The 71277-nt window shown below is 43.3% G+C and overlaps 6 protein-coding genes across 11 annotated transcripts in view; 5 read left to right on the top strand and 1 right to left on the bottom strand.

Annotated features, from left to right (window-relative positions):
* LOC139388600 (SMAD family member 9) overlaps window positions 1-1368 on the top strand; it is a 27329-nt gene extending 25961 nt beyond the window's left edge. For 2 of the 3 annotated variants that reach the window (XM_071135359.1, XM_071135357.1), the window contains exons 8-9: window positions 1-551; window positions 1000-1368. The exon at window positions 1-551 is cut by the window's left edge and continues 884 nt beyond it. The gene's annotated coding sequence lies outside the window, so the exon portion shown is untranslated. Of the gene's footprint in view, window positions 552-999 lie in introns of those variants that run through there. The other variant, XM_071135358.1, reaches the window with a different exon arrangement.
* The window catches only part of LOC139388601 (regulatory factor X-associated protein), a 1150577-nt gene extending 1145134 nt beyond the window's left edge, over window positions 1-5443 (bottom strand). The window contains exons 1-4 of one of the 3 annotated variants that reach the window (XR_011629302.1): window positions 4617-5443; window positions 4213-4323; window positions 3446-4046; window positions 2054-3058 (exon numbers count right to left, since the gene is read on the bottom strand). Coding sequence is in view for 1 of the 3 variants with exons in the window: in XM_071135360.1 (XP_070991461.1) it covers window positions 3942-4046; window positions 4213-4323; window positions 4617-5057 (657 nt within the window). In the remaining 2 variants the exon portion in view is untranslated. Of the gene's footprint in view, window positions 1-2053; window positions 4047-4212; window positions 4324-4616 lie in introns of those variants that run through there. The other 2 variants (XR_011629303.1, XM_071135360.1) reach the window with 2 other exon arrangements.
* Window positions 5444-9433: 3990 nt separating this feature from the next.
* LOC139388374 (cyclin A1) lies at window positions 9434-14859 on the top strand. Its single transcript, XM_071134991.1, has 9 exons — window positions 9434-9521; window positions 9881-10030; window positions 10110-10329; window positions 10446-10564; window positions 10872-11095; window positions 11262-11466; window positions 11943-12056; window positions 14053-14186; window positions 14417-14859. Exons 2-9 carry the CDS (start codon window positions 9881-9883, stop codon window positions 14466-14468), a joined length of 1218 nt encoding a protein of 405 aa, XP_070991092.1. The 5' UTR covers window positions 9434-9521; the 3' UTR covers window positions 14469-14859.
* A 6182-nt stretch (window positions 14860-21041) lies between these two features.
* LOC139388273 (spartin a) lies at window positions 21042-37108 on the top strand. Of its 2 annotated transcripts, none has more exons than XM_071134841.1 (8): window positions 21042-21236; window positions 22485-23342; window positions 27833-28027; window positions 31771-31921; window positions 31999-32193; window positions 32330-32488; window positions 32677-32767; window positions 34532-35022. In XM_071134841.1, the coding sequence occupies exons 2-8, from the start codon at window positions 22506-22508 to the stop codon at window positions 34572-34574; spliced, it is 1671 nt and encodes a 556-aa protein (XP_070990942.1). In that variant the 5' UTR covers window positions 21042-21236; window positions 22485-22505; the 3' UTR covers window positions 34575-35022. The 2 variants fall into 2 exon arrangements, with proteins under 2 accessions (XP_070990942.1, XP_070990941.1); XM_071134840.1 differs by lacking the exon at window positions 34532-35022 and adding an exon at window positions 36031-37108 and having other exon boundaries at window positions 21066-21236.
* A 262-nt stretch (window positions 37109-37370) lies between these two features.
* On the top strand, window positions 37371-48721 carry LOC139388602 (coiled-coil domain containing 169). The gene is made up of 8 exons (XM_071135361.1): window positions 37371-37490; window positions 38745-38827; window positions 39221-39331; window positions 40070-40110; window positions 44264-44362; window positions 45811-45864; window positions 46660-46781; window positions 48578-48721. The coding sequence occupies exons 1-8, from the start codon at window positions 37417-37419 to the stop codon at window positions 48705-48707; spliced, it is 714 nt and encodes a 237-aa protein (XP_070991462.1). The 5' UTR covers window positions 37371-37416; the 3' UTR covers window positions 48708-48721.
* Window positions 48722-67302: 18581 nt separating this feature from the next.
* The window catches only part of LOC139388376 (doublecortin-like kinase 1a), a 276508-nt gene continuing 272533 nt past the window's right edge, over window positions 67303-71277 (top strand). The window contains exon 1 of the mRNA XM_071134993.1: window positions 67303-67314. The gene's annotated coding sequence lies outside the window, so the exon portion shown is untranslated. The remainder of the gene's footprint in view (window positions 67315-71277) is intronic.

The following is a 71277-nucleotide window of genomic DNA, read 5'->3' as shown; positions in this document are numbered from 1 at the left end:
CGTTAGAAGTTCAGAACGAGAAAAGTGTAGGCTATAGTTGAAATAATAATAACACGCAAATGAAGCAATTATAAGGATTTTTACATCAGCCAATCGGGGCGTAGATTACAACACGCAATCCAGTGTTCCAACTTGAAACACAGCTACATGACGTCATTACTAATGCATCCAATGGCAATGTCCTGCTCAGGTACAACACCGGGAGCCCTTTGCTGCTTCGGCAGCTCCAACGCGGTACACCTCTCCCACAACGCCTAAACAAAGAACAATGGTGCTGCTAGGCAGTCGCGGGTTAAGGCAGAATGGATTTAATCCAGCCCTTCAGTGTCATTAGACTATGGTTTCAACTACCATTCAATCACCTTTTTGTTCACTGTAATCTACAGAATACGGTATTCAACCACACATAGCTCTTGTTTAAATAACCCTTTAACTCGCTCAAAGACAGTGTTGTTCGTCCCTATATAGTGCACTACTTTAGACCAGAACCCTATGGCACCCTATTCCCTATATAGTGCACTACATTAGACTAGAGCCCTATTCCCTATATAGTGCACTACATTAGACTAGAGCCCTATTCCCTATATAGTGCACTACTTTAGACCAGAGACCTATGGCACCCTATTCCCTATATAGTGCACTACATTAGACTAGAGCCCTATTCCCTATATAGTGCACTACATTAGACTAGAGCCCTATTCCCTATATAGTGCACTACTTTAGACCAGAGATCTATGGCACCCTATTCCCTATATAGTGCACTACATTAGACTAGAGCCCTATTCCCTATATAGTGCACTACATTAGACCAGAGCCCTATTCCCTATATAGTGCACTACTTTAGACCAGGGCCCTATTCCCTATATAGTGCACTACATTAGACCAGAGCCCTATTCCCTATATAGTGCACTACATTAGACCAGAGCCCTATTCCCTATATAGTGCACTACATTAGACCAGAGCCCTATTCCCTATATAGTGCACTACATTAGACCAGAGCCCTATTCCCTATATAGTGCACTACTTTAGACCAGAGACCTATGGCACCCTATTCCCTATATAGTGCACTACTTTAGACCAGAACCCTATGGCACCCTATTCCCTATATAGTGCACTACTTTAGACCAGAGGCCTATGGCACCCTATTCCCTATATAGTACACTACTTTAGAACAGAGCCCTATGGCACCCTATTCCCTATATAGTACACTACTTTAGAACAGAGCCCTATGGCACCCTATTCCCTATATAGTGCAGTAGGGTATCATTTGAGATCAAAGGAAACAGTAGTTACTAATAGAGACGTATATGTCAGTGTATAAAATTGTGTTTTACGTGTTGGAAACATTATAAACATGTATTTACTGTTTCTGACTGCCTTTCTGATTATTTCATTAAATATGTTTTTTTAGAATTGAAAGGATTTTGTTTTGTAGTATATTTACGATACATGAAGTAGTTTTGTGTAGTATATTTACGATACATGAAGTAGTTTTATGTGTAGTATATTTACGATACATGAAGTAGTTTTGTGTAGTATATTTACGATACATGAAGTAGTTTTGTGTAGTATATTTACGATACATGAAGTAGTTTTGTGTGTAGTATATTTACGATACATGAAGTAGTTTTGTGTGTAGTATATTTACGATACATGAAGTAGTTTTGTGTAGTATATGTACGATACATGAAGTAGTTTTGTGTAGTATATTTACGATACATGAAGTCGTTTTGTGTGTAGTATATTTACGATACATGAAGGAACTGTGCTCATAAACATATGACATCTGTAATAGCATTCTCGGTGAATAAATCCGGGATTCGATCTGATTGCGCGATGTAGCTCACTTGACATTTAATTCATGGTAACTTCCGATCTGACATATCCACCGATCTCCGCCAACAGTGGAATATTGCTTTTAAAGAGGTGCAATCGTAGCCTAATTGTGCAACTGGATTGAATCCCTGCCTACATGTATTTATTCAGAGAAAGCTATACTAGATGTTGCACTAGTGCTTCTTAAAAAAGCACAGTTAACCAGACAAACTCGACACATAGTCAAAACACAGTGTTTAATAGACATTACATAGGCACAGCCTGATGAGAGGAGTACCATCATGTGGTAGGTAGATGCCAGATTGAAGTTGACCCTATAACCACTGATCCAAAGTCAGATGTTACCAGTAGATGACTATAAGGGAAACTTTAACCGTACTAACCACTGATCCAAGGTCAGATGTCATTCCATCCTAACTTATACTCTACGCAAGAATGCAAAGCAAGAAAGCAATTAGCTACGCAAAACGGCCGCTCGTCGTACTTGCGCAACAAAAATGCGCAAATGTGTCTAGACCTGCAATTTGTCACTACGCATCTATGAAGGATAACCATTTTTGCTTCGCTAATTGCCTTTGGTATTAATCAGGTTTGGGGTCAATTCCAAATCAATTCAGAAAGTAAACCTAATTCCAAACTTTACTCATTGAAGAATATTGGCATTTCATTTTACTTTGTGAATGGAGTTGAAATGGAATTGACCCCAAACCTGGTATAAATAGGCCTTAATGGTTAAGGATCGGTTCATAGGGTAATCTGATCCTAGATCTGCGGTTAGGGTTGCAGGTTCTACCCCAAACTACAGATTACACATCACAACAAATAGATTATACCAAGGTTGTGGTTAATCCCATTTCAATTCAGGAAGTAAATTGAAAATTCTAATTCTCTTAGGAATTAGGTTTACTTCCTGAATTGTCCCCAACCTTGATTTAAAAACCGAGCAGACAGTCACATAGTAGCTCTTTAGCACCCTGTCACCCCCCCCCCCACACACACACACACACACACACACACCGAAGCATGATTGTCATTGTCACATGTAATCACAGAAAAATGGATAGCAATCCTATACAGTGAATTCAGACTTGATACATCTTGGCATCTAACAACAACAACCACACAACGCTACCTAATTATTAAAACAGACGTTTTGGCATAAAATGATATTCTTTATGACGTCTACTACCTGTTCACTACAGTCTTGTTTTCAAAATCGAATCTAAAAATTGGGCCAGAACGTCAGTTTAACACAGCAGACAAAACAAAATAAAAAAACATTAAAACAAGTGAGTTCCTTTTCCTTTTTCTAGCTGACAGCGAAATTTAAAGCATGTGGTTTGTTTACCAACTACATGAATTCTATTTAACAGATTGATTTATGAATGGATTGATTGATGAATGGATTGATTGATGAATGGATTGATTGATGAATGGATTGATTGATGAATGGATTGATTGATGAATGGATTGATGAATGGATTGATTGATGAATGGATTGATTGATGGATGAATGGATTGATTGATGAATGGATGGATTGATTGATGAATGGATGGATTGATTGATGAATGGATTGATTGGAAGCACAGTTGATGTTGATAAGAATACAGTCTCCATTCCGTCTTTACTACTCCGGTAAACGAGCCTGCATATCTTTTCGCTGGGCGTCACTAGATGGCCATGCTGTATCACCTCACCGGATGGGCAGTACAGTACATTAGGATTTCAGTTTCTGTATGGTTTTTTGGGTATAGGCCCACATGATTCATCGCGTAAGAAAGCAGGGAGGGAAAACCACGTGAGAACGGCTGCTCCGAGGTTTTTGGCCTAGTCCTGCACCAGTCCGAGCGGTGCACTTGGACAGTTTGCGTATATATCAAGTGAACGGGTCATAAGATAGTTAGGGTAATGTCAGGGTTGTGTTAAGGTTAGGGGTTAGTTAACCCCTATGAGTTAGATAGGTACTAACAACTGTGTCCTCCTGCCACCGTGATAGATGGAATAGTTCCAGAATGACTTAGCATAATTCCAGAACATTCTACATTCTAGAACCCGTGTCTGGAGGTGGACACACAGAGTGGCTGGCCCCTCCCTTGTTGTCCTGTTAGCAGCCCTGGAAGTCAGGCTGCGATTGGCTGTGACTTTGGGTGGTCAGGAGACGCTGCTGCTGCTGTAGAAACCTGATGACCTCAGGACTCCTCAGCAGAGACTGGGGACAAAACACACACACACACAGACGCTAGTGTGATGTAATACATTGTTTGAATTCACGATACTGGTAGGTGCCATTACAGGGACTGAAAATATGCTGCACATTTCAACAACCTAAGATGTGTTAACGGCCGTGTCTATACGTGTCTGTCTGTGTGACCCACCAGTCTCTTCTGGTTGAGCACCTGTTCGATGAGGGAGGGTCTGGCCGGACGGTCCCCCACGGTGCCAAGACGCTGCTTGTTTACAGACACAGGCCTCTCCTCCAAGCTCTCCTGATCAACACACACACAGTACAGTTCAACATATAACCATCACACATATCCCTTTAGACTAGAGCAGTATTCTTCAGTCCTAGTCCTGAGAAACCACACCAGGGTTTTGTCCCAGCCCTATTGTAACAAACCTGACTCAACTAATGATGAGTTGGATCAGATGTATTCAGCACTGGGCTGGAACCAAACCATGCACATATTGTGGATTTCCTGGACTATGATAGAAAAACAGATGAAAGAATTACACCCGGTGTGTGTTTGCGTGTTTGTCCGTCGGCCAGGTAAACTCTTACATCTTGTTTCCCGCTGGACAAAGCCTGGTCACTTTTCTTCTTCTTGTACTTGTCTTTGTACATCTTGTTACGGTGCTTCTTACACATCCAGGGTTTCCGCTGCTTAGCTACCTGGGTCGTGGTCTCCGTACAACCGTCGTACGTGCACGTTTTCGACACGTTCTCGTTCTCCCCGAATCCGTCTTCCTCGTTGAGCTCTTCGGGACTCGCGGCGCTGTCACGGGGGTCCGAGGTGTCTAAAACATCGCTCTCCTCGTCGGCATCGTCCATGTCGTACGAGAACATGTTATTGTCCGATTCTTGCGGCGTGACTACATTTCTGCAGTCGACAACACCGCTTTTGTCAACGTAGTACGTCTGTCCGTCCTTGGTTAGTAGGAGCGAAATGCTCGAGTCCTTGTTGTTGTTACCCGTTGAGGTGGAACTCTCCTCTTCACTCATGATTTAGATCAAATAATCCCCCCACGATGTTGTAGAAAATGGGATAACGTAAAACAGTTGCCCAGAGAAGTGGCCTGTCCCGTAATCTATTGATGTAACGTTAGGCTGTAGCTGGCAAGGTGTTGTGAGTTAACTCGCATGTAATTGGAAGCTAACTGGTCGACTAGCTTGACATTTCATTCACTTCCCTCTCATAGATCTGAGTGAAGTCTCTGCACGAAACGATGGATCACGCTAATTAAATACTACGGTTATTAAATAATACGGTCTAAAGCAACATCATATAATTAACTGAGGAAATTATTTATAAATACCCCACAAACGTTTAATCTGTAGGCTTGATGCTTCCCCTCCTCTCACACAACAAAAACAAACGAGGACAGTCCGCCGAGAGAGAGCAGGACAGGGAGGAGTTCTTCTGCAGGCTGCCCTCTGCTGGTCATATATGGAATTATCTCACACACACACACACACACACACCTGCATGAAATAGATTTGTGGCACACCTGGAAATGCTCAGACAAATGGGAATGTGAAAGTTAACGTGTTATATTGATGTTGATGATATAAACAGCATCTATATATATTATCATGTTTTTTAAAATGCAAAACATATGAATACAAAATACAGTTTGTCAAGTCAAGAGACATACATTTTCATTCAGTAATTTTACAAATCAATTTCCATATACATCAGAACAGGGATATTTCAAAACGTCATAATCTTATCTGTACAAACCTCTCCAGCTGCAGTCACAGGGGGTTATGGGGGTGTATCAATATGTGTCTCTGTTGTGGGTGAGGTGGCTAAGCAGGGCTGTACCTACCTAATATACTGTAAGGCTGTACCTAAATTACGTGTTTTCAATGGGGCTTTCTCTATTCTGATTGTTTTATACTGTTCAATCAAACTTCAATCGAAAGTTTATCTCATTTGAGATCATATTCTCACTGCCACGTAGGGCTGCACGATTTTGACATCAAATCAACGCTTTATTTTTTAACCAAGTATTTCAACTGCGATTTCACTTGAGATTTAGATCAAAACACTGGCGAACTGTTGGAATCATGGAAATATAATAACCATTCAAACTCTATAGCCTAGTTGGAATGTAATCGTGGGCACTTTGAATACAGCGTTGTTTGAATTCATAGAATAAGAAATTGGAATAGTAATAGGATCTCTATGGAGGTGTTGTTGTAACGGGGGTAGGGACCAAAGTGTTGGTCAGTTGTTTCCCAGGGGAGTGGGACCCTATAATCAATGTTCAATGTTTCCTCTTACAAAAAATAAGGCCTAGATTTGTTGTCAAAATCGTGCAGCCCTACGTGACACTGTGGAAATTGGGGTGGCAGTTAGCCCAGTGGTTAGAGCATTGGACCAGTAACTGGAAAGTTGCTGAATAGAATCCCTGAGCTGACAAGGTAAAAATCTGTCGTTCTGCCCCCTGAACAAGGCAGTTAACCCACTGTTCCTAGGCCGTCATTGTAAATAAGAATTTATTCTTAACCCACTTGCCTAGTTAAATAAAAGTTCAAATAAAATAAAATAATAACCTGTTTAACCTGACAAAAGAACACTGTGGCGTTAGTGGTGATAATAGTCACTGAGGTGTCAGGATAAAACCCTAGGTAGAGGGGCTCAGTGAATGTTGTGTGGAATGTGTACAGGTGGGTCAGCGTGTCAGAGTTGTAGTAGGACAGTGTTCCAGCCAACCAGTCCAGAAACACTGCTACTCTGTGTGAGCGGGAGGAGGAGGGGACAGATATTAAAGTGCTCTCCTTATTATAAAAAAACTTGATTATGAGAGTAATTGAAGGAGGACAGTATCCAGGACTTGTCAATGTATCCAAACTCTGTCATCAAGGCAAAGGGTGGCTATTTTAACACTTCACGTTGTTACATGTGTTATTTCATAGTGTTGATGTCTTCACTGTTGTTCTACATGATTACATGTGTTATTTCATAGTGTTGATGTCTTCACTGTTGTTATACATGATTCCTGCTGCTACGGTACTCTTCCCCCTGCCGTTGCCCCTCACATTAGTGCCACAAACTAAAAAAAAAGATGATGTGCAGGTTGGCGTTAGAAATTTGAGTATAAAATGTTTAATTAAAGCATTATTTAATTTGTTATTATTCTTTTGCCATTTATTCTGTTACCAGTCATTTTTACATGTAAATATTATATTTGGATTAATATAAGTATGTCTTATTTTGGAACTAAATGCTAACTATTAGCTTCCAAAATGTATGTAACGACATCCCTGTCTGTCCGATCTCAGGCTCTGATGGTATGGCTTGTCCTGCACTGTGTTTACAGGCCAGAGTGTATAGAGTAGCACAGAATGAGTCATAATACCCATGAAACCTTGCAGTCAAACAAGGAAATGGTTCCAATTCTTTTTACACCATTCATGTTTCCCATGGGGGGATTTTAGAAACACTTAAAATAAGGGCAGTGTTTCATGTAAGTTTACCCTGGTGTGACATTTTGATAACCATGTAAATCCCTCTAGGACAAGGTGACTTTTATCAGAATGTCGTGCCAGGGTAAACCTAAATGAAACACAGACCTTATTTTAAGTTTCTAAAATCGCCCATGGGGAAACGATTGGAAAATCGTTTTTCCACCATTATTTTTTTCCCATGGGCGATTTTAGAAACTTAAAATAAGGTCTGTGTTTCTATTTGACCACTAGGTTTTCTGGGTATTATAACGGCCCAGGGTTTATAAGCGCGGAAATCGTCCCTGCCGCGCGAGCATGCTTTTGCAGCACAGTCGATAGCGCGCCGGACCTCGGGCTATAGAAGGTCGAGGGTTCGTGACCTGCTCCCTACCGGTTTCATTACAGTATTATGACCCCTACTGTGGTACTCTATATGATGACCAGTGGTTGTAGTGAAAGCGATTCAGCTAATTGGGCAGATTTGTTGCCACTCAATACCTTTTTTGCGTGGCTGATTGGGCTGTACGACGAGTCGACACCTGTTCAAATGTCTACTGCACAGGTGTTTGAGCTGCTTGTAGTATCACGGTGGCGCCCACGGTGTCGCCCACGGCAGCTAACGTGGCCTTTTTCCCTCCACTGTTGGGCTCTATTGAGTTCATGTTGGAAAAATATCTTGGTTATTTTCTAAATATAGCACTGCGAATGCAAAGAGGACTCAGACCACAAACATGTTGAAGTGAAGTGGTAAGAGGGCAAGGGAAGTGTGAATAGACAGGGAACTTATGTTGTTGTTTTTTTTTACCCCAGAGTTAACTTTAAAGAGGACTGAGATCGGTTATTTTAAAGAGGACTGTATGTGAAAACACCCTTAAAGTCATCATTGGCCTCATGGTGATATCCCCGAGTGGTTTACTTCCTCTCCGGCAACTGAGTTAGAAAGGACACCTGTATCTTTGTAGTGACTGGGTGTATTGATACATCATCAAAAGTGTAATTAATCATTTCACCATGCTCAAAGGGATATTCAATATCTGCTTTTTTTACCAATCAGTGCCCTTCGTTGCGAGGCATTGGAAAACCTACCTGGTCTTTGGTTGAATCTTTATTTGAAAAATGCTAAATTCTCCAACTCCCAATCACCCCCCAGCCATACTCACTAACTTTAGAATGTGGAGTAATAAGTAGGAATCTGTTTTTCAAATTTAAAAGCGATTGCTTTTGATTAAAAAAAAACGCTTCATCTGCCTTCCCAATGAGAACTAATTAGAACATTACGACATATAGCTTATGGAAAAGAGAAGTTGCATTGCTGCTTGGTTGACAACCTGACCCGAGCAGGGTGCATCTCCCTCACCGGTTTTAAGCTCGATCACGTGACGGATCATTGCCCGGTTCAACCGGGTGCCAGTTTAATAGAAACCCTAAATGAGTCTGGCTAGCCAGGCAAATCTTTTTCCCTCTCTGAAACACTAATAGATTTTGATCATAAAAATATCAATGATCATTCAGTTCATGGCAACGTTTTCTTTTGAGATTGTAGACTAATATTGCTTGTAAACATATACGCACGCAGCGCGCAAACTATGAGCGTCTTCACGTTGCTATGGAAACGTTACCACGTGGTCTCGTCGTCGGCTGTGATTGGACCGCGCAACCGAGATAGTCTTCACGTTGCTATGGAAACGCCACCACGTGGTCTCGTTGTCGGCTGTGATTGGACCGCGCGACTGAGAGCGGTTCGGACTTCGATTGATATTTGTGTAAATCAGAAACAGCTGAGTTTTACACAGTAACATCTGAAACAGCTGAGTTTTACACAGTAACATCTGAGTTTTACACAAGCAACAGCTGGAACAGCTGATCAGTGCGTTCATCCGAATGAGACAAACCTGCATGCACAGGCCAATATAAACCGCTGGGAGGTAGCTAGTCATACAACGACAAAATCATTTTAATAGGATTTTGTCTTCTCTAGTTTGTACATCATCGGCTGTGTAACACGCAACTAAGGTTTGTGGCATTTATATGTAAAATATCAATTGAAACTGTTCAATTGCAAGCTACCTTAAAGCCAAACATTTGAAGCGTTGGCTAACATCGTGCACACACACACACTTTTTTAAATATATTTTTTATGTATATATTTTTAACTTTGTTTTGGTTGTCTTTGCGATAATAGCTTAGCTAACCAGCCAGCTGAACTTGTATTTGTGTATAATAATTCAAGGCGACCTGCGAACGTGTTAAACCCCTCCGGTAGTCATGGCAGCCAGTTTATACAGATCCACTAGTTACATTTAGGTTTGTTTTTACCCTCCTGATGTGTAATACCCTCTACTTATAGTTTAACTTATTTTTATTTTATAAAGATGAACTTCAGCTCTGTCGCCCGTCTTAGTAGCCAAGAAAATGTTCTGGCCTCAAATAGGATGGATTCATCCCGTATGGACAGGGCTAAACAGAGGACTATACTCGGCGTTTTAACAGAAAACGAACAACACAGTCGATCTTTTGGTCAGGTGAGTAGTTTTGAGTTTGTTTTTTTTATGCGTCCAAAGTCTCTTCATATTGGCTAATCACTGTTTTGCTGTTTTTTAGGGAGTTCTTTTTTCCAAACGTGGCTCTATTTTGGACAACTCCCACACCAATCTCCTGGGTTGTCCCTCAAGCTCTAGCGCTGACATCTATGTGGATGAGCCATGTGAGGTCGTTATCCCAGCCTCTGGTGAACTAGTGGCTGCAGAGCCTCAGGTGGTGGATGAGGAAACTGCTGCAATGCAACATAGAGATTTGCGTCTCTTCCTGGACCTGAGCTCAGGTGAGGTCGGCCTTTGGTGCCATTACACACCAAGGGCGCAACGACTCATCACCATGTCAACTTTCACTTCACGTTCACAGCACCGACTCATTTAATAGTAAACTTTTGTTTTGCAGGGTCATGCATGGACACCTCTATGCAGTCGCTGCCAGATAACGAGGCTCTCACCACTCAGAATGCCATGTGTCTGGCAGAATATTCTGAGGACATCCACAAACACTTACGCAAGAGCGAAGTGCGCACTCGTTCAAGCAATACGGCTACTAGTTTAAATGTCTTCTATGCCTCTGACTTAAGGGCATCTGTTAAATGAAATGCACTGTTCACCCCCCAAATACCTGGATCAGGCACGGCAGCCATTGTGGCTTCCCACGCCAGCACTCTAGTTGTAGCTTGGCTGGCTTTCTGTATATATTTACTTTATCCTGTTGTTAACCTCACACCAGTTACATATAAATGTTCTTTAGATTTGCCTGTTTTTAAAAAAAAATGTATCTAACTGAAGGTGGCGGTGAAGTCTCTTTCTTAACCCTCTGTTCCAGATTAAGTGCCATCCGAAGTCTGGCTACATGCGGAAGCAGCCGGATATCACCAACTGCATGCGTGTTATCCTGGTGGACTGGCTGGTGGAGGTCGGCCAGGAGTACAAGCTGTGTGGGGAGACGATCTACCTGGCTGTCAACTACATGGACCGCTTCCTCTCCTGCATGTCTGTACTCCGGGGCAAGCTGCAGCTGGTGGGCACCGCTGCACTGCTGCTGGCTGCGTAAGTCACCTTACAAATTCAGTAGAATTTTTGTAAACAAACTCTTTGTCTGTTTTACAATACTAGTTCTGGCGTAGTCCTGCCACGAGTAATCTGTAGGAAAGGTGGTTCACTTTCAGCTGTGGTAAATGGGCTTTTTTTTAGTGTTAACCCTTTTCTCTGGTAGTAAATACGAGGAGATCTACCCTCCGGAGGTGGATGACTTTGTGTACATCACAGATGACACTTACACCAAGAAGCAGCTGCTTCGTATGGAACACTTCCTGCTGAAGGTGTTGGCCTTCGACATGACCGCCCCCACCACACACCAGTTCCTCCGCCATTTCCTCACCGTCCAAGCAGTTTGCTTCAAGACTGAGAGCCTTGCCCTGGTACTTACAGAGAACTGGATACTCCTGTCTGACTGCTTGATAGCTGTGCCATGTTTTTGAAATGTGCCTTTAGGCTAGCAGCATGGTACCGGTGTACATGAGTCAGTACTCTGACCCAAGTGTTCAATCGTTTAGTCACTCTTGTAAGAATGTGCTCTCACCTGGTTAAATAAAACCCAATGAGTTAACCCTGTAGGGAGACCCAAGTCCTCGGGGTCCCGATTGGTGAAACATTTTCGCCCCAGAACACACTTGAATCAAATCAACTAATCATGATCTTCAGTTAAATGCAATGTGTTTGCTGGGGGAGAGTGACACCAATCAGGCCCCTGAGAGCTGGAATTGCCCAGGCCTGATGTTAAATGTATTTCACCCCAGTTGACTAAATGGCTTATCAACATTATTAATTTAATGTGCAGGAGTGTTTTGTTGCAGTTAACGCATTTTTTGTTTTGTTAATGTTACTCTACTCTCAGTATGTGGCAGAGCTGAGCATGTTGGAAGTGGATCCATTCCTGCACTACTTCCCCTCTATGGTGGCGGCTGCTGCTTTCTGTCTGGCCAACTACACCCTCAACAGGTCCCTCTGGGTAAGACATTCCTGTCTGCTGTATGCTGACTGTTTTGCATCATCACTCGGGGTAAGACATGCCTGTCTGCTGTACTCCGATGGCCATTGGTCTTATGCTGACTGTTGCATCATCCCTCTGGGGTAACCCCCAGCCCACCCACCTAGAACTAGTGCCTGTTCTGACATTAAATCAAGAATACCAACTCATATATGCATTTTATCCTGGTGTGGTAATCACATTCCTGATATCAGAGTAATCTCCCTTTTAGACATTGTTCTTATAAGTAGGCTATATATAGACATAAAAAAAAATAAGGTCCTCCCTGTCAACTGCGTTTTATTTTCAGCAGACTTCATATGTAAATATTCGTATGAATGTAACGAGATTCAACAACTGAGACCAACTGAACAAGTTCCACAAACATGTAAATAACAAATTCAATAATGTGTCCCTGAACAAAGGGGGGTCAAAATCAAAAGTAACAGTCAGTATCTGGTGTGGCCATCAGCTGCATTAAGTACTGCAGTGCATCTCCTCCTCATGGACTGCACCAGATTTGCCAGAACTTGCTGGGAGATGTTACCCCAGTCTTCCAACAAGGCACCTGCATGTTCCTGGACATTTCTGGGGGGGAGTGTACTTGGCCCTCACCCTCTGATCCAACAGGTTCCAGATGTGCTCAATGGGATTGAGATCCAGGCTCTTCGCTGGCCATGGCAGAACACTGACATTCCTGTCTTTCAGGAAATCACGCACAGAATGAGCAGTATGGTTGGTGGTATTGTCATGCTGGAGGGTCATGTCAGGATGAGCCTGCAGAAAGGGTACCACATGAGGGAGGAGGATGTCTTCCCTGTAACACATAGCATTGAGACTGTCTGCAATGACAACCTGCTCAGTCCGATGATGCTGTGACCCCCCCCCCCCCCCCCCCCAGACCATGACAGACCCTCCACCTCCAGATCGATCCCGCTCCAGAGTACAGGCCTCGGTGTAACGCTCATTCCTTCAAAGATAAACACAAATCTGACCATCAGCCCTGGTGAGACAAAACCACGACTCGTCAGCAAAGAGCACTTTTTGCCAGTCCTGCCTGGTCCAGTGACAAGTGGGTTTGTGGCCCATAGGCACCGTTGTTGCTGGTGAGGACCTGCCTTACAACAGGCCTACAAACCCTCTGTCCACAATAGGATGGACTGTCTGAGCACTGGAGGGATAATGCGTTCCTGGTATAACTCGGGCAGTGGTTGCCATCCTGTACCTGTCCCGCAGGTGTGAGGTTTCGGCTGTACTGATCCTCTGCAGGTGTTACACGTGGTCTGCCACTGCGAGGACGATCACCTGTCCATCCTGTCTCCCTGTAGCGCTGTCTTAGGCGTCTCACAGTACAGACATTGCAATGTATTGCCCTGGCCACATCTGCAGTCCTCGTGCCTCCTTGTAGCATGCCTAAGACGCGTTCAAGCAGATGAGCAGGGACCCTGGGCATCTTTTTTTTTTTTTTTTTGTCAGTAGAAAGCCCTCTTTAGTGTCCTAAGTTTTCATAACTGTGACCTTAATTTCCTACCGTCTGTAAGCTGTTAGTTTCTTAATGACCGTTCCACAGGTGCATGTTCATTAATTGTTTATGGTTCATTGAACAAGCATGAGAAACCGTGTTTAAACCCTTTTACAATGAAGATCTGTGAAGTTACTTGGATTTTTATATATTATCTTTGCAAGACCGGGTCCTGAAAGGGATGGGGTTTTTTTGTGTGTTTTTGCTGATTTTAGAAAGTCCTACACCAGGTGGGTGCAGTGACCTGTTTGACTGTCAGTCCTAGTATGGATGCAAGGGTGGAGGGTGGAGTTCCTTGCTCAAGGGCACATGGGCATATTTTTCACCTTGTCGGCTCGGGTGTTTGCAAAGCGTCCTTACGGTTAATGCCCATTACTCTAACTGCTAGGCTACCTGATTCCCTAGTTAGACTGGTTTGACTCGCTTAACTCACCGTGTGGCATCTGTTTTTTCCAGCCTGACGCCCTGTACACCTTCACTGGCTACACCCTGGCAGAGATTGTACCCTGCCTCAAGGACCTCCACAAGATGTACCTCAGTGCCTACAGTCGCCCCCAACAGGCCATCAGGGAGAAGTACAAGGGCTCAAAGTGAGTTGGTAATCTGTACTATTTTTTTTTTTAAATGTTTTTTTACTATAATTCCTTAACCATGGTGTCTAACCTTTAACCATGTCTGTCTTTAGCCACATCAATACTCCTGGGTTGTGTTCACTACCTGAACCTGTCCAATAACACTTGTTTCCTGTTGCCAAACTTTTAGCTTTTTTTTTTTTTTAATACTACCATGAACATCTGCTGATTGGCTCTCCTCTCTGCAGGTTTGGCAACGTGTCTATGCTAAGTCCTCCTGGGGATCTGCCTTTTTACTGAAGTTGCTGGGAAATGACTGACAACACAGCTCTTAGCTCCCTCAGTAGATGCCTACTGGATAACTTATTTGTATTGCTTTTAATCCTTTTTAAATGAATTTATCTTATTAACACTTTGTTCTAGCTAGCTATTTGTGTAGGTAGCTATCAAGTAAACCCAATGATAATAGTAACTTGTTGACTTAACTCTAGAATGCCTACAAGTGTTTTAGTACTAGTCTGTAAGCTCAGGATTTAACCTAGACCTTTTTTATTTTTCTAAACGGGTGGTTGAATCTTTGTTTTTACTGTACAAAGTCATTTTTTGCTTTTGGTCACTGCCACACAATCATGGACCTCTGGCTGCATCTTGTATGTTGCATCATGTGATTAAAGGAAACAAGTTGCCTACAGTTTGGCCTCGGCATTGCATTACTCCGCTTCTCAATCCTCAGCCTTGACACTGGGAGCTTTCATGTGTTTTTGCCATGCTTCCCTTCTATCAGTTTGGTCATGGCTGTGGGCTCTTTCCACTGCTCTGGGGATTTAGTTGTATTATGTTTAGCTACATTCATAATTGGTAAGAGAAGAACATAAAATTAATCTTCCTAGGCTGCAATATTGAACGTGTCCCAGTGGAGCATAGAAACGGTTTCACAGCATCCTCACTTGTCTGCAATACTGTAACTGTCTCCATATAGATGGCTGCAGCCCACTACAGTATGAGCCGTAACCCAGCGGGCCAATGGGGAAATTGTTCCAACCGTTTTCCCACAGGGGGTTTTTGACACTCAATGGCTGTTTTCATGTAGACTTGCTCTGACTGTGAACTCTCGGACAAGACGACTAATCAGTATTTGCCTGTATTTAACCCACATCTAATGTGGCTCAGAACTACAGATGCCATTACTGCAGACTCAAGTCAATGGACTCTGGATGACCTGTTACCTAAATTTGAACACTTCTGAACTGTAGCTTTTTGTTTTTTTGACAATACCTGTTAGTAGAGGTGTCAGCTGAAGATGGCTAGCAGGGATTTGTAGTCTAGCATGTCTAATTTGACGCTAAGCAATTTTGAATATACATAGCTCAGACTACGTTAAAACACCTTGTCTGGAAAAGATTTACGTGGTTATCAAAACGTCATACCAGGCTTGGCCTACACAATACACAGCCCTGATGTAAGTGCTATACAGCGGTCGTCACTGCAGTAGTTACCACAGCCACAAAGTCTAAATTATCGATCATTAAAAAGGAATGAAAACGACGCGCTCGTAGAAAGAACTGCAAAAGCTCCATCAGAACTGGAGTCGTGGATATCTTTCTGTTTTCCCCTGATAAGATGGCGTATTTGTCCGACTAATGAAAAGCAAAGAACAATTACAGTTGCGTGTCTTCATATCGCCCACCACACCTGTTTTATTTGAAACCTCTAGCCATAGTTGAACATAACATTGACAACATTGACATCAGTCAATATGTACTTGGCGTAGACTACCAGTGTCAGACTGGGACAAAAAGCCAACCCTGGCATTTTAGCCATATCACATCTGAGCCGTCTCTGCTAAGCCTAGCATCCTTTCCCACAGCACTGGTACCCGGAGACCAGGGGAACCACAGTTCCTGTCAGAACGATGCCGGGACTAGTTTATGTAGATGCAGATTTCCAGCGTTGTGCTTCGTTTGACACATTAATAAACCATTTACTAATCATGAGTAAAGTAATTTTGCAGTCCCTAATGTGAGTGCTGTTTATACGTTATAAATGCTTTGAGGGCCGCGCGCGTATGCTTATCTTTCTGCCAAGAAGTGACAGGCCTCTCAGCGACTGAAATAAGAGGGAAATAGGCAGGACTTTTCAGCCTTCAGTAGCGGTGGCTATGGAATGTAATCCGACACGAGTCACTTCGTTAAAACAGCTCATAAACCCACTCGCTGGACGGAAGAAACAGATTCAGAAGCGAATAAACATTTATAAAACAAAAATACTCAGTCCCCGATTTGACCATTGTAATACATGAAGGCTTGTGTTAAATAAAAAGCACTATAAATGTCTAGTAGATGGCAATTACCTTAAGTATGTGTGATAAAAGACAATTTAACGATTTATTAGGCTATATTTCACGTAGCCTAGTATCTAAATGTTCTCCTGATCCCCCCCCTTCCTTAATTAGTATATTTCATACACTGCAGTCGTGGACAAACATTTTGAGAATGACACAAATATTAATTTTCACAAGGTCTGCTGCCTCAGTTTGTATTATGACAATTTGCATATACTCCAGAATGTTATGAAGAGAGATCAGATGAATTGCAATTAATTGCAAAGTCCCTCTTTGCCATGCAAATGAACTAAATCCCCCAAAAACATTTCCACTGCATTTCAACCCTGCGGCAAAAGGACCAGCTGACATGTCAGTGATACACTCCTTAACACAGGTTTGAGTGTTGACGAGGACAAGGCTGGAGATCACTCTGTCATGTTGATTGAGTTCGAATAACAGATTGGAAGCTTCGAAAGGAGGGTGGTGCTTGTTCTTCCTCTGTCAACCATGGTTACCTGCAAGGAGACATGTGCCGTCATCATTGCTTTGCACAAAAAGGTCTTCACAGGCAAGGATATTGCTGCCACTAAGATTGCACCTACATCAACCATTTATTGGATCATCAAGAACTTCAAGGAGAGTGGTTCAATTGTTGGGAAGAAGGCTTCAGGGCGCCCAAGAAAGTCCAGCAAGCGCCAGGATCATCTCCTAAAGTTGGTTCAGCTGCGGGATAGGGGAACAACCAGTACAGAGCTTGCTCAGGAATGGCAGCAGTCAGGTGTGAGTGCATCTGCATGCACAGTGAGGAAAAGACTTTTGGAGGATGGCCTGGTGTCAAGAAGGGCAGCAAAGAAGCCACTTCTCTCCAGGAAAAACATCAGGGACAGACTGATATTCTGCAAAAGGTACAGGGATTGGACTGATGAGGACTGGGGTAAAGTCATTTTCTCTGATGAATCCCCTTTCCGATTGTTAGGGGCATCCGGAAAAAAGCTTGTCTGGAGAAGACAAGGTGAGCGCTACCATCAGTCCTGTGTCATGCCAACAGTAAAGCATCCTGAGACCATTCATGTGTGGGGTTGCTTCTCAGCCAAGGGAGTGGACTCACTCACAATTTTGCCAAAGAACACAGCCATGAATAAAGAATGTTACCAACACATCCTCAGAGAGCAACTCTCCCAACCATCCAGGAACAGTTTGGTGATGAACAATGCCTTTTCCAGCATGATGGAGCACCTTGCCATAAGGCAAAAGTGATAACTAAGTGACTCAGGGAACAAAACATCGATATTTGTGGTCCATGGCCAGGAAACTCCACAGACCTTAATCCCATTGAAAACTTGTGGTCAATCCTCAAGAGGCGGGTGGACAAACAAAACCCCACAAATTCTGACAAACTCCAAGCATTGATTATGCAAGAATGGGCTGCCATCAGTCAGCATGTGGCCCAGAAGTTAATTGACAGCATGCCAGGGCGGATTGCAGAGGTGTTGAAAAAGAAGGGTCAACACTGCAAATATGGACTCTTTGCATCAACTTCATGTAATTGTCAATAAAAGCCTTTGACACATATGAAATGCTTCTAATTATTCTTCAGTATTCCATAGTAACATCTGACAAAAATATCTAAAAGACACTGAAGCAGAAAACTTTGTGGAAATTAATACATGACTGTATACAGCCTAGAATGGGCAGATGGAGAATGAGCAGATGGAGAATGAGCAGATGCAGAATGATCAGATGGAGAAGATGGAGCAGATGGAAAATAAGCAGATGGAGGATGAGCAGATGGAGCAGATGGAGAATGAGCAGATGTAGCAGATGGAGAATGAGCAGATGTAGAAATGCGCCATCCTGAATGCGCAGGATGTGCTGTTCCATCTTATGGTCAGAAAATCCTGGAATTGTAATATTGTGTTTTTCCTTTTTAAATATAGTATTAATCACTTTAAAAAAAATCTACATTTGAACCGTGATCAGAATTAGGCCTATCCTTCAGCGAGTCTCTCTGTGTGCAGCATCTGCATGTGTACAGCAGGTAGCCTATATAATGATAGACTAACTATATAGCCAATTCAAAACATACAGTTGAAGTCAGAAGTTTACATACACCTTAGCCAAATACATTTAAACTCAGTTTTTCACAATTCCTGACATTTAATCCTAGTAAACATTCCCTGTCTTAGGTCAGTTAGGATCACCACTTTATTTTCATGATGTGAAATGTCGGAATAATAGTAGAGAGAACGATTTATTTCAGCTTTTATTTATTTAATCACATTCCCAGTGGGTCAGAGGTTTACATACACTCAATTAGTATTTGGTAGCATTGCCTTTAAATTGTTTAACTTGGGTCAAATGTTTCGGATAGCCTTCCACAAGCTTCCCACAATAAGTTGGGTGAATTTTGGCCCATTCCTCCTGACAGAGCTGTTGTAACTGAGTCAGGTTTGTAGGCCTCCTTGCTCGCACACGCTTTTTCAGTTCTGCCCACAAATGTTCTATAGGATTGAGGTCAGGGCTTTGTGATGGCCACTCCAATAGCTTGACTTTGTTGTCCTTTAGCCATTTTGTCACAACTTTGGAAGTATGCTTGGGGTCATTGTCCATTTGGAAGACCCATTTGCAACCAAGCTTTAACTTCCTGACTGATGTCTTGAGATTTTGCTTCAATATATCCACATAATTTTCCTCCTCATGATGTGATCTATTTTGTGAAGAGCACCAGTCCCTCCTGCAGCAAAGCACCCTCACAACATGATGCTGCCACCCCCGTGCTTCATTGTTAGGATGCTGTTCTTCGGCTTGCAAGTCTCCCCCTTTTTCCTCCAAACATAACGATGGTCATTATGGCCAAACAGTTCTATTTTTGTTTCATCAGACCAGAGGACATTTCTCCAAAAAGTACGATCTTTGTCCCCATGTGCAGTTGCTTTTTTTATGGCGGTTTTGGTCTTCCTTGCTGAGTCGATATAGGACTCGTTCTACTGTGGATATAGATACTTTTGTACCTTTTTCCTCCATTATCTTATAAATTCATTAAAAATCCTACAATGTGATTTTCTGGATTTCTTTTCTCATTTTGTCTGTCATAGTTGAAGTGTACCTATGATGAAAATTACAGGCCTCTCTCATCTTTTTAAGTGGGAGAACTTGCACAATTGTTGGCTGACTAACTACTTTTTTGCCCCACTGTATAACCACGCCAGCCCAGGACCTCCACATCCGGCTTCTTCATCTGCGGGATCATCTGAGACCAGCCACCCAGGCACCTGATGAAACTCAGGAGTTTTTCTGTCTGTAATAATAACCTTTTGTGGGCAAAGACTCATTCTGATTGGCTGGGCCTGGCTCCCAAGTGGATGGGCCTATGCCTTCCCATGCCCACCCATAGCTGTGCCCCTGCCCAGTCATGTAAAATCCATAGATTAGGTCCTAATTCATTTATTTCTATTGGCTGTTGTCCTTATATGAACTGTAGCTCAGTAAAATAGTTGAAATTGTTACATGTTGTGTTTACATTCAGTATTTTTAGCTGTAGGCCTAAGTATTAATTCCATTGACTCATTGTCACCGTTCTGTAAAACAAATATTCTCAGAATAGTCTAATTGACAAATAACTTCCATGCTGTGCATAGATCTCCCCTGAAACATGCATATTTTAGTCTTGTAAAGTTATAGATAACATGTTTTAGTTAGCTACCTTCCTTTGAAGTAACCTACCGTATCCATTGAATCCCTGATTCATAGAATGAGTGAATCATTGTATAAAGACATACAAGTATTTGGTTAATGTGATAACCTTTCATTTCAGGGGTGGCCAACCGTCGTCCAGGAGAGCTATGGGTGTGCAGGCTTTTATTCCAGCCCTGCTCTAACACTCCACACTGTAGCCTAACCATCAGCCCTGGTCTAATACTCCACACTGTAGCCTAACCATCAGCCCTGGTCTAATACTCCACACTGTAGCCTAAACATCAGTCCTGGTCTATCTCACCACACTGTAGCCTAAACATCAGCCCTGGTCTAATAGTCCACACTGCAGTTACTGCTAACATTTTCTCCTGAACACAATACAATAGAGGCAGGGTACTTGTCTACATTATTAATTATGTATTTAATGTGGCAAAAAACGACATTAACTCATTTTTCGACCAAATGAGCAGTTACTGCCTTTTTGCTTGGTAGGGCAGAGCAGCCTTCTAGTGTCAATAAGACACATATGCTGACTTTTTAATGTAGGCTATATAGAGACAACACTAATTATTGGTCATGGAGAAGTCATGAAATTCCATCTGCCAAAATGTCTATGAACCCTTAACAGGGAATAATAGCATGCCTCTATAACATAATGTAATTTGGGAATTTGTGTGTGAATACAGTCTACTGGGCGTTTTTCATCCCATGTCAAGCATTAGTGTTAGACAGCAGTGTGGTTAAGGTCAGGGTTGAGGTTAGGGTTAAGTTTTAAATCAGATTTGAAGAAGATACAATTGTATAAATAGGCGGGGTTTATGACTTTGTGGCTGTGGTAACTAGTGACGACCCTCAACCTGTCAGCGTTTCGCGAATGTCAGATATGCGTATGTTTGGGGACAGCGAGACACAGCAGGATAGGCGCACGTTGATCCGAGAAAGAAAAACGTATTTTTGATAAATGCCTACAATGTTACTTCTCATTAACTAACATTGTCGTCTTATTTCCATTTCTGGAGTAGTTTGAAATCACGGGTTTGCCGCTAAAGGTAGGTTTATTTGGGGTTCGGTTTGTGTTCGACTGTCCGTAAAGTTGAGTAGTTATGTAGACAACAGTAGCCTACTAGGTCGTTATTTGACCCTAAGAAAACTGCATTTTTTTTTGTTGTCAAAATGACAAGAACTAGTCTACATAACAATTCAAAGAGTTTTCATTATTGTTGAAAGAAACATCACGCTTTAAAAACATCTGTTGAATGTTGTCATACAGGTGGAACCAGCCAGACAAACCCCCTAAAAGCATAGCTGAGAGATTTGGAGGAAAAAGCTGTCACGATTACTTCCTAAACAATTTTAAACTGTAATGTCTAGTTATAATACCTAATAACGTGTTGCATGTGTTGGATTGCTTTTATTTTAATATCAAATTAGAGATTTGAATATTGTGTGGTCTTAATAGCACCTAATGTCATTCTCTTTGGGAGTGTATTTGACAACCGGTTTCACTAACATGGTCTCAGAGCATTTCGTATTATTGTGTATGTAAAACACCCAATACACTCCATTTAGAATGATATGTTGAGTTTCATATGGTACAGTAGGTATTCATTTGTGGATGTCCATCACCCATTTCGTATGATATGTTACAAATTACAATTCGTATTAAATGTCCAGAATTTGTGAAACGTAAAATATGTTACGAATTCTAGCTAGGTGGCTAACGTTAGCCAGGCTAGAGGTTAAGTTTTCGATTTAGGTTAAAGGTTTAGGGGAAGGGTTAACTAACGTGCAAAGTAGCTAAAAAGTAGTACATCGTTGCTAAAGTTGTCCGTAATGACATTCGGACTTGCAACCTTTGGCTTGCTAGACGTTTGCGTTATATGCCCACCCATCTACCCCGGCAAAACACCCTATTTTAATTGTTGCCTTTTAATTGTTGTCTTGTGTAACCAAACCAAACGTAACATATCACTATGCTACGTCTAGTCTATGAGAGCAGGCTGGTTTCACAGAGATACAAAACAGTAATAGTGACAATTGGCCTTCTTATTGATTTCCTTCTTCCCCTCACCTCTCCTCTATCCCCCTCTTCTCTCCCCTTCTAATTCCCCCTCTCCATCCTCCCATCCTTCGCCCTCATCTCACCAACTCTTTTTTTCTCTTTTTTTCTCCTCTTTTCTCACATTGCGCTGTCTTCCCTCCCATGTTTCTCCTCTCATCCCTGTCTCATCCTTTTCTCCTCCCTCTCATTTTCCCTCTCTTCCTCTCCTCATCCCCCTCTCTTTTCCTCTGTCTAGATCTCCAGCCTGCAGTAAGACATGTCGTTGGCAGAGCCAGCAGAGTTGCTGCTGATAAGGGACCAGTATGACCGTGCGTTGGAGTGTCTGACCAGGGGCCTGGCGGCTGACCAGGCAGGGCAGGGGGCCCAGGCCCTGGAGCTGTACAGGAGGGGACGGCAGCACCTAACCCTGGGCCTGGAGGTCCCTACCAGGGGGCCACAGAACCAGGGAGCCCCCTGGGACACGGCCAGGCAGTTGCAGCAGAAGATGAGGGAGACTCTAACTAACATCAGCACCCGACTAGCAAACATGGAGACAGCAGGGGTGGGGACGGCGGGCCAGGGAGGCCCAGCGTTGGTGGATCTAGTGGATCTCTCTTCCCAGTGCCTCTATCCCACCCTGGGGCCATTGGTGCCCCCTATGCCGCTGCCTGGTTCCTCCAACCCCCTCCCCCATCTCTACCCCACACTGCCACCCGGGGCTACCCCAACAGACAGCCTCTCTGCCGGGGCTACAGGCATCACCATGGCCCCCTCCCTGCCCATCCTCCCTGCCCTGCCCTTGGGGCTCCCAGGAGAACAGCCCCCAGCCTACACCCCCCAGCCCACCGACGGGCACCACAGCCTGGCTTATAGCCCAGCCGGAGGAGGGGGTCTGGGGCTGGGGGGGCAGAGGGTGGGGGGACCTCCACAGCCCGAGGGAGGGGTAGGGGGGGACGGAGAGGAGCTTTTGTTCCTCCCTCGGGGGGTGCAGATGTTTTTCGTGTCGTCGGATGGCCAGGTGAGCGCCCCATCGTACCCGGGTTATCTACGCATCATCAGGTTCAGCAGCCAGCTCAAAGACATGGCCAACGGAGGAGCATCAGCCTTCCTACACGTAAGGAAACCACTGGGGTGTGTGTGTGTATGAGAGAGAGGGTGAGGGTGGGTGTTGGCTTGTGTGTGTGTGTGTGTGTGTGTATGAGAGAGAGGGTGAGGGTGGGTGTTGGCTTGTGTGTGTGTGTGTGTGTGTGTGTGAGAGAGAGGGTGAGGGTGGGTGTTGGCTTGTGTGTGTGTGTGTTTAAAATACCAATAGAAAATAGTATATCGTCTCCAACACACCTATCGTATTACCAGGTGTATGGAGAGTAACTGCATAATGAATTGAAAAGAAACTCCTGTTTGTAGAAGAGCAGTAGAGAAAAGGGTTGAGGGTAACTGTGGTTGTGGCAGCTTGAGGTAGTTTCATCTAACTGTTTTAGTCTGGATTCAGTCTTGTTCAGGGTTGTGTTCATTAGGCACCCAATGGTCTGAAACCTCATATTTATACGTTTTTCAAAAAGTTTTGGTACGTTGTGCCCTACTGAATATGCCCCAGATCTCTATCTCCAGATAAGATCTGTTGTTTACAGATGAAGTTGTTTCCCCTTGTCTCAGAACAAGCACCATCATAGACCATATCTTATTCCAGATGAGTGAGACTAACCGAAGTGTAGCCATATCTCTTAGTTCAGGATTAGTGAGACGAATGGCAGATGCCACAGATTGATACCGTGTCAACCCAGTGCTCAAGCATTTCACAGACAGATAGACAGACAGACAGACAGACGTGGGATGGTCTACCATAGTTTTATTGTCATGTGTTGTTTTACAAGCCATAGACGTATAGCACCCCAGGAGCAAATGAGTGATAAGGGCCTTGCTCAAGGGCACGTCAACATATTCTCCACCTTGTCAACTTGGGTATTAGAACCAGTGACCTTTCAGTTACTGGGCCAACCCTCTAACCGCTAGGCAACCTGCCGTCCATTTCTCTTTGTTTGGTGTTGCTATGACAACGAAGAATTCCCAGACCTAAATGGAATTCTAGAATTCTCTCCCAGTGGTGAGGTCACAATGCATGCATCTCCTCCATTAGGCAGATGAGAGGAGGATGGTGGGAGGTTCTACTGAATGAGAAGTCTTTCTCTTTCCACTCGTGGAACCAATTACACAGTAAAAACTATTGATCGCTAAATCCGGAGAAATTACGGACCTTGTAAAAAAAAAAAAAAAAAAAAAAAAAAAAAACTGTTAGTCACTAAATCCGGTTACAAGGACCATGGAAAAACATACACTACCAGTCAAAAGTTTGGACACACCTACTCAAGGGTTTTTCTTTATTTTTTACTATTTTCTACATTGTAGAATAATAGTGAAGACATCAAAACGATGAAATAACACAAAAGTGTTAAACAAATCAAAATATATTTTATATTCTTCAAAGTAGCCACCCTTTGCCTTGGTGACAGCTTTGCACACTCTTGGCATTCTCTCAACCAGCTTCATGAGGAAGTCATCTGGAATTGTGAGTGTTACACTCTCACCTGGAGTTCCCACAAATGCTGAGCACTTGTTGGCTGCTTTTCCTTCACTCTGTGGTCCAACTCATGCTAAACCTTCTCAATTGGGTTGAGGTTGGGTGATTGTAGAGGCCAGGTCATCTGATGCAGCACTCCATCACTCTCCTTCCTGGTCAAACAGCCCTTGCACAGCCTGGAGGTGTGTTTTGTGTCCTTGTCCTGTTGAAAAACAAATTATAGTCCCATTAAGCGCAAGCCAGATGGGATGGCGTATCGCTGCAGAATGCATCACTGACAGTGTCACTAGCAAAGCACCATCACACCTCCTCCTCCATGCTTCACGGTGGGAACCACACTTGCAGAGATCATCCGTTCACCCACACCGCATCTCACAAAGACACGGCAGTTGGATCCAAAAATCTCAAATTTGGACTCATCAGACCAAAGGACAGATTTCCACCTGTCAAATGTCCATCGCTCGTGTTTCTTGGCCCAATCAAGTCTCTTCTTATTATTAGTGTCCTTTTAGTAGTGGTTTCTTTGCAGAAATTCGACCATGAAGGCCTGATTCACACAGTCTCCTCTGAACAGTTGATGTTGAGATGTCTGTTACTTGAACTCTGTGAAGCATTTATTTGGGCCTCAATTTCTGTGGCTGGTAACTCTAATGAACTTATCCTCTGCAGCAGAGGTAATTCTGGGTCTTCCTTTCCTGTGGTGGTTCTCATGAGAGACAGTTTCATCACAGCGCTTGATGGTTTTTGCGACTGAACTTGAAGAAACTTTCAAAGTTCTTGAAATTTTCCGCATTGACTGACCTTCATGTCTTAAAGTAATGATGGACTGTCATTCCTCTGCTTATTCAAGCTGTTCTTACCATAATATGGACTTGGTATTTCACCAAATAGGGCTATCTTATGTATACCACCCCTACCTTGTCACAACACAATTGTTTGGCTCAAACCCATTAAGAAGAAATTCCACAAATTAACTTTTAACAAGGCACACCTGTTAATTGAAATGCATTCCACATGAAGCTGGTTGAGAGAATTCCAAGAGTGTGTAAAGCTGTCATCAGGGCAAAGGGTGGCTACTTTGAATGAGTTGTTTTAATACTTCTTTGATTACTACATGATTCCATATGTGTTATTTCATATGTTTAATGTCTTCGCTATTATTCTACAATGTAGAAAATAGTAAAAATAAAGAAAAAACCCTTGAATGAGTAGGTGTGTCCAGACTTTGGACTGGTACAGTATGTGTACATGAATAAATAGCAATTACACTTACAACATGTCTATAAAGAGCTATAAACACAGCATCAATATAAACATAAACTTAAACATTCACTTCTTGGAGAGAGAAACTAATTACTTGGATTGACAAAGGGTCAAGATTTATGGCACCACCTCTCTCTCTCTCTCTCTCTCTCTCTCCAGTGTTGTGTAAGAATCTGCCAGGCTGAGACCTTATCAGATTTGCCCTGGTGCCACGAGGTCGTAAATTACTCTGCGTATGAACAAGCTCCAAGAGCAGGCTGGGATGGTCTCTGCGATGGTCTCTGGGATGACTTTGGGAGGACTCTGGGAGGATCTCTGGGAGGATCTCTGGGAGGATCTCTGGGATGGTCTCTGGGGATGGACTCTGGGAGGACTCTGGGATGGTCTCTGGGGATGATCTCTGGGAGGACTCTGGGATGGTCTCTGGGAGGACTCTGGGATGGTCTCTGGGAGGTCTCTGGGATGGTCTCTGGGATGACTGGGATGGTCTCTGGGATGGTCTCTGGGATGATCTCTGGGATGGTCTCTGGGATGGTCTCTGGGATGGTCTCTGGGATGGTCTCTGGATTAGAAGCTCGCCCATGGCACCGCAATAAAACACCTTTTAATAAAGTGCCACTATGGAAAATGCTGTGGTATCGTGTGCATGCAAAATACTATATTTACCAATACAACCATTTTAAAACCACTTCTGCAAAAGTACTTGTGAAACCAATGCAATAATAGCACTTATGGCAGTACGGAGTAATACTACATACGATAAACAATAGGATTGGCATCTCTAACATTTTAAAATAATAGTAACAGCCACGCAATAGAATATATGGCTGAAACTTGAAGTAATTAGTGGTTATTACACAGCATGTAACCCCCCCCCCCCATTCATGTAAAAGCATGTAACTACCAGGGAACAGTGGGTTAACTGCCTTGTTCAGGGGCACAGTGGGTTAACTGCCTTGTTCAGGGGCACAGTGGGTTAACTGCCTTGTTCAGGGGAACAGTGGGTTGACTGCCTTGTTCAGGGGCACAGTGGGTTAACTGCCTTGTTCAGGGGCACAGTGGGTTAACTGCCTTGTTCAGGGGAACAGTGGGTTAACTGCCTTGTTCAGGGGAACAGTGGGTTAACTGCCTTGTTCAGGGGAACAGTGGGTTAACTGCCTTGTTCAGGGGAACAGTGGGTTAACTGCCTTGTTCAGGGGAACAGTGGGTTAACTGCCTTGTTCAGGGGAACAGTGGGTTAACTGCCTTGTTCAGGGGAACAGTGGGTTAACTGCCTTGTTCAGAACGACAGATTTGAACCTTGTCAGCTCGGGGATTTGATCTTGCAACCTTTCGGTTACTAGTCCACCGCTCTAACCCTTATGTAGAGAATAGGGTGCCATTTGGGATGTGATCTAGTCAGACGTGTTAAACCCAGGCATGTGTGTTGACTGGCCTGTGGTGTCTCACTCTAACCCTGTTGTGTTCTGGGTAGCTCAGTGTCCCAGCAGTACAATAGGGGCCAGTTAACAGATGACTCTGCTGTTCTGTTGTGTTGCAGGCTGTGGTAATGTACCATGGATAGGGTCTGAACGAACAAATAGCAGTTTCCCAGCCCTGACGATGCCAACTGCCAACCAGTGATATAGTCTACGTTCTGTTTGGCGTACATGTTGTTGTTTTGGTTGTACCCTGACGAGGGTCACACTGAATACCTCTGGCATACACACTGTAATCCTAGTAACCCCAGTGCTCCTTCCTAACGTGTGTGTGTGTGTGTGTTGCAGGTGTGTGACTGGCTGTACCCCCTGACTCCAGACACCCCAGTGCTTCTGTCTACCTCTGGGATCTTTATGTTTCCTGACACCATGGCGGGGATACCCGGGTCCTACGTAGGGGTTGTGCTGTCCTCTGAACTGCCTGCAGCAGACAGACATGCCTTTCAGGACCTCCTCTCACAACTCACTGAGCTACGGGTACAGGTGAGGTTATACACACACACACAGTAACACACACAGTTAAACACTCTCACAGCCAGCTCCTAGCTTGTCAGTGATCCACCAGTAGCAGTAACAATAAATCATATGGATTACAACAGTGTTCTACTGGGGAGGACTAGAGCTGGCTGAACTACAACAGTGTTCTACTGGGGAGGACTAGAGCTGACTGACTGAACTACAACAGTGTTCTACTGGGGAAGACTAGAGCTGACTGACTGAACTACAACAGTGTTCTACTGTGGAGGACTAGAGTTCACTGAACTACAACAGTGTTCTACTGGGGAGGACTAGAGCTGACTGACTGAACTACAACAGTGTTCTACTGGGGAGGACTAGAGCTGACTGACTGAACTACAACAGTGTTCTACTGGGGAAGACTAGAGCTGACTGACTGAACTACAACAGTGTTCTACTGTGGAGGACTAGAGTTCACTGAACTACAACAGTGTTCTACTGGGGAGGACTAGAGCTGACTCACTGAACTACAACAGTGTTCTACTGGGGAGGACTAGAGCTGACTGACTGAACTACAACAGTGTTCTACTGGGGAGGACTAGAGCTGACTGACTGAACTACAACAGTGTTCTACTGGGGAGGACTAGAGCTGACTGACTGAACTACAACAGTGTTCTACTGGGGAGGACTAGAGCTGACTGACTGAACTACAACAGTGTTCTACTGGGGAGGACTAGAGCTGGCTGACTGAACTACAACAGTGTTCTACTGGGGAGGACTAGAGCTGACTGACTGAACTACAACAGTGTACTACTGGGGAGGACTAGAGCTGACTGACTGAACTACAACAGTGTTCTACTGGGGAGGACTAGAGTTCACTGAACTACAACAGTGTTCTACTGGGGAGGACTAGAGCTGGCTGACTGAACTACAACAGTGTTCTACTGGGGAGGACTAGAGTTCACTGAACTACAACAGTGTTCTACTGGGGAGGACTAGAGCTGACTGAACTACAACAGTGTTCTACTGGGGAGGACTAGAGCTGACTGACTGAACTACAACAGTGTTCTACTGGGGAGGACTAGAGCTGACTGACTGAACTACAGCAGTGTTCTACTGGGGAGGACTAGAGTTCACTGAACTACAACAGCGTTCTACTGGGGAGGACTAGAGCTGACTGAACTACAACAGTGTTCTACTGTGGAGGACTAGAGCTGACTGACTGAACTACAACAGTGTTCTACTGGGGAGGACTAGAGTTCACTGAACTACAACAGTGTTCTACTGGGGAGGACTAGAGCTGACTGACTGAACTACAACAGTGTTCTACTGGGGAGGACTAGAGTTCACTGAACTACAACAGTGTTCTACTGGGGAGGACTAGAGCTGACTGACTGAACTACAACAGTGTTCTACTGGGGAGGACTAGAGCTGACTGAACTACAACAGTGTTCTACTGTGGAGGACTAGAGCTGACTGACTGAACTACAACAGTGTTCTACTGGGGAGGACTAGAGTTCACTGAACTACAACAGTGTTCTACTGGGGAGGACTAGAGCTGACTGACTGAACTACAACAGTGTTCTACTGGGGAGGACTAGAGCTGACTCACTGAACTACAACAGTGTTCTACTGGGGAGGACTAGAGCTGACTGACTGAACTACAACAGTGTTCTACTGGGGAGGACTAGAGCTGGCTGAACTACAACAGTGTTCTACTGGGGAGGACTAGAGTTCACTGAACTACAACAGTGTTCTACTGTGGAGGACTAGAGCTGACTGACTGAACTACAACAGTGTTCTACTGGGGAGGACTAGAGCTGACTGACTGAACTACAACAGTGTTCTACTGGGGAGGACTAGAGCTGACTGACTGAACTACAACAGTGTTCTACTGGGGAGGACTAGAGCTGGCTGAACTACAACAGTGTTCTACTGGGGAGGACTAGAGCTGGCTGACTGAACTACAACAGTGTTCTACTGGGGAGGACTAGAGTTGACTGAACTACAACAGTGTTCTACTGGGGAGGACTAGAGCTGGCTGAACTACAACAGTGTTCTACTGGGGAGGACTAGAGCTGGCTGACTGAACTACAACAGTGTTCTACTGGGGAGGACTAGAGCTGACTGACTGAACTACAACAGTGTTCTACTTGGGAGGACTAGAGTTCACTGAACTACAACAGTGTTCTACTGGGGAGGACTAGAGTTCACTGAACTACAACAGTGTTCTACTGGGGAGGACTAGAGCTGACTGACTGAACTACAACAGTGTTCTACTGGGGAGGACTAGAGCTGACTGAACTACAACAGTGTTCTACTGGGGAGGACTAGAGCTGGCTGAACTACAACAGTGTTCTACTGGGGAGGACTAGAGTTCACTGAACTACAACAGTGTTCTACTGGGGAGGACTAGAGCTGGCTGAACTACAACAGTGTTCTACTGGGGAGGACTAGAGTTCACTGAACTACAACAGTGTTCTACTGTGGAGGACTAGAGCTGACTGACTGAACTACAACAGTGTTCTACTGGGGAGGACTAGAGCTGACTGACTGAACTACAACAGTGTTCTACTGGGGAGGACTAGAGCTGACTGACTGAACTACAACAGTGTTCTACTGGGGAGGACTAGAGCTGACTGACTGAACTACAACAGTGTTCTACTGGGGAGGACTAGAGCTGACTGACTGAACTACAACAGTGTTCTACTGGGGAGGACTAGAGCTGGCTGAACTACAACAGTGTTCTACTGGGGAGGACTAGAGCTGGCTGACTGAACTACAACAGTGTTCTACTGGGGAGGACTAGAGCTGGCTGACTGGAATCTGTGGGGTCAATGTCCTCAATGTCCCCATACAAATTTTTCAAAGGCTGCAATTCAAAGGAAATCCACCACATTAGCAATGCTTACGAAGTGTCTTTGTTCACAAGTTACTGTGTAGTCACATACACACGCACCAGTTTTTACATATATATTTTTTAAGTAACCAAAACTAATTAGTGGTTTTAAGTCAACATAAAACGTAGCTAACTATTGCAGGCCTATAGTGGAGGCTGGTGCACTGTGTTCTTAGGAAACATATTTCTCTTGTTTCTGTCTCACCACTCATCACCAAATGCTTGTTATTGTGTTGTGGGTGGAAACACACTGGTTCTCCTCAGTTACCTACTGTAGTCTACTACAGCTCACAGGAATGTGTCCAGGCTGGCGTGAGCTGGAGTGGGGTTGGAATTTATTTTAATATCATTACAAAAAAAATGTTACCTTTTTATTTAACTAGGCAAGTCAGTTAGGAACAAATTCTTATTCTCAATGACATTCTCGTTTGTCAGCTCCGGGATTCGATCTTGCAACCTTTCGGTTACTAGTCCAACGCTCTAACCATTAGGCTACCTGTCGCCCCGGAATGGGGTGGGGCTGGAATGGGCTGGGCTGTAGTGGGTTTGGAATGGGCTGGGCTGGGGTGGAGTGGGGCTGGGGTGGAGTGGGGCTGGGGTGGAGTGGGGCTGGGGTGGAGTGGGGCTGGGGTGGAGTTGGGCTGGGCTGGAGTGGGGTTGGAATGGGGTGGGGCTGGGGTGGAGTGGGGTGGGGTTGGAATGGGCTGGGGTGGAATGGGGTGGGGTGGACTGGGAAGTCCTAGATCAGCACTTCTCTGAGATGCTTTATGGACTCCGGCCCAGATCAGGTGGGTTCTGTGATCAGGACAAACTTCTGCTCTACATACTAAAAGTTGATATCTATTCCATGACCTCATTTCCTGTCTGTTAGGCTCCAGAGGAGGGGGCAGGGTCAGAGATCATGAACCTGAGTGAGAAGGTTCCCATTGGTCCCCCTGTGGAGGTGGCGGGAGCAGGGACAGGGGAGGAAGAACTCCCCCTACCTGAATGGAGCGAGAAGATGTCCCAAGGCATCCTGGCAGGTAGGGGTGTCTGTGTGTGTGTAGGTGTATATGTATTTGAACATGCAGTCTGTCTGTACATCCCACCTTCCCTGCAGGTGCATCGTGGCTGAGTAAAGGGTTTGTGCGTGGAGCGGAGGCCACAGGTAAGGCCATCCAGAAAGGAGCGTCTAAGCTGAGAGAACACATCACCCCAGAGAACGTCCCGGCTGAGGTCAGCCCTGGTGTTACCAAGGGCCTGCACCACGCAAAACAGGCCACCGGGGGCGCTGTTCGCGTCAGTCAGTTCCTGGGTAAGGATATGGAGGAGGGTACAAAACAAACATGATATCTCTATGGAATGGAGTGGGCATATAAAGATCACCAAAACGTGTGTGTGTGTGTGTGTCTACTAACACTCTTGTAAACTTGTGTTTTGTGTGTTTGCAGTGGACGGAGTGTGTACCGTAGTAGGCTGTGTGGGGGAGAAGCTGGCTCCTCATGTAAAGAAACATGGCAGTAAACTTATCCCTGAGTCCATGAAGAACACTAAAGATGGCCGCTCCAACCTGGATGGCGCTATGGTGGTGGCAGTCAGCAGCATAAAGGGTATGGAGAGAGAAAGACGCATAGTAGCGACCTCGATCCACACACAGAATATGTTGATTATCAGAGTATTTCTGAAAGTTATTTGAATGGTAGATATGCAGATTCTGTTATTAGGCCTATAGCCACCTGTACTAGAGTGACCTACCTGTCTGATAATCAAACTATTCTCCTGTGTATCTCTGTCTAAGGTCTCTCCGCTATGTGGACTGGTTTGGAAACTGGAGCTAAGAACATCGGCAAGAGTGTCACCTCTGAGACGGTCATGACCGTGAAGCATAAGTAAGTCCCTCTCTTTCCTCCTCCTCCTCCCCCCCCCTCCCCCTTCTCCTCCTCCTCCTTCTCCTCCCCCTTCTCCTCCCCTCCTCCCACTCCTCCTCCTACTCCTCCCCCTCCTCCTACTCCTCCCACTCCTCCTCCTCCTCCCCTCCTCCCCCTTCTCCTTCTCCTCCTCCCCCTTCTCCTTCTCCTCCTCCCCCTTCTCCTTCTCCTCCTCCCCCTTCTCCTTCTCCTCCTCCCTCCTCTCCTCCCCATTCTCCTCCCCTCCTACTTGCCCTCTCTTCTCCTCCTCCCCCTTCTCCTTCTCCTCCCTCCTCCCACTTGTCCTCCCTCCTCCCCCCTTCTCCTTCTCCTCCCCCTTCTCCTTCTCCTCCCTCCTCCCCCTTCTCCTCCCTCCTCCCTCCTCCTCCTCCTCCCCTCCTCCTCTCCTCCCCATTCTCCTCCCCATTCTCTTCCCCTCCTACTTGCCCTCTCTTCTCCTCCCCCTTCTCCTCCTCCTCCCCTCCTCCCCCTTCTCCTCCCCTCCTCCCCCTTCTCCTCCCCTCCTACTTGCCCTCTCTTCTCCTCCTGTGATCTTCAATCACTCTATTTTAAGGGGCTATGCTTTCCTCTTCTCTTTGTTTCACCCCTTTCATCATGATCTTGGTGAGTCGGGGTGCCAGCTAGTGTCTTCTTTATCCCACTAGATGCTGTCATGATCTTGGTGTGTCTGGGTGCCAGCTAGTGTCTTCTTTATCCCACTAGGTGCTGTCATGATCTTGGTGGGTCTGGGTACCAGCTAGTGTCTTCTTTAGCCCACTAGGTGCTGTCATGATCTTGGTGTGTCTGGGTACCAGCTAGTGTCTTCTTTAGCCCACTAGGTGCTGTCATGATCTTGGTGGGTCTGGGTACCAGCTAGTGTCTTCTTTAGCCCACTAGATGCTGTCATGATATTGGTGGGTCTGGGTACCAGCTAGTGTCTTCTTTAGCCCACTAGGTGCTGTCATGATCTTGGTGGGTCTGGGTGCCAGCTAGTGTCTTCTTTAGCCCACTAGGTGCTGTCATGATCTTGGTGGGTCTGGGTACCAGCTAGTGTCTTCTTTAGCCCACTAGATGCTGTCATGATCTTGGTGGGTCTGGGTACCAGCTAGTGTCTTCTTTAGCCCACTAGGTGCTGTCATGATCTTGGTGGGTCTGGGTACCAGCTAGTGTCTTCTTTAGCCCACTAGATGCTGTCATGATCTTGGTGGGTCTGGGTACCAGCTAGTGTCTTCTTTAGCCCACTAGATGATGTAATGATCTTGGTGGGTCTGGGTACCAGCTAGTGTCGCCTTTAGCCCACTAGATGCTGTCATGATCTTGGTGGGTCTGGGTACCAGCTAGTGTCTTCTTTAGCCCACTAGATGCTGCCATGGTCTTGGTGGGTCTGGGTACCAGCTAGTGTCTTCTTTAGCCCACTAGATGCTGCCATGATCTTGGTGGGTCTGGGTACCAGCTAGTGTCTTCTTTAGCCCACTAGATGCTGTCATGATCTTGGTGGGTCTGGGTACCAGCTAGTGTCTTCTTTAGCCCACTAGATGCTGTCATGATCTTGGTGGGTCTGGGTACCAGCTAGTGTCGTCTTTAGACCACTAGATGCTGTCTTTGGCAAGGTAACAATGTAGTGTTATTATAGGGAGAAACACACTGGCAGGATGAGCAGGAGCTTTGGGGAAATAATATCTTTCTTTCGTTCTTTCCACACCTCTCCTTTCCTTCCCTCTCGCCCTCTTTCTTCTTCTTTTCCAGATTTCGGGGTCTAGAAGGTCTTTTAGACAACCCCTCTAACTGACGGGGTGACTGACTGGTCGGGGAGTAAAGACGGAGACCTTTTGAATTGTAACCTTTTGACCTTTGTGACTGAATACTGACTGAATGCCTATGTGAATAACTCTGGTCTGGTCTGAGAACGACCCCTGATCCCTAGCCCCTAGTCCATAACCCCTAGTCATAGTCTTGTGTTGATCTAACCCAACATGGCTGAAGCAAATCCATTGAAAGGCTTGGTGGTGGAAGGTGTAAATCATCCATCCTCATATTATTCACACCTGTCCTCGGATCAAAGCAATGGGAAGGATTACGGGTTGTTTTCAGACAGGCAGGGGTCCTGACAGGCCTGTGTGTCTGTGTCCACAGGGCAGCTAAATGCCTGTGTGTATTGGGTGGTGGTGGTGGTGGTGACATTCTTATGTGAAGACTCTTTCCTGATTTGTTACTAATAAACCTAATATGAAATCAAATAATGTCAGTGTCTCTCTCTGTCCTCTCACATCTGTGTCCCATGGGACAGACTATTCCTTATATAATGTACTACTGGTGACCAGGCCCAATATGACAGACTATTCCTTATATAATGTACTACTGGTGACCAGGCCCAATATGACAGACTATTCCTTATATAATGTACGACTGGTGACCAGGTCCCTTCCTCCCTCCCTACACTCCCTCCCTCCCTACTCCTCCCTCCCTACACTCTCTCCCTCCCTACACCTGCCTTCCTCCCTCCCTACACCTGCCTTCCTCCCTCCCTACACCTTCCTCCCTCCATACTTCTTCCTCCCTACTCCTCTCTCACCTCCCTACTCCTCTCTCACCTCCCTACTCCTCTCTCACCTCCCTACTCCTCTCTCTCACCTCCCTACTCCTCTCTCTCACCTCCCTACTCCTCTCTCTCACCTCCCTACTCCTCTCTGCCTTCTCCCTATTCCTCTCTCCCTCTCTATTCCTCTCTCTCTCTCTCCATATTCCTCCCTGCCTACTCCCTACTCCTCTCTCTCTCCCTATTCCTCCCTGCCTTCTCCCTATTCCTCCCTCCCTCCCTATTCCTCCCTGCCTTCTCCCTACTCCTCTCTCTCTCCCTACTCCTCTCTCTCCCTACTCCTCCCTGCCTTCTCCCTATTCCTCTCTCCCTCCCTATTCCTCTCCCTCTCTATTCCTCTCCCTCCCTATTCCTCTCGCTCTCTCCCTATTCCTCCCTGCCTTCTCCCTACTCCCTCTTCTCCCTCCCTACTCCTCTCTCTCTCTCCCTATTCCTCCCTGCGTTCTCCTTTCTCCCCTCCCTCCCTACTCCCTCTTCTCCCTCCCTACTCCTCTCTCCCTCCCTACTCCCTCTTCTCCCTCCCTACTCCTCTCTCCCTCTTCTCCCTCCCTCCCCTCCCTCCCTACTCCCTCTTCTCCCTCCCTACTCCTCTCTCCCCTCCTCATGCCTTCCACTAAACCCACCCACTTCTACTCATCCTATGATGAAGGTATGGCGATGACGTGAGCAAAGCCACGGACACGGGCATCCAATCAGTGATCAACGTGGGCGTGGCCGCGTTCAACGTGGACAACTTGGGTATCAAGGGTGTCCTGAAAACCGCCGGAAAACAGACAGCTAAAGCTGTGGTCAGAGAGCGAAACGATACCCCGCAGGTCGCAGTCGGAGACCACAACCACAACGGAGGACCAGAGGAGAAAGAGATGTGGGAGAGGAAGAAGGATGAGGATGACAAGAAATAGATGTCATACTCATGTATGTGGCTCTTGTCTATTTGGCCCCTATACATTTTAGCCCCAATCTTTTTAAGCCCCTCTCTGTGTTCATAGGCCCCTATATCTTAAGAACCACTCTGTGTGTTAATAGGCCGTGATATATTTTATCCCCTCTCTGTGCTAATAGACTCATATCTTTTGGCCCTCTCTGTGTTCATAGGCCCCTATATATTTTGCCCCCTCTCTGTGTCAATAGGCCCCTATATATTTTGGCCCTCTCTGTGTTCATAGGCCCCTATCTATTTTGTCCCCTCTCTGTGCTAATAGACTCATATATTTTGGCCCCTCTCTGTGTTCATAGATCTGAATGGGGTAAATGCTGTACATGTAAGAATCATGGTGATAGCTCTTCACTGCCTCCAGTTTGCAAAAAGGAGCTTGCATCATATTGTTTTTAAATCTATCCAGACCTTTCGCTGTCGGGAGAAGTTGCCCCTAAAAGCTGATCTTGGGTGCTGTTTTATGGTTAAGGTTAGGATTGGGGGATGGAATTGAAGTGAAATGCACTGAGCACTGAAGAGTTCACATGGAACCTGTCCATTGTGTTCCATCTCACCTTACTGTATGTAGACTACTCAACTGTTCATTCCCCTGAATGTTGGAGCCATATTAAATGAAGGATATGTTTCATAGAATGTGTAATATATATATATATATATATATATATATATATATATATATATATATATATATATACATATTTGTATCTGTGCCAAAATATACCAATATATCAATGACACTTGTTGTTGATTTTTCTCTGTGCGGTTTGTAATTACACTGTCTATTTTATTATTCAGTCATTTGTTATGGATGGATTTTCTGTGACGTTATTGTTGCTTCATGCCCTTGATTGATTGTCAGATCAGATGGATCAGAAATAGCAGAATCGATTCACAAATAATAATAATACTTGGTTTATTTGAACTGAAACGCATGCAAGAGCCGCATACAAGCGTGCCGTCGTTTTGAAAAACGCAGGTGACGCGCTACTCCTTCAGATCCTCTGAAGTCAACTTCCGACAACGTGCAGGACACGACTGTCTCCATTGGCAACGAGGAGAACAAACTTTTGAGTTGATGGCAACTTTGAGAAGAACAACATGGGAGATGCGGACTTCAGCAAATACGATTTAGCACGTTTACAGGACGAGTTGGCGCAGGAGAGAGAGATGAAGTAAGTGCAACGTGTATTGTAAGGGAATGTATTTATAGTGAGGGATACCTGAAGAAAATAGGACCTCTGAAATAGAAATGGATGGCCAACCGTTCAGTAAAGTATATTTTTACCCGACCCTCCCTGAACGCTCACTCCCCTATACCCCAAAAAATAATTTCAACAAAGTCGCTAGCAGAGATCCCGTCTAGACAGGGGTCAAGTGAACCGACAATCACCAAATGCAGTCAAGCCATCCGCTCTTTAGTTTCCGCCTGAATATTTATGCGCGAATACACTACACGGTAATGCGTGTTTTTCTGGAAACGGAGTCATATACACAGACGTTTTAAATGTATTTTGTTTTAAATCGACAAGTCATCTCTGTGCTCGTCCTCTACAGCTGACCAGGACGTCAGTAGGCCTGGTACACGTGTACAGATATAAAAAAAAAATTGGGGGGACAAATACATTTTATTTTCGTGAGGAAGCCTTTGACTCGCCTGCTGAAGGACCACCGTACACAACACAGACATTGGTCAGGCAGCACAAATTAGCACGAGCCGGGCTGGGGATCATGATTAGGAACGTCAATCCAATGCTGTGTAGCCTAGTTTTATATACACCATCTCAGCAGCTCCAAAAATTGGAAAGAAAGTACATTTTCTTACAAATATAACTTTGCCCTGTCAATCAAATGTATTTATAAAGCCCTTTTTACATCAGCCGATGTCACAAAGTGCTGTACAGAAACCCAGCCTAAAACCCCAAAGAGCCAGCAATGCAGATGTAGAAGCACGGTGGCTAGGAAAAACTCACTAGAAAGGCCAAAACCTAGAGAGGAACCAGGCTCTCTGAGCATGCTCTTGGTATATCCTAGGCTTGCAGCCTATAGTATAGGTTAAGGATAATTTGATAGCGACTACACAAGGCCGTAATTGATATTGCGCGCCCAGCAGAGAATCAGGGATGAGGGGCCAAGATACAATAAAGCAACTAATTCTCAATGACTAAGCAATATGACATTTTATTGATTGTAAATTACATGACCCTCTCCTGGAGTGAAACATCAAGAAATACTAAACCCTCCCCATGACTGAAATTGAAAAAGCATGACCCTCCCCCATTTCCCCCGGGTCACACTTGTGTAAATTTGGTAGTTATACTATCACCAATCCACATTAAATGCCCATCTCTCTCTCTCTCTCTCTCTCTCTCTCTCTCTCTCTCTGTCTCTCTCTGTTTCTCTCTCTCATCTTTCACTCCTGCCTGTAGAGAGATGCTGCAGGAGTCTGTGTGTGATCTGGGGAGCACTATGACAGAGTTGGAGGAGAGACTAAACAGTGTGAACCTTGAGGGTGAGTCTGTATGGTGTGTGTGAACTTTGAGGTTAACCAAACAGCTTATTTTCTTATTATCAATTTCTTTCTTTCTTTAAATGCAAATGTCCTGCAATTCTACACATTTATGTGCGTTCAAATGATGTCAGGAGTCGAATCCCCGCCCTCAAAAATGTTTTGAGTTTTACTATTGACTGGCCTAGGTGGTTAGTAGTGTTGCTATGGTAGCCGAAGCATGGCTCCATGTGAGAAGGTCACGTCCGTGTTCAGTGAACTAATGGAATAAACACACAAGCCTGTTCACTTGATTAAATATGATGTAGCAACATATCACAGTATGTTACATTAAACATGCGTTACATCGTGTAGTGTAAAACATGTTGAGTGTGGGGATGTGCATCCTCTTGCCAGGTAACGAGTGGAAGACCCGGTATGACACGCAGGTGGAGCTGAACGGTCGGCTGGAACGTCAGATAGCACTTGTTCACGAAAAAATGGAGGACCTGCGGAGAAACCCCATGGGTAATATAAAGGACATGTTAAACACACACGCACACTAAACACACACGCACACTAAACACACACGCACACTAAACACACACACACACTAAACACACACACACTAAACACACACACACACTAAACACACGCACACTAAACACACACTACACACGCACACTAAACACACACACACACACTAAACACACACATACACTAAACACACACACACTAAACACACACACACACTAAACACACACATACACTAAACACACACACTAAACACTAAACACACACTACACACACACTAAACACACACACACACGCACACTAAACACATATGCACACTAAACACACACACACACACACTAAACACACACACACACGCACACTAAACACACACTACACACACACTAAACACACACACACTAAACACACACACACACTGAACACACACACACACGCACACTAAACACACACACACACGCACACTAAACACACACACACACGCACACTAAACACACACACACACGCACACTAAACACACACGCACACTAAACACACACACACACACTAAACACACACACACTAAACACACACACACACGCACACTAAACACACACATACACACGCACACTAAACACACACTAAACACACACACACTAAACACACACACACACACACACACACAAGGGAAATTATTTTGTGGATATTTAGGGTGCTTTTGAGGTGACCCTACATGTTTTCTATGTGTCTTTGCAGATCGATTAGCCTCAATACGATCCTATTATGAGGTCCCAGTGGTGAGTTCTTACATATATTGGACTGTGTATTTTATGGTATATTATATACTGTATATTATATTATATACTGTATATTTTATGGTATATTAAATACTGTATATTATAGATATTATATTATATACTGTATATTTTATGGTATATTATATACTGTATATTTAATGGTATATTATATACTGTATATTATAGATATTATATTATATACTGTATATTTTATGGTATATTATATACTGTATATTATAGATATTAAATTATATACTGTATATTTTATGGTATATTATATACTGTATATTTTATGGTATATTATATACTGTATATTATAGATATTATATTATATACTGTATATTTTATGGTATATTATATACTGTATATTATAGATATTATATTATATACTGTATATTTTATGGTATATTATATACTGTATATTATAGATATTATATTATATACTGTATATTTTATGGTATATTATATACTGTATATTATAGATATTATATTATATACTGTATATTTGATGGTATATTATATACTGTATATTATAGATATTATATTATATACTGTATATTTTATGGGATATTAAATACTGTATATTATAGATATTATATTATATACTGTATATTATAGATATTATATTATATACTGTATATTATAAATATTATATTATATACTGCATATTATTGATATTTTATACTGCATATTATAGATATTATAATATATTCTGCATATTATAATATCATTTTATATACTGTATATTTTATGGTATATTATATACTGTATATTATAGATATTATATTATATACTGTATATTATAGATATTATATTATATACTGTATATTTTATACTGTATATTATAGATATTATATTATAATCTGTTTATTATAGATATTATATTATAGATATTATATTATATACTGCATATTATAGATATTATATACTGTATATTATAGATATTATATACTGCATATTATAGATATTATATTATATACTGCATATTATAGATATTATATACTGTATATTATGGATATTATATACTGCATATTATAGATATTATATTATATACTGCATATTATAGATATTATATACTGTATATTATAGATATTATATTATATACTGCATATTATAGATATTATATTATATACTGCATATTATAGATATTATATTATATACTGCATATTATAGATATTATATTATATGCTGTATATTATAGTTATATTATATACTGCATATTATAGATATTATATTATATACTGTATATTATAGATATATTATATACTGCATATTATAGATATTATATTATATACTGTATATTATAGATATTATAGATATTATATTATATACTGTATATTATAGATATTATAGATATTATATTATATACTGTATATTATAGATATTATAGATATTATATTATATACTGTATATTATAGTTATATTATATTATAGATATTATATTATATACTGTATATTATAGATATATTATATACAGCATATTATAGATATTATATTATATACTGTATATTATAGTTATATTATATACAGCATATTATAGATATTATGTTATATACTGTATATTATAGATATATTATATACTGCATATTATAGATATTATATACTGTATATTATAGATATTATATTATATACAGTATATTATAGATATTATATTATATACTGTATATTATAGATATTATATTATATACTGCATATTATAGATATTATATACTGTATATTATAGATATTATATTATATACAGTATATTATAGATATTATATTATAAACAGTGCGTTCTGAAAGTATTCAGACCCCTTCAGTTTTCCACATTTTGTTTTCCTCATCAATCTACCCACAATGCTCCATAATGACAAAGCAAAAACATGTTTTTAGAAATGTTTGCAAATGTATAAAAAAGTTACAAACAGAAATACCTTATTTTCGTAAGTATTCAGACCCTTTGCTATAAGACTCGAAATTTTAGCTCAGGTGCATCCTGTTTCCATTGATCATATTCTTGAGATGTTTCTACAACTTGATTGGAGTCCACCTGTGGTAAATTAATTGATTGGTCATCCTGTCTATATAAGGTCCCTCAAACCAAGTCATGAGGTCGAAGGAATTGTCTTTGGAGTGCCGAGACAGGATTGTACTGTATATGTTATGGAATATTATATTGTATACTGTATATTTTTTGATATATATTAGATTGACAGTCAGACAGATCCACATGGGTGATTGGAGAAAGATGAACACAACACCAATAGAACACACAGAGAACCAACCAGTGGTGCCAGACCAGACCAGGCCGGACCAGACAAGACCAGATCAGACCAAGCCAGACCAGATCGGACAAGACCAGATCAGTCCAAGTCAGACCAGAGCAGATCGGACAAGACCAGATCAGACCAAGCCAGACCAGATCAGACCAGAGCAGATCGGACAAGACCAGATCAGACCAAGCCAGACCAGATCAGACCAGAGCAGATCGGACAAGACCAGATCAGACCAAGCCAGACCAGATCAGACCAGGCCGGACCAGATCGGACCAGATCAGACCAAACCAGACCAGACCAGACCAGATCAGACCAGACCAGCTGCCACTTTAGATAACTGTGCTGATGTAGACAGAATAAACCTGACTTTAATCACAGCTCAGTAATCACTGGATTACACACTAAATCAGAGAACACACTCCTTATTGTTTGTGTGTGTGTGTGTGTGTGTGTGTGTGCGTCTGTGTCTCTGTGTGTGTGCGTCTGTGTGTGTGTGTGTCTGAGCACGCCTGGCAGATGGTAATTAGTATATCTGGGGAGGGTGAATGTGATCTGCATGAGTGTCGGGGAAAGAGAAAAGGAGAGAGAGAGAGAGAGAAATAGGAGGGGGGAGAGAGAGGGAGAGAGTGACAGGAGAGAGAGAGAGACAGAGAGAGATATATACAGGCCTTAGGGAGAGAGAGAGACAGAGCGAAAGAGAGAGAGATATACAGGCCTAGGGACAGAGAGAGAGAGAGACAGAGAGACAGAGAGAGAGAGAGGAGTAACAGGCCTAGAGACAGAGAGACAGAGAGAGAGAGAGAGAGAGAGAGGAGTAACAGGCCTAGAGACAGAGCGAGAGAGAGACAGAGAGAGAGAGAGGAGTAACAGGCCTAGAGACAGAGAGACAGAGAGAGAGAGAGACAGAGAGAGAGAGAGGAGTAACAGGCCTAGAGACAGCGAGACAGAGAGAGAGAGAGGAGTAACAGGCCTAGAGAGAGCGAGACAGCGACAGTGTGACAAGAATGTAAAGACCTACAGAGTTGTAGAGTGGAGAGAGAATAACAACTTTCTTTTCAAATTTAAGGGAGATATAGAGAGGGTTATCCATTCCACCTGCTAGTCCACCTGCTAGTCAGAATAACAGCTGTTTGTTAGTTAGTGCTAACAACAGAAGGTTAAAGATGTCCTCCAGCCATTTAAATAAGATAAAAAAATAACGATAAGCCAAGTATAAATACAGTAAAGTTCACACACTAAATACATTCAAGTATAAATACAGTAAAGTACACATAATAAATACTTTCAAGTATAAATACAGTAAAGTACAAACACTAAAAAATGGACGTCTTACAGTGGGATCAGACCATAATGTCTGCGCTGTGTTCTCTAGTCTAGTGGTGCGATGCTAACTAGCCTTGGAGGCCTCTTTCTGTTCTCTAGTCTAGTGGTGCGATGCTAACTAGCCTCAGAGACCTCTTTCTGTTCTCTAGTCTAGTGGTGCGATGCTAACTAGCCTCGGAGACCTCTTTCTGTTCTCTAGTCTAGTGGTGCGATACTAACTAGCCTCACTGACCTCTTTCTGTTCTCTAGTCTAGTGGTGCGATGCTAACTAGCCTCACTGAACTCTTTCTGTTCTCTAGTCTAGTGGTGCGATGCTAACTAGCCTCACTGACCTCTTTCTGTTCTCTAGTCTAGTGGCGCGATGCTAACTAGCCTCCGAGACCTCTTTCTGTTCTCTAGTCTAGTGAAGCGATGCTAACTAGCCTCGGAGACCTCTGGACCCTGTACATGACTAGACCAGGAGTTACCCTGGACAGGGAAACCTCTGGGCCCTGTAGTTGTAGTTCTAGTTTATAACTGGGACCTGTAGTTGTTCCTGGTCAGGTGGTTATGCTGTGTCTGACTCTATTTCCCAGGATGCACTGAGGCAGAGGCTGAAGGTCCTGACCAATGAGAAGGCAGCGCTGCAGGGTCAGCTGTTAGACTGCAGACTGAGGATCGAACAGGAGGGGAAGGTCTGTTTGTATCTGTTTCTCTCTCTGTTTCTCTCCCTGTTTCTCTGTTTCTCTCTCTTTCTGTTTCTCTCTGTTTCTCTCTGTTTCTCTCCCTGTTTTTCTCTCTGTTTCTCTCTGTTTCTCTCTCTGTTTCTCTCTGTTTCTCTCTCTGTTTCTCTTTTTCTCTCTCTGTTTTTCTCTCTGTTTCTCTCTCTGTCTCTGTTTCTCTTTCTTTCTCTGTTTCTCCCTCTCACTCTCTCTCTCTCACTCTCTCTCGTCTGATTGTTTATCCATTTGTTTATTTGTTTATGGTTTTGTCCGATCAGATTACGGCGTGTCACGTTTATGAGAATAAGGCTAAAATCGGCCAGTATTAGCACCTACTAATCTATAATCCCTTTCTGTTTTTCATCAATATAGCCACACAGCACACTGACCCATGTGACATTTTATCTTCGGTAATCGTGAGACAGAACAACATGTCCTCGTGACTAACATTCCCGACATGTAGCAAACAAAAGTCAACGCATCTCAGCCCTCACACCTAACGTCCATTTGAAGAGCATAAACTGGGAAGTTTTGACTCGTTCAGTCAGAGTTTCCTCTTGATTGCTAACAATAGCATCAATTCTTAGTTTCACAGTGTTATCTGACAAAGGTATTGATGTGAGTTTCTGTGCCTCTGCCTCCCAACACATTGTTTTCACCATATCAACCGGTAATATCATAGTCTCTGCGATAGTGTGTGGTTTCACAGCGTAGAGAGTTCACCATGGGAAAGATTCAAGTGCAACAGTTAAATTCAGCCTTTTCTCATGATCTAAGTCTGCTCACTGGTTAAATTTGATCTTTTAGATTTGAATTATTTTCATTTAGACTTTTAAGGTCAACCACATTTTATATATTATTTTTTTGTTAGTCATATCAGGCGACCCCGCACAGGGTTGCGACCCCTAGTTTGGGAACCACGTCTTTATGGTGTAAATACCTAGACCCTCTAATCTGAAAGACCTGTTGGTGTAGATATCTAGACCCTCTAATCTGAAAGGCCTGTTGGTGTAGATACCTAGACCCTCTAATCTGAAAGACCTGTTGGTGTAGATACCTAGACCCTCTAATCTGAAAGACCTGTTGGTGTAGATATCTAGACCCTCTAATCTGAAAGGCCTGTTGGTGTAGATACCTAGACCCTCTAATCTGAAAGACCTGTTGGTGTAGATACCTAGACCCTCTAATCTGAAAGACCTGTTGGTGTAGATACCTAGACCCTCTAATCTGAAATGCCTGTTGGTGTAGATATCTAGACCCTCTAATCTGAAAGACCTGTTGGTGTAGATATCTAGACTTACCATCAGTTCATCTGATTAGTCTGACTCTTACCATGCACTTATTAAAAGAAAAGAAGTGTGCTTGCAATACTCTGACTTACTCATTCTTTCATGTCTCACTTTCTCTCTTTTACTTCCCAGGCCTTTTATAAAGCCAACGCGGTGAGGCGTGTGTATCTGTCAGAAATAGCTAAGGTAAGCATCGTCCTCTCACATCGGTCCTTCCTCCTATGAGGCAGAACTGCTGGCAAAGACCAGAGAACGACACACACACACACACACACACAGTCCTATTGACTGACTGCCACTATGAAATATAGCAGCTATATAGAGAGAGAACATTGTGCAGTTGGAGAGGTGGTGTGTGTGTGTGGTGTCTGTGTGTCTGTCTGTGAGTCTGTCTGTGTGTCTGTCTGTGAGTCTGTGGGTCTGTCTGTCTGTCTGTGTCTGTCTGTGTGTGTGTCTGTTCTCAACCCTACTTTCTCATTCACCCTCTAGAGTTCCCTCTCCAATGATGCAGTGCTGTTGGTCTCCCTCCTTCCCTTCCTCCCTCCCAAACACACACACACTCATATATATATACACACACACACACACACACACACACACACACACACACACACACACACACACACACACACACACACACACACACACACACGCACACACGCACACACGCACACACACACACACACTCATACAGTGCTGTTGGTCTCCCTCCCTCTTTGTCACAAACACACACACACACAGAGGAGAGAGGAAAGAACTGAGTCAAGGACTTTCAGCCTTGTTTTCTTTCAGACACACACACACACACACACACACACACACACACACACACACACACACACACACACACACACACACACACATACACGCACACACACTCACCCAGACATGTACTCATGTACAGGTATTCAAATCTATTCAGATTATAAGGAAGCTACATCAATGTCTGTGTGATAGAAAATCTGTTTTGCTGTGTCACAGTTGTCATCAACCCTGGATGTCACCAGGCGTCAATACCAGGCCCAGCCACAGAGGGAGAGGGCGCCAGAGAGCCAGCAGTACCCTGTCCAGCCACACAGGGCACCAGAGAGCTATATGAGGAAGTGAGTTCGTGCAGCCTCGAACCACAGATCTAGGATCAGTTTACTAGCCCATCCAATCCTAAAAGTCACCATGATATGGGGGTGGAATTATATCTGATCGTGGACCAGTAGTTATTTAAGGACATTTCTGACTTAATACAAACATGTCTAGTCATCTGTGCTCTCTCTCACTCTCATAACTACATTCTGTAGTAGGGGCCCAATATTATATAACTACATTCTGTAGTAGGGGCCCTATATTATATATCTACATTCTGTAGTAGGGGCCCTATATTATATATCTACATTCTGTAGTAGGGGCCCTATATTATATATCTACATTCTGTAGTAGGGGCCCAATATTATATAACTACATTCTGTAGTAGGGGCCCAATATTATATAACTACATTCTGTAGTAGGGGCCCAATATTATATAACTACATTCTGTAGTAGGGGCCCAATATTATATAACTACATTCTGTAGTAGGGGCCCAATATTATATAACTACATTCTGTAGTAGGGGCCCAATATTATATAACTACATTCTGTAGTAGGGGCCCAATATTATATAACTACATTCTGTAGTAGGGGCCCTATATTATATAACTACATTCTGTAGTAGGGGCCCTATATTATATTCTGTGTGTGTGTTTAATAATCCACCTGCAGACCTTAATTCGACAGACACTGTCTGGAAGGGAGGGAGGGAGGGAGGGAGGGAGGGAGACCAACAGCACTGCATCATTGGAGAGGGAACTCTAGAGGGTGAATGAGAAAGTAGGGCTGAGAACACACACAGACAGACAGACAGACAGACAGACAGACAGACAGACAGACATTCTGTCAGTGTCTGTCGAATTAAGGTCTGCTGCTGGATTATTAAACACACACACACACACACACACACACACACACACATTTCAACTACACAGATGAAGATATATCATTGGGTGTGTAACTGTGATGGGATGTGAGTGACTTTGAACTACACTCTACATGTTTTGAGTTGACAGCTCAGAAGAATTCCGTCAAGGCAGCTAGCTTGAGTTGTCAAAGTCAGAATATGTTATGAAATCAACTTCTCAAGGCCGGTTATTTCGTTATGTAAGGTAGTACTTTTATCATAAAATTGTTTTTTTAAATCCTCTGATATCATCTTTATAATTTATCAAATCTGAAAATGACTAAGATTTTGATGTTTCATTTGTATGTTTGTTTATTCATAAAATATATCCATGTTCCATCCATCTCTCTCTCTCTGTCTCTCTCTCTCTCTCTCTCTCTCTCTCTCTCTGTCTCTCTCTCTGTCTCTCTCTCTGTCGCTCTCTGTCTCTCTCTCTCTCTCTCTCTCTCTCTCTGTCTCTCTCTCTCTCTCTCTCTCTCTCTTTCTCTGTCTCTCTCTCTCTCTCTCTGTCTCTCTGTCTCTCTCTCTCTCTCTCTCTCTCTTTCTCTGTCTCTCTCTCTCTTTCTCTCTGTCTCTCTCTCTCTCTCTCTCTCTCTCTCTCTCTCTTTCTCTCTGTCTCTCTCTGTCTCTCTCTCTCTCTCTCTCTTTCTCTCTGTCTCTCTCTCTCTCTCTCTCTCTCTCTCTTTCTCTCTGTCTCTCTCTCTCTCTCTCTCTCTGTCTCTCTCTCTCTCTCTCTCTCTCTCTCTCTCTCTCTCTCTCTCTCTCTCTCTCTCTCTCTCTCTCTCTCTCTCTCTCTCTCTCTCTCTCTGTCTCTCTCTGTCTCTCTCTGTCTCTCTCTGTCTCTCTCTGTCTCTCTCTCTCTCTCTCTCTCTCTCTCTCTTTCTCTCTGTCTCTCTCTGTCTGTCTGACAGGGGGAAGCAGACCAGTAAGCAGTCAGGAAGAGGAGGAGGAAGTGAGGGAGGAAGAGGAGGAGGAAAAGAGGGAGGAAGAGGAGTCAGGAAGGCTGAGTTGGGGAGCAGGTTACCCATACTGAAACACTGAGTCACCTCTCATATATATATGTATATATATATATATATATATATATATATATATATATATATATATATATATATATATATACAACAATGCTGGTTTGATTTGTGTAATAAAATTGTCTCACTGGTAATGTGGTGTGTATTTATACCCTAATGTTCTTTTTTGAGATCTGTGGGGATGACAGGATTAAATTGAAGAAAAAAGGAGAGTTGTAGCATGGAGGAGTGGGAAGGAGAAGGGAAGAGAAGAGAGGAAAGAATGGAAGGAAATAGGAAGTGGAGAGGAGAAGGGATGAGGAGGGGAGAAGGGATGAAGAGGGGATAGAGGAGAGGGGACGGGATGAAGAGGGGATAGAGGTGAGGGGACGGGATGAAGAGGGGATAGAGGAGAAGGGATGAGGAGGGGAGAAGGGATGAAGAGGGGATAGAGGAGAGAAGGGATGAAGAGGGGATAGAGGAGAGGAGAAGGGATGAAGAGCGGATAGAGGAGAGGGGACGGGATGAGGAGGGGATATAGGAGAGGAGAAAAGATGAGGAGAGCATAGAGGGGAAGGGATGAGGAGAGCAAAACAGATGAGGGGATAGAGGAGATGGAAACGGATGAGGAGGGGAAAATGGATGAGGAGGGGATAGAGTAGAGGAAAATGGATGAGGAGGGGATAGAGGAGAAGGGATGAGGAGGGGATAGAGGAGAGGAGAAGGGATGAAGAGGGGATAAAGGAGAGGAAAACGGATGAGGAGGGGATAGAGGAGAGGGGCCGGTATGAGGAGGGGATAGAGGAGAGGAAAACGGATGAGGAGGGGATAGAGGAGAGGAGGGGATAGAGGAGAGAAGAAAAGATGAGGAGGGGATAGAGGGGAAGGGATGAGGAGAGCAAAACAGATGAGGGGATAGAGGAGAGGAGAAGGGATGAGGAGGGGATAGAGGAGAGGAGAAGGGATGAGGAGGGGGAAATGGATGATGAGGGGATAGAGGAGAGGGGACGGGATGAGGAGATGGGACGGGATGAGGAGGGGATAGAGGAGAGGGGACGGGATGAGGAGGGGATATAGGAGAGGGGACGGGATGAGGAGATGGGACGGGATGAGGAGGGGATAGAGGAGAGGGGACGGGATAGAGGAGAGGAAAACGAATGAGGAGGGCATAGAGGGGAAGGGATGAGGAGGGACCAGAATTGAATAGTCCTGCTGTAGGGTTTTGGGCCTTATTTACATATTTCCCAGGGTACCTTTCGGCTTGAATTTTCTCGTTTCCAGTACACCCATGACTGTTTCCTAGTGATAGAGAAATGGTTGTCGCATTCGTTCATTTTCAGTCCTGTGACCTGAACCAAGTGAGTGAACATGATGCCATTGAACTTTAATTATTTAAGATAAATCAATACATATTTCATAAGGCCATCTTTTGAGAGTTTTACCCTAATGCAATAGCATGAACGTCTGGTTTACAGGCCACAGCAGGCCTGGAAATCACATTATGCTGGCTTGCAAAGTGTTGTGTATCCCTCCAGCCAGAGTGGGTATATCCAACATATGGAGAAAAACATTTACCCGCAACCTGCATTCAGAATGACTGCCTGGGTTGGGAAGACTAAGACATGAGACTAACTTAAACATCTAAACTGAAACAAACACTTCATTAGCGCTTGCAATAAGTCCAAGTAAAAGATTAAAATAGTAAAAAAATATATAAATATTTATGATTTTTATATTTGAGTAGCATGAGATGAATTAATCAATCAATGTGCATGCCAAAACACAGATATTGAAACAAACCATTACAAAAAGCAACCTACAATAGAGCATGCTGGGAAATATGATAATGATGAGCGTGGTTTTCGTTCAACTGGTTTATTAACACCAACAGTGGGGTTCTTTTACATCAATTTAACTCTTTATAGTGTCCATTGAACTCTTGAATCAACACTGGAAATGTTACACTGAAAAATCAACACTAGTTAATTAACACTGACCAATTTGCTGTGTGCTCTGAAAGGGACACAGCTGTAGGCTTCCAAACATTTAAACAACCCACTCCCACACACACGCACACACTTAACTCAAAGGTTCTTTATCGGACAAGAGTTTCCCAGGAAACCTTAAGAGCTGAGGGAGAATCAGTTAAGAACATTAATTTCTTACAGTGTACTACCTCCTACACACACACACAAACACACACACACACACACACACACTGCGTATACTACCTCCTACAGCCTCTTGCATTACATAAACCATACTGGATCATTGTCACAAACATTTGAATATCTAAACCAAACGGCCAAATGTCCAACTCAAACTACGACATCAAATTATGACTGTAAGCATTCTCAGCTGCTATATCTTTCCAAAATACAGAGTTGTTGCTGTTCCTTATTTTCCGAAGGTACTGTCCAACTGTCTACAATAGTTACTGTAGACAGCTCAATGTCCAACTGTGTATAATAGTTACTGTAGACAGCCCAATGTCCAACTGTCTATAATAGTTACTGTAGACAGCCCAATGTCCAACTGTCTACAATAGTTACTGTAGACAGCCCAATGTCCAACTGTCTACAATAGTTACTGTAGACAGCCCAATGTCCAACTGTCTATAATAGTTACTGTAGACAGCCCAGCCCAATGCCCAACTGTCTACAATAGTTACTGTAGACAGCTCAATGTCCAACTGTCTATAATAGTTACTGTAGACAGCCCAATGTCCAACTGTCTATAATAGTTACTGTAGACAGCCCAGCCCAATGTCCAACTGTCTACAATAGTTACTGTAGACAGCCCAATGTCCAACTGTCTACAATAGTTACTGTAGACAGCCCAATGTCCAACTGTCTACAATAGTTACTGTAGACAGCCCAATGTCCAACTGTCTACAATAGTTACTGTAGACAGCCCAATGTCCAGCTGTCTACAATAGTTACTGTAGGCAGCCCAATGTCCAACTGTCTACAATAGTTACTGTAGACAGCCCAGCCCAATGTCCAACTGTCTACAATAGTTACTGTAGACAGCCCAATGTCCAACTGTCTACAATAGTTACTGTAGACAGCCCAATGTCCAACTGTCTACAATAGTTACTGTAGACAGCCCAATGTCCAACTGTCTACAATAGTTACTGTAGACAGCCCAGCCCAATGTCCAGCTGTCTATAATAGTTACTGTAGACAGCCCAATGTCCAACTGTCTACAATAGTTACTGTAGACAGCCCAGCCCAATGTCCAACTGTCTACAATAGTTACTGTAGACAGCCCAATGTCCAACTGTCTACAATAGTTACTGTAGACAGCCCAATGTCCAACTGTCTACAATAGTTACTGTAGACAGCCCAGCCCAATGTCCAGCTGTCTATAATAGTTACTGTAGACAGCCCAATGTCCAACTGTCTACAATAGTTACTGTAGACAGCCCAGCCCAATGTCCAACTGTCTACAATAGTTACTGTAGACAGCCCAATGTCCAACTGTCTATAATACTTACTGTAGACAGCCCAATGTCCAACTGTCTACAATAGTTACTGTAGACAGCCCAGCCCAATGTCCAACTGTCTACAATAGTTACTGTAGACAGCCCAATGTCCAACTGTCTACAATAGTTACTGTAGACAGCCCAATGTCCAACTGTCTACAATAGTTACTGTAGACAGCCCAGCCCAATGTCCAGCTGTCTATAATAGTTACTGTAGACAGCCCAATGTCCAACTGTCTACAATAGTTACTGTAGACAGCCCAGCCCAATGTCCAACTGTCTATAATAGTTACTGTAGACAGCCCAGCCCAATGTCCAACTGTCTATAATAGTTAATGTAGACAGCTCAATGTCCAACTGTCTATAATAGTTACTGTAGACAGCCCAGCCCAATGTCCAACTGTCTATAATAGTTAATGTAGACAGCTCAATGTCCAACTGTCTACAATAGTTACTGTAGACAGCCCAGCCCAATGTCCAACTGTCTATAATAGTTACTGTAGACAGCCCAGCCCAATGTCCAACTGTCTATAATAGTTACTGTAGACAGCCCAGCCCAATGTCCAACTGTCTACAATAGTTACTGTAGACAGCCCAATGTCCAACTGTCTACAATAGTTACTGTAGACAGCCCAATGTCCAGCTGTCTACAATAGTTACTGTAGACAGCCCAATGTCCAACTGTCTATAATAGTTACTGTAGACAGCTCAATATCCAGCTCTGACTACAATAGTTACTGTAGACAGCCCAATGTCCAGCTCTGATTACAATAGTTACTGTAGACAGCCCAATGTCCAGCTGTCTACAATAGTTACTGTAGACAGCCCAATGTCCAGCTGTCTACAATAGTTACTGTAGACAGCCCAATGTCCAACTGTCTACAATAGTTACTGTAGACAGCCCAATGTCCAACTGTCTACAATAGTTACTGTAGACAGCCCAATGTCCAACTGTCTACAATAGTTACTGTAGACAGCCCAATGTCCAACTGTCTACAATAGTTACTGTAGACAGCCCAATGTCCAACTGTCTACAATAGTTACTGTAGACAGCCCAATGTCCAGCTCTGATTACAATAGTTACTGTAGACAGCCCAATGTCCAACTGTCTACAATAGTTACTGTAGACAGCCCAATGTCCAACCGTCTACAATAGTTACTGTAGACAGCCCAGCCCAATGTCCAGCTGTCTATAATAGTTACTGTAGACAGCCCAATGTCCAACTGTCTACAATAGTTACTGTAGACAGCCCAATTTCCAGCTCTGACTGCAATAGTTACTGTAGACAGCCCAATGTCCAACTGTCTACAATAGTTACTGTAGACAGCCCAATGTCCAACTGTCTATAATAGTTACTGTAGACAGCCCAATGTCCAACTGTCTACAATAGTTACTGTAGACAGCCCAATGTCCAACTGTCTACAATAGTTACTGTAGACAGCCCAATGTCCAGCTGTCTACAATAGTTACTGTAGACAGCCCAATGTCCAACTGTCTACAATAGTTACTGTAGACAGCCCAATGTCCAACTGTCTACAATAGTTACTGTAGACAGCCCAATGTCCAACTGTCTACAATAGTTACTGTAGACAGCCCAATGTCCAACTGTCTACAATAGTTACTGTAGACAGCCCAGCCCAATGTCCAGCTGTCTATAATAGTTACTGTAGACAGCTCAATGTCCAACTGTCTATAATAGTTACTGTAGACAGCCCAATGTCCAACTGTCTTCAATAGTTACTGTAGACAGCCCAATGTCCAACTGTCTATAATAGTTACTGTAGACAGCCCAGCCCAATGTCCAACTGTCTATAATAGTTACTGTAGACAGCCCAATGTCCAACTGTCTACAATAGTTACTGTAGACAGCCCAATGTCCAACTATCTACAATAGTTACTGTAGACAGCCCAATTTCCAGCTCTGACTGCAATAGTTACTGTAGACAGCCCAATGTCCAACTGTCTACAATAGTTACTGTAGACAGCCCAGCCCAATGTCCAGCTGTCTATAATAGCTACTGTAGACAGCCCAATGTCCAACTGTCTACAATAGTTACTGTAGACAGCCCAGCCCAATGTCCAACTGTCTATAATAGTTACTGTAGACAGCCCAATGTCCAACTGTCTTCAATAGTTACTGTAGACAGCCCAATGTCCAACTGTCTATAATAGTTACTGTAGACAGCCCAATGTCCAACTGTCTACAATAGTTACTGTAGACAGCCCAATGTCCAACTGTCTACAATAGTTACTGTAGACAGCCCAATGTCCAACTGTCTACAATAGTTACTGTAGACAGCCCAATGTCCAACTGTCTACAATAGTTACTGTAGACAGCCCAATGTCCAACTGTCTACAATAGTTACTGTAGACAGCCCAATGTCCAGCTCTGATTACAATAGTTACTGTAGACAGCCCAGCCCAATGTCCAACTGTCTATAATAGTTACTGTAGACAGCCCAGCCCAATGTCCAACTGTCTATAATAGTTACTACAGACAGCCCAATGTCCAGCTCTGACTACAATAGTTACTGTAGACAGCCCAATTTCCAACTGTCTATAATAGTTACTGTAGACAGCCCAATGTCCAACTGTCTATAATAGTTACTGTAGACAGCCCAGCCCAATGTCCAACTGTCTACAATAGTTACTGTAGACAGCCCAATGTCCAACTGTCTACAATAGTTACTGTAGACAGCCCAATGTCCAGCTGTCTACAATAGTTACTGTAGACAGCCCAATGTCCAACTGTCTATAATAGTTACTGTAGACAGCTCAATATCCAGCTCTGACTACAATAGTTACTGTAGACAGCCCAATGTCCAGCTCTGATTACAATAGTTACTGTAGACAGCCCAATGTCCAGCTCTGACTACAATAGTTACTGTAGACAGCCCAATGTCCAGCTGTCTACAATAGTTACTGTAGACAGCCCAATGTCCAACTGTCTACAATAGTTACTGTAGACAGCCCAATGTCCAACTGTCTACAATAGTTACTGTAGACAGCCCAATGTCCAACTGTCTACAATAGTTACTGTAGACAGCCCAATGTCCAACTGTCTACAATAGTTACTGTAGACAGCCCAATGTCCAACTGTCTACAATAGTTACTGTAGACAGCCCAATGTCCAGCTCTGATTACAATAGTTACTGTAGACAGCCCAATGTCCAACTGTCTACAATAGTTACTGTAGACAGCCCAATGTCCAACCGTCTACAATAGTTACTGTAGACAGCCCAGCCCAATGTCCAGCTGTCTATAATAGTTACTGTAGACAGCCCAATGTCCAACTGTCTACAATAGTTACTGTAGACAGCCCAATTTCCAGCTCTGACTGCAATAGTTACTGTAGACAGCCCAATGTCCAACTGTCTACAATAGTTACTGTAGACAGCCCAATGTCCAACTGTCTATAATAGTTACTGTAGACAGCCCAATGTCCAACTGTCTACAATAGTTACTGTAGACAGCCCAATGTCCAACTGTCTACAATAGTTACTGTAGACAGCCCAATGTCCAACTGTCTACAATAGTTACTGTAGACAGCCCAGCCCAATGTCCAGCTGTGTATAATAGTTACTGTAGACAGCCCAATGTCCAACTGTCTACAATAGTTACTGTAGACAGCCCAGCCCAATGTCCAACTGTCTATAATAGTTAATGTAGACAGCTCAATGTCCAACTGTCTATAATAGTTACTACAGACAGCCCAATGTCCAGCTCTGACTACAATAGTTACTGTAGACAGCCCAATGTCCAACTGTCTATAATAGTTACTGTAGACAGCCCAATGTCCAACTGTCTATAATAGTTACTGTAGACAGCCCAGCCCAATGTCCAACTGTCTACAATAGTTACTGTAGACAGCCCAATGTCCAACTGTCTACAATAGTTACTGTAGACAGCCCAATGTCCAGCTGTCTACAATAGTTACTGTAGACAGCCCAATGTCCAACTGTCTATAATAGTTACTGTAGACAGCTCAATATCCAGCTCTGACTACAATAGTTACTGTAGACAGCCCAATGTCCAGCTCTGATTACAATAGTTACTGTAGACAGCCCAATGTCCAGCTCTGACTACAATAGTTACTGTAGACAGCCCAATGTCCAGCTGTCTACAATAGTTACTGTAGACAGCCCAATGTCCAACTGTCTACAATAGTTACTGTAGACAGCCCAATGTCCAACTGTCTACAATAGTTACTGTAGACAGCCCAATGTCCAACTGTCTACAATAGTTACTGTAGACAGCCCAATGTCCAACTGTCTACAATAGTTACTGTAGACAGCCCAATGTCCAACTGTCTACAATAGTTACTGTAGACAGCCCAATGTCCAGCTCTGATTACAATAGTTACTGTAGACAGCCCAATGTCCAACTGTCTACAATAGTTACTGTAGACTGCCCAATGTCCAACCGTCTACAATAGTTACTGTAGACAGCCCAGCCCAATGTCCAGCTGTCTATAATAGTTACTGTAGACAGCCCAATGTCCAACTGTCTACAATAGTTACTGTAGACAGCCCAATTTCCAGCTCTGACTGCAATAGTTACTGTAGACAGCCCAATGTCCAACTGTCTACAATAGTTACTGTAGACAGCCCAATGTCCAACTGTCTATAATAGTTACTGTAGACAGCCCAATGTCCAACTGTCTACAATAGTTACTGTAGACAGCCCAATGTCCAACTGTCTACAATAGTTACTGTAGACAGCCCAATGTCCAACTGTCTACAATAGTTACTGTAGACAGCCCAGCCCAATGTCCAGCTGTGTATAATAGTTACTGTAGACAGCCCAATGTCCAACTGTCTACAATAGTTACTGTAGACAGCCCAGCCCAATGTCCAACTGTCTATAATAGTTACTGTAGACAGCCCAGCCCATTGTCCAACTGTCTATAATAGTTAATGTAGACAGCTCAATGTCCAACTGTCTATAATAGTTACTACAGACAGCCCAATGTCCAGCTCTGACTACAATAGTTACTGTAGACAGCCCAATGTCCAGCTCTGACTACAAGAGTTACTGTAGACAGCCCAATGTCCAACTGTCTATAATAGTTACTGTAGACAGCCCAATGTCCAACTGTCTATAATAGTTACTGTAGACAGCCCAGCCCAATGTCCACCTGTCTACAATAGTTACTGTAGACAGCCCAATGTCCAGCTGTCTACAATAGTTACTGTAGACAGCCCAATGTCCAACTGTCTACAATAGTTACTGTAGACTGCCCAATGTCCAACCGTCTACAATAGTTACTGTAGACAGCCCAGCCCAATGTCCAGCTGTCTATAATAGTTACTGTAGACAGCCCAATGTCCAACTGTCTACAATAGTTACTGTAGACAGCCCAATTTCCAGCTCTGACTGCAATAGTTACTGTAGACAGCCCAATGTCCAACTGTCTACAATAGTTACTGTAGACAGCCCAATGTCCAACTGTCTATAATAGTTACTGTAGACAGCCCAATGTCCAACTGTCTACAATAGTTACTGTAGACAGCCCAATGTCCAACTGTCTACAATAGTTACTGTAGACAGCCCAATGTCCAACTGTCTACAATAGTTACTGTAGACAGCCCAGCCCAATGTCCAGCTGTGTATAATAGTTACTGTAGACAGCCCAATGTCCAACTGTCTACAATAGTTACTGTAGACAGCCCAGCCCAATGTCCAACTGTCTATAATAGTTACTGTAGACAGCCCAGCCCATTGTCCAACTGTCTATAATAGTTAATGTAGACAGCTCAATGTCCAACTGTCTATAATAGTTACTACAGACAGCCCAATGTCCAGCTCTGACTACAAGAGTTACTGTAGACAGCCCAATGTCCAACTGTCTATAATAGTTACTGTAGACAGCCCAATGTCCAACTGTCTATAATAGTTACTGTAGACAGCCCAGCCCAATGTCCACCTGTCTACAATAGTTACTGTAGACAGCCCAATGTCCAGCTGTCTACAATAGTTACTGTAGACAGCCCAATGTCCAACTGTCTATAATAGTTACTGTAGACAGCTCAATATCCAGCTCTGACTACAATAGTTACTGTTGACAGCCCAATGTCCAGCTGTCTACAATAGTTTCTGTAGACAGCCCAATGTCCAGCTCTGATTACAATAGTTACTGTAGACAGCCCAATGTCCAGCTCTGACTACAATAGTTACTGTAGACAGCCCAATGTCCAACTGTCTACAATAGTTACTGTAGACAGCCCAATGTCCAGCTGTCTACAATAGTTACTGTAGACAGCCCAATGTCCAACTGTCTACAATAGTTACTGTAGACAGCCCAATGTCCAGCTCTGACTACAATAGTTACTGTAGACAGCCCAATGTCCAGCTCTGACTACAATAGTTACTGTAGACAGCCCAATGTCCAACTGTCTATAATAGTTACTGTAGACAGCCCAGCCCAATGTCCAACTGTCTATAGTAGTTACTGTAGACAGCCCAGCCCAATGTCCAGCTGTCTATAATAGTTACTGTAGACAGCCCAATGTCCAACTGTCTATAATAGTTACTGTAGACAGCCCAATGTCCAACTGTCTATAATAGTTACTGTAGACAGCCCAGCCCAATGTCCAACTGTCTATAATAGTTACTGTAGACAGCCCAATGTCCAACTGTCTATAATAGTTACTGTAGACAGCCCAATGTCCAGCTGTCTATAATAGTTACTGTAGACAGCTCAATGTCCAACTGTCTATAATAGTTACTGTAGACAGCCCAATGTCCAACTGTCTATAATAGTTACTGTAGACAGCCCAATGTCCAACTGTCTACAATAGTTACTGTAGACAGCCCAATTTCCAGCTCTGACTGCAATAGTTACTGTAGACAGCCCAATGTCCAACTGTCTACAATAGTTACTGTAGACAGCCCAATGTCCAACTGTCTATAATAGTTACTGTAGACAGCCCAATGTCCAACTGTCTACAATAGTTACTGTAGACAGCCCAGCCCAATGTCCAGCTGTCTATAATAGTTACTGTAGACAGCCCAATGTCCAACTGTCTACAATAGTTACTGTAGACAGCCCAGCCCAATGTCCAACTGTCTATAATAGTTACTGTAGACAGCCCAATGTCCAACTGTCTTCAATAGTTACTGTAGACAGCCCAATGTCCAACTGTCTATAATAGTTACTGTAGACAGCCCAATGTCCAACTGTCTACAATAGTTACTGTAGACAGCCCAGCCCAATGTCCAACTGTCTATAATAGTTACTGTAGACAGCCCAATGTCCAACTGTCTACAATAGTTACTGTAGACAGCCCAATGTCCAACTCTGTCTTCAATAGTTACTGTAAACAGCCCAATGTCCAACTGTCTACAATAGTTACTGTAGACAGCCCAATGTCCAACTCTGTCTACAATAGTTACTGTAAACAGCCCACTATCCAGCTCTGACTACAATAGTTACTAGAGACACCCCAATGTCCAACTATGTCTACAATAGTTACTACAGACAGACCAATGTCCAACTATGTCTACAATAATGTTACTAATCTCTCCTTTCTCCCAAAGTGTGCACTTGTTCACTTGCCTCCATGTATTTGAAAGGAAAAGTCTGGCAAATGGAAACTCCTTCTAGCCTGTGTCTACACCAATCCAATGCTTTTACATTTGTGGGAAGTAGTGAATGAGTGCACACTTCAGGAAGAAGGAGAGATAATTAGGACGCAGCCAATCGAGAGCTTGGGACTCGAAGGTTCTATTTGGGGGAAAAAGGAGGATTCTAAAATAATTGGCTATGAAGTTTTGAAGCCTCATTGGTTTGAAATGGTGCCAGCAATTTTTTATTTTTTTATACCTCTGCTGCAGAGGATAAGTTCATTAGAGTTTTAACTGCACCTCAGACTGCAGCCCAAATAAATGCTTCACAGAGTTCAAGTAACAGAACACATCTCAACATCAACTGTTCAGAGGAGACTGGGTGCAGTTAAATAGTCTGGTGGCCATTTGATTAATTGTTCAGCAGTCTTATGGCTTGTCATACACGGCTGTTCATTAAAAGAGACTATGGTTGGAGTAACCTGTCAGTCAAGACTGCTATTTTAAAGAGACTATGGTTGGACTAACCTCTCAGTCAAGACTGTTCATTTAAAGAGACTATGGTTGGAGTAACCTATCAGTCAAGACTGTTCATTTAAAGAGACTATGGTTGGAGTAACCTGTCAGTCAATACTGTTATTTTAAAGAGACTATGGTTGGACTAACCTCTCAGTCAAGACTGTTCATTTAAAGAGACTATGGTTGGAGTAACCTGTCAGTCAAGACTGTTCATTTAAAGAGACTATGGTTGGAGTAACCTGTCAATCAAGTTCATTTAAAGAGACTAGGATTTGAGGCATGGGTTTAGGTCAGAGACAGTAAATGAACTGATTAGTTGAGTCTTCATTTTCCTGTATAACAAGGCTACAATAAATGGGGCAACAATAGATGTCAGTTGAAATACAGGACGACCACCTCTACAGTATGGATCTCTATTATTAAAGGGGACAGAGTTTGATTCCCTGGCATGCTAAGATAAACACTGGACTAATTCTTTATCAGGTAGCTCTACCGTTTGTTTCATATGTGTAGCTTAACTACACATGGGGCGTCAGGTAGCCTAGTGGTTAGAGCGTAGGGATGGTAGGTAGCCTAGTGGTTAGAGTGTAGTGATGGTAGGTAGCCTAGTGGTTAGAGTGTAGGGATGGTAGGTTGCCTAGTGGTTAGAGTGTAGGGATGGCAGGTAGCCTAGTGGTTAGAGTGTAGGGATGGTAGGTTGCCTAGTGGTTAGAGTGTAGGGATGGTAGGTAGCCTAGTGGTTAGAGTGTAGGGATGGTAGGTTGCCTAGTGGTTAGAGTATCTCAAGGCCATCAGACTGTTAAACAGCCACCACTAACACTGAGTGGCTGCTGCCAACACACTGACACTGACTCAACTCCAGCCACTTTAATAATGGGAATTGATGGGAAATGATGTAAATATATCACTAGCCACTTTAAACAATGCTACCTTATATAAATGTTACTTACCCTACATTATTCATCTCATACGCATACGTATATACTGTACTCTATATCATCGACGGTATCCTTATGTAATACATGTATCACTAGCCACTTTATACTATACTATGCCACTTTGTTTACATACTCATCTCATTTGTACATACTGTACCCGATACCATCTACTGTATCTTGCCTATGCTGCTCTGTACCATCACTCATTCATATATCCTTATGTACATATTCTTTATCCCCTTACACTGTGTACAAGACAGTAGTTTTGGAATTGTTAGTTAGATTACTTGTTATTACTGCATTGTCGGAACTAGAAGCACAAGCATTTCGCTACACTCGCATTAACATCTGCTAACCATGTGTATGTGACAAATAAAATTTGATTTGATTTGATTTGATTTGATAGAGTGTAGGGATGGTAGGTTGCCTAGTGGTTAGAGTGTAGGGATGGTAGGTAGCCTAGTGGTTAGAGTGTAGTGATGGTAGGTAGTCTAGTGGTTAGAGTGTAGTGATGGTAGGTAGCCTAGTGGTTAGAGTGTAGGGATGGTAGGTAGCCTAGTGGTTAGAGTGTAGTGTTGGTTGGTAGTCTAGTGGTTAGAGTGTAGTGATGGTAGGTAGCCTAGTGGTTAGAGTGTAGTGATGGTAGGTAGCCTAGTGGTTAGAGTGTAGGGATGGTAGGTTGCCTAGTGGTTAGAGTGTAGGGATGGTAGGTAGCCTAGTGGTTAGAGTGTAGGGATGGTAGGTAGCCTAGTGGTTAGAGTGTAGGGATGGTAGGTTGCCTAGTGGTTAGAGTGTAGGGATGGTAGGTTGCCTAGTGGTTAGAGTGTAGTGATGGTAGGTAGCCTAGTGGTTAGAGTGTAGGGATGGTAGGTAGCCTAGTGGTTAGAGTGTAGGGATGGTAGGTTGCCTAGTGGTTAGAGTGTAGGGATGGTAGGTAGCCTAGTGGTTAGAGTGTAGGGATGGTAGGTAGCCTAGTGGTTAGAGTGTAGTGATGGTAGGTAGCCTAGTGGTTAGAGTGTAGGGATGGTAGGTAGCCTAGTGGTTAGAGTGTAGGGATGGTAGGTAGCCTAGTGGTTAGAGTGTAGTGATGGTAGGTAGCCTAGTGGTTAGAGTGTAGGGATGGTAGGTAGCCTAGTGGTTAGAGTGTAGGGATGGTAGGTAGCCTAGTGGTTAGAGTGTAGTGATGGTAGGTAGCCTAGTGGTTAGAGTGTAGTGATGGTAGGTAGCCTAGTGGTTAGAGTGTAGGGATGGTAGGTTGCCTAGTGGTTAGAGCGTAGGGATGGTAGGTAGCCTAGTGGTTAGAGTGTAGTGATGGCAGGTAGCCTAGTGGTTAGAGTGTAGGGATGGTAGGTAGCCTAGTGGTTAGAGTGTAGGGATGGTAGGTAGCCTAGAGGTTAGAGTGTAGTGATGGCAGGTAGCCTAGTGGTTAGAGTGTAGTGATGGCAGGTAGCCTAGTGGTTAGAGCGTAGGGATGGTAGGTAGCCTAGTGGTTAGAGTGTAGGGATGGTAGGTAGTCTAGTGGTTAGAGTGTAGGGATGGTAGGTAGTCTAGTGGTTAGAGTGTAGTGATGGTAGGTAGTCTAGTGGTTAGAGTGTAGGGATGGTAGGTAGCCTAGTGGTTAGAGTGTAGTGATGGCAGGTAGCCTAGTGGTTAGAGTGTAGTGATGGTAGGTAGTCTAGTGGTTAGAGCGTAGGGATGGTAGGTAGCCTAGTGGTTAGAGTGTAGGGATGGCAGGTAGCCTAGTGGTTAGAGTGTAGTGATGGCAGGTAGCCTAGTGGTTAGAGTGTAGTGATGGCAGGTAGCTTAGTGGTTAGAGTGTAGTGATGGTAGGTAGTCTAGTGGTTAGAGTGTAGGGATGGTAGGTAGTCTAGTGGTTAGAGCGTAGGGCCAGTACCCGAAAGGTTGGTGGATTGAATCCCTGAGCTGACAAGGTAAAAATCTGCCGTTCTGCCCCTGAACAAGGCAGTTAACACACTGTTCCCCAAAAGGCCGTCATTGTAAATAAGAATTTGTTCTTAACTGACTTGCCTAGTTAAATAAAGGTAAATTAAAAAAATAACCTATATCTGACAGAACCAGGCTGAGTATCTTACCTATATCTGACAGAGCCAGGCTGAGTATCTTACCTATATCTGACAGAACCAGGCTGAGTATCTTACCTATATCTGACAGAACCAGGCTGAGTATCTTACCTATATCTGACAGAGCCAGGCTGAGTATCTTACCTATATCTGACAGAGCCAGGCTGAGTATCTTACCTATATCTGACAGAACCAGGCTGAGTATCTTACCTATATCTGACAGAACCAGGCTGAGTATCTTACCTGTATCTGACAGAACCAGGCTGAGTATCTTACCTATATCTGACAGAGCCAGGCTGAGTATCTTACCTATATCTGACAGAACCAGGCTGAGTATCTTACCTATATCTGACAGAGCCAGGCTGAGTATCTTACCTATATCTGACAGAACCAGGCTGAGTATCTTACCTATATCTGACAGAACCAGGCTGAGTATCTTACCTATATCTGACAGAACCAGGCTGAGTATATTAGAACTAAAGTCATTACATAAATAGAATAGACTAAAAATAAGAGTGTGACGATGCTCCGGTATTGTTTATGTAATGCGGGAGGTTGTAGGAGGTAGTATACGCAGTGTGTGTGTGTGTGTGTGTGTGTAGGAGGTAGTATACGCAGTGTGTGTGTGTGTGTGTGTAGGAGGTAGTACACTAAAACAAATTAATGTTCTTAACTGATTCTTACTCAGCTCTTAAGTTTTCTTGGGAAACTCTTGTCCGATAAAGAACCTTTGAGTTAAGTGTGTGTGTGTGTGTGTGTGTGTGTGTGTGGGGGGGGGGGTTTGAAATGTATGGAAGCCTGCAGCTCATAGCACACAGCAAATTGGTCAGTGTTAACTAGTGTTGATTTTTCAGTGTAAAATGTCCAGTGTTGATTCAAGAGTTCAATGGACACTATAAAGAGTTAAATTGATGTAAAAGAACCCCACTGTTGGTGTTAATAACCAGTTGAACGAAAACCACGCTCATCATTATCATATTTCCCAGCATGCTCTATTGTTGGTTGCTTTTTATAATTGTTGGTTTCAATGTCTGTGTTTTGGCATGCACATTGATTGATTAATTCATCTCATGCTGCTCAAATATAAAAATCATAAATATATATATTTGTTTACTATTCTAATCTTTTACTTGGACTTATTGCACGCGCTAATGAAGTGTTTGTTTCAGTTTAGATGTTTAAGTTAGTCTCATGTCTTAGTCTTCCCAACCCAGGCAGTCATTCTGAATGCAGGTTGCGGGTAAATGTTTTTCTCCATATGTTGGATATACCCACTCTGGCTGGAGGGATACACAACACTTTGCAAGCCAGCATAATGTGATTTCCAGGCCTGCTGTGGCCTGTAAACCAGACGTTTTATGCCATTGCATTAGGGTAAAACTCTCAAAAGATGGCCTTATGAAATATGTATTGATTTATCTTAAATAATTAAAGTTCAATGGCATCATGTTCACTCACTTGGTTCAGGTCACAGGACTGAAAATGAACGAATGCGACAACCACTTCTCTATCACTAGGAAACAGTCATGGGTGTACTGGTAACGAGAACATTCAAGCCGAAAGGTACCCTGGGAAATATGTAAATATGTAAATAATCATTTCTGCTTTTAGATTTTTGTATGGATCTTCAAAGAACCATCCTATCTATGGTTCCTCAGATACCCTAAAATGGTTCCCCATATGGCATCGCTCTCAACAACCTTATTTGGTTCCAACTTGAAACTTTGTTTTTTATTAAGATTGTAGGCTGCGTGCGTGCGTGCGTGCGTGCGCGTGTGTGTGTATGTGTGTGTGTGTGTGTGTGTGTGTTTGTGTGCGAGTGTGTAAGAGAACGGTTGATTAGGAACACTGTACATGTCAGACTCAGCAGGTTTGTTGCACATGGATCTAGAACTAGATGGTGTTAATTATACTCCTCCTCCTAACCCATCTCTTGCTCTAGTCCACACATACTCCTCCTCTCACCTGCTCACTCCTCCTCCTGCTCACTCCTCCTCCTCCTCCTCCTCCTCCTGCTCACTACTCCTCCTCCACCTCCTCCTCCTCCTGCTCACTACTCCTCCTCCTCCTCCTCCTCCTCCTCCTCCCCCTTTTCACTCCTCCTCCTCCTTCTCCTCTTCCTCCTCCTACTCCTCCTCCTGCTCACTCCTCCTACTTCTCCTCCTCCTCCCCCTGCTCCCTCCTCCTCCTCCTGCTCACTCCTCCTCCTCCTACTTCTCCTCCTCTTCTTCCTACTCCTCCTGCTCCACCTCCTCCCCCTGCTCTTCCTCCTGTTCCCGTTGCTCTAATCCACCCACCCCTTTGATAAATAATGATTGAGGTAAATGCCTCTCAAAGCTGTACCCCCCCCCCCCCCCCCACACACACACACAAAAACATACTAGTATTCACTGTAGTATACTGTAGTATTTATACTGTTGTAAAATAAAACTGTACTGTACTATAGTAATTAATGTAGTGTCTTTGCGGATTGCAGTATACTGTAGTATTTATCATAGTGTTTTTTTATTTTATTATCTTTGACATAAAGTGGAAGTTTTCTCCTTCAGGAAACCTACTGGAGAAATAGTAAAAGAGCAGAAGTTTCATAACCAGTAGGAAGGTCGAACTCTTGTCTGAACAGACAGCTCAGAGCTTCTGCTTTTTTTTCTGCAAATTTGTATGGAACACAGTAATGGTCTATATTTGGAATGTTCTGTAGGTTTCTCACTTATGGGTGGCATAAAGTGGGATATGGGGCAGGGTATATTAAATACTGTAGTATTTACTATGGTTAAAAATGTTGCCATGTTTTTTGTGGACTGTAGTGTTTTAGCTGATAATACTGCAGTATTCACTATAGTATTCTATAACATTATATAGTAAGTACTACACATGCTCGAGGGATACTACAGTCTGTACTATAGTATTATACAGTATACTACAGTTTGATACAGAATTTTATAGTAAGTACTGTAGTAGTATTCTATAGTAAGTATTGTAGTAGTATTCTATAATAAGTACTGTAGTAGTATTCTATAGTAAACTGTCGTAGTATTCTATAGTAAGTACTGTAGTAGTATTCTATAGTAAACTGTAGTAGTATTCTATATTAAGTACTGTAGTAGTATTCTATAGTAAACTGTAGTAGTATTCTATAGTAAGTATTGTAGTAGTATTCTATAGTAAGTACTGTAGTAGTATTCTATAGTAAACTGTAGTATATTTTTGTGGGACCTGACAGCTCAGGGTGTCTCGTGGGCTGGGGGGAATGCTGCGTGTGAGGTGGGGGATGCTGGTCTGTAGCACGAGCCCGAGGTGTGGGACTGAATCACAATGAGTGACGGCTCAATGATAATCACGGCACGACAGAAGAGAGGGAGGGGAGGGAGGAGAAGAGAGAGAGGAGAGGGAGGGAGAGAGGAGAAGAGAAAGAGGAGAAGGAGGGAGAGAGGAGAAGAGAGAGAGAAGAGGGAGGGAGAGAGGAGAAGAGAGAGAGGAGAGGGAGGGAGAGAGGAGAAGAGAGAGAGGAGAGGGAGGGAGAGAGGAGAAGAGAGGAAGGGGAGGGAGGGAGGAGAAGAGAGGGAGGGCGAGAGGAGAAGAGAGAGAAGAGAGGGAGGGAGAGAGGAGAAGAGAGAGAGGAGAGGGAGGGAGAGAGGAGAAGAGAGGAAGGGGAGGGAGGGAGGAGAAGAGAGGAAGGGGAGGGAGGAGAAGAGAGAGAGGAGAAGAGAGGGAGGGGTATAGAGCGAGCAGCTGCTGCCAAGCCTAGCCCAGCCCAGCCCAGCCTCCACGCACCCTCGCTCTCTCTCTCTTTCTCTCTCTCAAGCACACACACGCTCACTGGTAGTGGTGGTGGAGGAGAGATCCACGGGACAACAAAGAAGGTCTGCGCTGTTCTGCTTAAACTGCGGTTTCTGATCGCCATCAGGGAAGAGGAAAAAGGTCCTGAGTCTACACTACACTGGCTACTGTTTACTGAAACCCATTCTTCAGTTCTCTGGGGGGGGGGGGGGGAATACACGCAGCAAGACTGGAGGTGACAGAATCCTTAGTGTACCTCTTAGGTAAGCAAACTATGGAAAACTATTCTTTACTGTAGGGACATAAGCAAAAGTCAGTGCGCGTCAATCCATCTCTCTGTTTCAATTCAAGGGCTTTATTGGCATGGTAAACATATGTTAACATTGCTAAAGCAAGTGTTTCTCTGTCTCTCTTTTCTATGTGGCTATTATTGGAAATATGTCATTCACAGCCCTGTCTCTGTTTGTGGAAAATCATTGTTTATTTATTGATATGACTGATGCTGATCAGATCGATCGATACCGTGGAAAGTGTTCTACATGCATGTATTGACCTATTTTGAAACCCCTTTATATTGTCAGTTGGATACAAAAACACAAGCAAACAGATTTTTTCAGATAAGAAATTCAGTTTGTCATTGAATCTTTTCACATTTTTCTGCATTTGTTTGAATTGTAATCGAGGAGAACATGTCGGTGTAAGCAATGGGCTAGTTAGTGTGTTACTCAGCAAAAAATACGTTCTGTAACTTTAACACTGTGGGTGTTCAATTTCACACTTTACAGGTGTTTATAGGAGAACCACCAAAAATGTGTTGAATTTACACTTTTTAAAGTGTTGCCCTTTTGACACCGGGGCTTTCCAACACCAGCGGCATTAACACCGGGGCTTTCCAACACCAGCGGCATTAACACCGGGGCTTTCCAACACCAGCGGCATTAACACCGGGGCTTTCCAACACCAGCGGCATTAACACCGGGGCTTTCCAACACCAGCGGCATTAACACCGGGGCTTTCCAACACCAGCGGCATTAACACCGGGGCTTTCCAACACCAGCGGCATTAACATGCAAGACTAACTCATTGTTGAAGTTGCACTGTTATGGGGTTCACTAATGCCTTGTATTAAACACTTCAGAATTACGTGTTTACAATAGGTCAGTGTTAAATGTACACTGTTATGGTGTTCCCCGAGTCCTTCACAGCAAATTCTCCAGTGTTAAATCAACACTGATAGTGTTACATTTAACACCGGTCCAGTGTTTATACAGTTCCACACTTTTCAGTTTTAAATGAATACGCCTCTTAGTGTAAAGCCTTTTTTTTGTTGCATATTTCCCACAGTGCCTTGCCCTTTGAGTGAATTCTAAGCTAATATATTATCATTCAAATTAAATTCTTTAGCACATACAACACATAATTCATAAGGCCTTATTTAGAGGGCCTAGTTTGACCCTAATACAGTGGCCTGAAACTCATGGTTTACATGCAAAATAAGGCCTGCAAGTCACAGTATGCTGTCATTCCTATTGGAATCCAGCCAGAGTCGGGATATCCAACATTTAGATTTTTTTTAATGACCTACATTCAGATTGACTGCTGGGTTGGGAAGACTAAAACATGAGACTAGGCATCTTAACTGGAACAAACATTTCAGATATGACAGATTGGATTAGTTTAGAATTGTATTTATATTTAATTAGCATAAATGTAATTAATCAGAGCATTCGGGAAAGTATTCTGACCCTTTCAAATTTCGTTACGTTACAGCCTTATTCTAAAATGGATTAAATTAAATGTTTTCCTCATCAATCTACACACACTACCCCATAATGACATCACAATACCCCATAATGACATCACAATACCCCATAATGACGTCACAATACCCCATAATGACATCACAATACCCCATAATGACATCACAGTACCCCATAATGACATCACAATACCCCATAATGACATCACAATACCCCATAATGACATCACAGTACCCCATAATGACATCACAATACTCCATAATGACATCACAATACCCCATAATGACATCACAATACCCCATAATGACATCACAATACCCCATAATGACATCACAATACCCCATAATGACATCACAATACCCCATAATGACAAAGCGAAAAACAGTTTTTTAAAAATGTTTGCAAAAACCCCCAGAAATACCAGATTTACATAAGTATTCAGACACTTTGCTATGAGACTCGAAATTGAGCTCAGGTGCATCCTGTTTCCATTGATCATCCTTGAAATATACCTACAACTTGATTGGAGTCCACCTGTGGTAAATTCAATTGATTGGACTTGATTTGGAAAGGCACGCACCTGTCTATATACAGTAAGGTCTCACAGTTGACCGGGCATGTCAGAGCAAAAACCAAGCCATGAGGTCAAAGGAATTTTCCCCAGAGCACCGAGACAGGATTGTGTCGAGGCACAGATCTGGGGATGGGTACCAAAAACAAATCTGCAGCATTGAAGATCCCCAAGAACACAGTGGCCTCCGTCATTCTTAAATGGAAGAAATCACCAAGAGTCTTCCTAGAGCTAGCCGTCCGGCCAAACTGAGCAATCGATGGAGAAGGGCCATGGTCAGGGAGGTGACCAAGAACCTGATGGTCGCTCTGACAGAGCTCCAGAGTTTCTATGTGGTGATGGGAGAACTTTCCAGAAAGACTACCATCTCTGCTGTGCTTCGCCAATCAGGCCTTTATGGTAGAGTGGCCAGACGGAAGCCACTCCTCAAAAAAAGGCACATGACAGCCTGCTTGGAGTTTGCCAAAAGGCACCTAAAAGACTCTCAGACCATGAAAAACAAGATTCTCTGGTCTGATGAAACCAAGATTGAACTCTTTGGCCTGAATGCCAAGTGCCACATCTGGAGGAAGCCAGACACTGCTCATCACCTGGCCAATACCATCCCTATGGTGAAGCATGGTGGTGGCAGCACCATGCTGTGGGGATATTTTTCAATGGTAGGGACTGGGAGACTAGTCAGGATCGAGGGAAAGATGAATGGAGCAAAGTACAGAGAGCTCCTTGATGAAAACCTGGTCCAGAGCACTCAGGAACTCAGGCTGGGGCAAAGGTTCACCTTCCAACAGGACAACAACCCTAAGCACACAGACAAGACAACACAGGAGTGGCTTCGGGACAAGTATCTGAAGCCCGGACTTGAACCTGATCGAACATCTCTGGGTAGACCTGAAAATAGCTGTGCAGAAACGCTCCCCATCCAAACTGACAGAGCTTGAGAGGATCTGCAGAGAAGAATGGGAGAAACTCCCTAAATACAGGTGTGCCAAGGTTGTAGCGTCATACCCCAGAAGACTCGAGGCTGTAATCGTTGCCAATAACAAAGTACTGAGTAAAGGGTGCGAATACTTATGTCAATGTTATGTTTCTGTTTTTTGTCCCCTCCTCAAAAAAACAAGTGTTTTTGCTTTGCCATTATGGAGTATTGTGCCTAGATTTAAGAGAGAAAAACAACTATTTAATCCATTTTTAGAATAAGCTGTAAATTACATTTTTTGGGGGAAAAAGTGAAGGGGTCTGAATACTTTCCGAATGCACTGTTAATATGCAAAAACATAGAGATTGAAACAAACAATTCCAAAAATCTACCTTACGTATCTCCCTGGCTCCCGAGTGGCGCAGCGGTCTAAGGCACTGCATCTCAGTGCTAGAGTTATCACTACAGACACCCTGGTTCAAATCCAGGCTGTATCACAACCGGCCGTGATTGGGAGTCCCATAGGAATTTTAAAAAATAAATAAAAATTAAATAGAGCATGCTGGGAAATATGAAAATAATGGGTGTGGTTTTTGTTTAACACCAGTTCTTAACAACAACACTGGAGCAGTTTTACACCAACGAGTGTTAATGTAATACTTACAGAGTTAATTTAACACCTGAATCAACACTAGAAATGTCTTGTTGAACAATCAACGCTAGTTAACACTGGTTAACACTGGCCATTTTGACACCCTGATTGAACAACAGTTATTTTTTTTAACATGATAGCTTAAAAAGCAACACACGCTGGCATTTTATTCCGTTCATAGGTTACACAAAGTAACACTACATCAACACCACAACTGCTTAAACCAGGATATGAAGACTGACGATTTAGCTGTGTTTGAATCTCGGGACATCGTGTGCGTTGGCCTCTCTGTGTGTGCGCATCTTTTATATATACACTGCTCAAAAA

This window comes from Oncorhynchus clarkii, chromosome 29, assembly GCF_045791955.1.
Source record: "Oncorhynchus clarkii lewisi isolate Uvic-CL-2024 chromosome 29, UVic_Ocla_1.0, whole genome shotgun sequence".
Classification (NCBI taxonomy): domain Eukaryota; kingdom Metazoa; phylum Chordata; class Actinopteri; order Salmoniformes; family Salmonidae; genus Oncorhynchus; species Oncorhynchus clarkii.
Note: the sequence above shows the minus strand (reverse complement) of the source record. Positions and strands in the feature narration are given on the sequence as shown.

What these genes read in the sequence shown, in the direction of transcription:
- LOC139388374 (XM_071134991.1), top strand. Translation starts at nt 9,881, where the DNA reads ATGAACTTCAGCTCTGTCGCCCGTCTTAGTAGCCAAGAAAATGTTCTG. An exon ending in ACAGTCGATCTTTTGGTCAG is followed by an intron (nt 10,031 to 10,109) that starts GTGAGTAGTTTT and finishes GCTGTTTTTTAG; the next exon opens with GGAGTTCTTTTTTCCAAACG. An exon ending in CTTCCTGGACCTGAGCTCAG is followed by an intron (nt 10,330 to 10,445) that starts GTGAGGTCGGCC and finishes TTTGTTTTGCAG; the next exon opens with GGTCATGCATGGACACCTCT.
- LOC139388273 (XM_071134840.1), top strand. Translation starts at nt 22,506, where the DNA reads ATGTCGTTGGCAGAGCCAGCAGAGTTGCTGCTGATAAGGGACCAGTAT. An exon ending in GAGCATCAGCCTTCCTACAC is followed by an intron (nt 23,343 to 27,832) that starts GTAAGGAAACCA and finishes TGTGTGTTGCAG; the next exon opens with GTGTGTGACTGGCTGTACCC. An exon ending in TCACTGAGCTACGGGTACAG is followed by an intron (nt 28,028 to 31,770) that starts GTGAGGTTATAC and finishes CCTGTCTGTTAG; the next exon opens with GCTCCAGAGGAGGGGGCAGG.
- LOC139388602 (XM_071135361.1), top strand. Translation starts at nt 37,417, where the DNA reads ATGGGAGATGCGGACTTCAGCAAATACGATTTAGCACGTTTACAGGAC. An exon ending in GGATCGAACAGGAGGGGAAG is followed by an intron (nt 44,363 to 45,810) that starts GTCTGTTTGTAT and finishes TTTACTTCCCAG; the next exon opens with GCCTTTTATAAAGCCAACGC. An exon ending in CCAGAGAGCTATATGAGGAA is followed by an intron (nt 46,782 to 48,577) that starts GTGAGTTCGTGC and finishes TCTGTCTGACAG; the next exon opens with GGGGAAGCAGACCAGTAAGC.